The sequence below is a fragment of the Dipteris shenzhenensis genome, chromosome 24, assembly GCF_047967505.1.
Source record: "Dipteris shenzhenensis isolate YYH24624 ecotype China chromosome 24, Dip_SZ_1.0, whole genome shotgun sequence".
Lineage (NCBI taxonomy): Eukaryota > Viridiplantae > Streptophyta > Polypodiopsida > Gleicheniales > Dipteridaceae > Dipteris > Dipteris shenzhenensis.
The window spans coordinates 45,400,368-45,472,456 of record NC_141619.1 but is presented as its reverse complement, the minus strand read 5'-3'; the positions used below and the strand labels follow the sequence as shown (position 1 = coordinate 45,472,456).

The following is a 72,089-nucleotide window of genomic DNA, read 5'->3' as shown; positions in this document are numbered from 1 at the left end:
ATTTGGATGCAGCTAGACGCATACTCAGGTATGTGAAGTCAACATTGCAGTATGGACTATTTTATGAGGCTAGGGTTCAGATACAGTTGCATGGATACACTGATGCTGATTGGGCTGGTAGTATTTCTGATAGACGATCTACCAGTGGATATGTGTTCTCTTTTGGGAGTGCTGCAGTCACTTGGAGCAGCAAGAAACAACCTACAGTTGCCTTGTGGAGCACAGAGGCTGAGTACAGGGGTGCAGCAATGGTTGCATGTGAGGTAACTTGGTTGCATAAGCTACTCTATGATATGCACCAGTCTACAGATGGGCCAGTTGTCATTTATTGTGACAACATGAGCAGCATACACTTGGCAAATAACCCAGTCTATCATGCTAGAACAAAGCACATTGAGGTGCATTATCACTATGTGCAGGAGAAGGTTTTACTAGGTCTTATTGATCGAGTTTATGTCAGCACAGAGGATCAGGTAACTGACATATTCACAAAAGCATTGGGCACAGAGAAGCTGCGCAAGTTCAGAGACCTACTTGGTGTGCAGGAATTGGGATTGAGCTCGAGGGGAAGTGTTGAGATATCGAGCTCCACTCGCGATATGCCAGGGTGACCATTGTGCATTTATGTCACCAACTTGTTAGCTACAGATGCGGTTGGTACACTGCCCACGAATAATAGCTGGATGATAGCTATCTTTATCTACTCTAGTTCGTGGCTCAGTTACTATGCCACCTTAGTTAGTTGAGTTTGGTTTGAGACCCACATATAGGGTTCTTCTATTTCTTTGTACTTGAGTTCTTTTGGCTTTACAACTAAGAAGAGGAAAACTATTTTCAGCCTCCACCTTTGTGTGTATTCCCCCATTGTGTATGTGAGAAAGCCGCAAGTGAGACTCTTTCCCTCTCTCCCACTATCTTCACACCATGAAGAGAAGATCTCGCAGACAAAGCATTTGCTAGGAAGAGAGTTTGAAATGATAGTTGGTGCATTTCTATTTGGGGATTGAAGTTTGGCAAGAGCCAAAAAAGATCTTCATTTCACAGCTGAAGTATGCTAGAGAGATACTGAAGGCATTTGGCATGGCTGAGTGCAAGATAGTTGGTACCGCTATGGAGGTTGACGTGAAGCTCTCAAACGAGGATTCATCACCACTAGTGGATGAAGCGAAGTACAGAAGGCTTGTGGGCAGTTTGATTTACTTGTGCAACACATGGCCGGACATTAGTTTTGCGACTGGTGTACTAAGTAGGTTTTCCAATATGCCCCGAGAGAACCATTGGAGGGCAGGGATGTAGGTACTGAAATACATCAAAGGCACACTTGATTATGGCATCACCTATACCAAGGGCAACATCTTGACTGGATTCTATGACTCAGATTGGGCAGGAGATGTGGACATCAGGTAACTAGCATTGTCAAATACTAAGCACGGTCTGGCATTTTGCAGGTTGAATTCTTCCATAGGCTCAAAGAAAGACATCCAGACTGCAACATTGGTATGAGATTATTTTAGATAATGAAGCCTTCTTTTGTACAGAGTTGGGGGATAGTTACACATGCTGCTGTGAGTACCATGTGCAAATGATCTTTCTAAAGTATGCATTGAACCACATGCATTCTCTTACATTTGGGCTCCATGGAGCAGGATGCAAATACACATGTCGCATTTGTGCCACAGATGATGGCACAAGCACTGGTTACTTGGCTTCATGTCACACTTTCAAAGGTAGCACACATCTATGGAAGCTAATGCTTTGCCTAAAGGAGACTAATACAACTTTTGATAATAGAAAGTGTCTCATGGGAGAGTGCAAAAAATGTGGTTTGAAGAAGTTGAAAACGTGCTTCATGGACATTAGTTTTGCGACACATGGCCGGACATTAGTTTTGCGACTGGTGTACTAAGTAGGTTTTCCAATATGCCTCGAGAGAACCATTGGAGGGCAGGGATGTAGGTGTTGAAATACATCAAAGGCACACTTGATTATGGCATCACCTATACCAAGGGCAACATCTTGACTGGATTCTATGACTCAGATTGGGCAGGAGATGTGGACATCAGGTAACTAGCATTGTCAAATACTAAGCACGGTCTGGAATTTTGCAGGTTGAATTCTTCCATAGGCTCAAAGAAAGACATCCATACTGCAACATTGGTATGAGATTATTTGAGATAATGAAGCCTTCTTTTGTACAGAGTTGGGGGATAGTTACACATGCTGCTGTGAGTACCATGTGCAAATGATCTTTCTAAAGTATGCGTTGAACCACATGCATTCTCTTACATTTGGGCTCCATGGAGCAGGATGCAAATACACATGTCGCATTTGTGCCACAGATGATGGCACAAGCACTGGTTACTTGGCTTCATGTCACACTTTCAAAGGTAGCACACATCTATGGAAGCTAATGCTTTGCCTAAAGGAGACTAATACAACTTTTGATAATAGAAAGTGTCTCATGGGAGAGTGCAAAAAATGTGGTTTGAAGAAGTTGAAAACGTGCTTCATGGACATTAGTTTTGTGACACATGGCCAGACATTAGTTTTGCGACTGGTGTACTAAGTAGGTTTTCCAATATGCCCCGAGAGAACCATTGGAGGGCAGGGATGTAGGTGCTGAAATACATCAAAGGCACACTTGATTATGGCATCACCTATACCAAGGGCAACATCTTGACTGGATTCTATGACTCAGATTGGGCAGGAGATGTGGACATCAGGTAACTAGCATTGTCAAATACTAAGCACGGTCTGGCATTTTGCAGGTTGAATTCTTCCATAGGCTCAAAGAAAGACATCCAAACTGCAACATTGGTATGAGATTATTTGAGATAATGAAGCCTTCTTTTGTACAGAGTTGGGGGATAGTTACACATGCTGCTGTGAGTACCATGTGCAAATGATCTTTCTAAAGTATGCGTTGAACCACATGCATTCTCTTACATTTGGGCTCCATGGAGCAGGATGCAAATACACATGTCGCATTTGTGCCACAGATGATGGCACAAGCACTGGTTACTTGGCTTCATGTCACACTTTCAAAGGTAGCACACATCTATGGAAGCTAATGCTTTGCCTAAAGGAGACTAATACAACTTTTGATAATAGAAAGTGTCTCATGGGAGAGTGCAAAAAATGTGGTTTGAAGAAGTTGAAAACGTGCTTCATGGAGATGGAAAAGGGGGGCAAGACCTTGTCTGTAAAGGTATTTAAAAGTTAAGCATGGAAACAAGAAAAAGAGAAAAGTTCTTTTGAACAAGGACATGCCATGATTGGAGTTTCTTCTACTCTTGAAGACCAAGCTCAAGGTCTTTATCACACATAACTGTGTAGCAAAATGGCAAGAATAATAATTCAAGAACTGCATACATCAATTTCCGGATGCTGTGGTTATTTCAGTTGTAGATTTTGTAGAGAATTATGCATTCAAGGAGCAAAATGAGATCTAGTCCATAACACATTGTTGGTCCAACATTTGCTTTATGTTGTAGTGTGATTGGCTACAAAAATAGGGTGTTGCTCCAAAAAGACATTGGGTTTGGTCAGATGGTGCAACCTCACAGTTTAAGGCTGCTAGGCCATTCTATCTTGTTACAAGATATGCCGAACTGATAGGGACGGAGACGCGAGCTAGTTCTTTTTTGGATCAGGGCATGGCAAGGGAGAGCATGACGGTGCTGGAGCCATGGTAAAAGTAATATGGACACTTGAGCAATTAAAGCCCAATGGTCCTGTCTTGAAATGTGCAGTTGATGTGGTTACTTTTCTACAAGACTTCTTCCCAGAGAGAAACGTAGCATATCCTTCAAAAGAAAGGAAATGCAGCCGTGTGTTTTGGGAGATTAAACTGGGAGATGTACATAGAGAGATGAAGTGGAATTGTGAGAGTATTTCAAGTCTCACTCCTTGCATGCATTTTGTGGTCATAGCCCAACGGATCCAACTACCCTGGAAGCAAGATCATTGGCATGCTTATAAGAAGCATGCATGCATTCACAGTGGAACTGCTATATTAACAAGGCCCATGTGCAGCCCTAGGCTTATCAGACTATGGTGCCACTACCTGATGATGCTAAGGCCAATGCAAATGAGGGGAATGGATATTGTAGTGTCGTGTATGAAGGCCACTATTATGTGTTAAGTAGCGCTTTGTGTGTTAGTGACACTTTTGTAGTAAATCCAGATGTAACAACCAGATGAATGCTGAGGATGCATATTTTTAACTTATCAATTGCATTGTAGTAAAGGAAAAGTTAGAAAAGGGGTACATTGATGAATGGAAGAATGTGATTGATAAAGGTTCTTATGTTGTGAAAGGGTTGTACTGCAAGCAAGTGGATTCGTACTCCTTCAAACTAGATAACAAGCAGCCCTTGTCCACATACTTTCAAATCTTGTACATTCCATCAAGTTACCCATGGAGCGTATGCCAAAAAGAAGGAGAATGTACAAAATCACCCCAAAAAGTTACGATGCATGCCCTTTGGGATTTGATATGAACCTTATTAGTGTTGAAACTACTTTTAATGCCTTGTTTGTGAGTTATCTACTTAGCAAGGTGCTAGTTATCAATGTATCTTTTATGTTCATCTTCTGTAACGATATGCTAGTGTTCCATAAGATAGGGTTAAAGTTAATAGTGTATAACATTGTTAGAAGTATTCTAGTTAACAATGTGCTACACTATTTGATGTATGCTAGTTAGTAGTTATATCCCAAACAACATGTTCCAAGGAAGGTGGCAGTCACAATATCTCTTCCATTTCTTCTTCGGGTGACCTTGGTATTTTCTGTCGTGGCATCTGTATTTCCTTTGTAGGCCTAGGAGACAATAGTGTGGACAACTGTCCATATGTGTATAAGATGAAGCCAATTATGAGGTAGGATTGCTTTGACGTATGCCAAACACAATATTTGAGGTACCCAAACAATATGCATTAAACCCCCTACTAACCAGTCAACTACAATACATAGAGATAGAGGCAGCCACATAACTAACATACAACTAGTAGGAATAAAGCATCCTGCAAACAAAGTTTACCAACCCTATTTAACAAACTTGGTCTATGGATCTGATTAAATAAAATCCAACATACTTAAGCAAAAACAAAAATTGATAAGTAGTGCATAAAAAGAAAAGGGAGATCTTTCATTTATATCCGGTTTACAATAGCACAAAATTAGAACTCATGCATGAAAAGAAAAGGGAGACCTTTCATTACATATCCAGTCTACAAAATAGAGTCCAAGACCGTTGTGGTACTTCATGAGGTGGGGATCTATCCAAATTAAAGAGATAGCCAGGAGCAAAAAGAATTTAGCTATCATGCAAGAAACTATGGACCTCATAGTTTCTTCCATGCATGAGGTTTGGGGGGTTTGGAGTTTGTGTTGGTTGTTGCACCTGCTGTGTAGCTCACTCTTTGCAGGAGATGCTCGACTCAAGTGATCATGTCCCTTCTTCCTCGACAACCTTTTTAGCAGGTGACCCAAGGGAGAGTCATCTTGGAAATCCATGTCAATAATATCCTCTGGCACATATCGTGTAGCTGTAAGATCTTTCACGAGGTTATCGACCATTTCAACTGTCAGACCCTTTGCTGCCACCAACATCACTTGCAATTTTTGGGATTTCACATTGAAATTTGGAGAACTTGCTTGGCCTTGAGATTGCTCGAAAATATCAGAAATGGAAGGGCCAACATCACATGATTTCTTATTCAATAAGATATTTTTCAACGTAAGGCTTGCTAGAGGGACATTATCATCAACATCCTTAGTTTTTTGTTCTGTACCACCCTCAACAATGGGAATATCAATGTATTTAAGTGCAACATCAACTAGGGCATCGAGGTCTGACACATCAAGCTGACCTTCAAATTTATCATCGCATGTTCCTATTGTGCCTGCTCTAGTATCCAGACAATTGTGAAGGCTAGGTATACCTTGTTTAGATGCACAAAAGGTATCCTCTACTTTCTCTCTCTCCTCCACACCCTGACTTCTCTTGCCCACTCCATCCTGTTCATTAGGCAATTTACCTTCTGCACTCCCTTCTATGCCATGCATCTCAGGCTACAATGATTTTGCAACATTGCTTTGTGTTGACATACTTGTCCATGGAGAAAAAGCATCAAGGATGGATTTACCACTTGCAGTCAATGTACAGAGGGTTAGTTAGCAAAGTAGAAAGTTACTTGAAACAAATTAGCATACTACTGTAACAATAACAAACTTAGCATACCATAGGTAGCTAGCATGGAATAAATAAATCAATAAAGAGTGTTTGATCCTCATGGATTGGTTAATGTAGCTTGAATTTGTGCTCTCTTATTCCAAGCTAGCATACTATAGTGCTAGTTAGACTACCACAAGTCTAGTTAGCATGAATGCAACAATACATGATGGGGTGCTAACTAGCATGCTAAATAGCATTCAATAGTGGTGGTGGTGAGCAATGGCACTTCTCTTCTTTTGAATAGAATTAGCATGGTGTTTTTGAATTTGAGACTAAAAACCTCCAAGCATTATCCAAAGGCATTTAATTTTCAAGACATATTGATCCAAATCCTTGAATAAGACCATAAGGCCTTATCTGTCCTTATCTACAATGATTCATATATATATATATATATATATATATATATAAAATTTGGGAGATGAAATGGTGACGATTTAGGAGGACAATCTGTGCTAGGGCCTAATGATCATATCCTTTCTATCTTAAGTGGTGCATCGCCCTATCAACTATCTTTAATAAGCATCTTTTGCTTAGAAAGCTCATTTGTATGAGACTAAAATGAAATATTATAGCCTTGAGAAGTAGTTGAAGCTTGAATGAAGAGCATATCGACTATTTTTTGATTAGCCTTCTCCTACAATGCTAGCCTTTGTCACGGCCAAGCTATTCTAAGGTGAAGTATTGATAGAAACTTAGTACAAAGATCTTGATATAAATGGAGGATTACCAAAAAGCGAGCGAAGAAAAGCGAGCAGCCCCAAATAAGCGAGCAAGATTAAATACGTTTCAAGCGAGCGAGAACCTCATCCAGCATCTTATTCCTCTCAATATCATTGGAACAATTGATGTGATCATAAGCAAATTAAACATATTCCAACAATGAAGGCATGCCTGAAACTCACAATTAACTTCTCTTTCATCCCCATACTATCAATTTGAGTCATTGTGGAGAGGTAGAGACACAACAATACATAAAATTTGCAATAAAAAAAGCAAACACTACTCAGATTGAACATCCACACAGCAAGATAATGATAGATCACAATGTAGAATATATGACTGAAAATATGTAAACATGATCATGTGCTACATATACATATCATGTCTTTTATGCTTGCAGAAGATCATCCATACATTCGATCCAAAAACATGGAAACAGAACTAACTATGTCAAAAGAAAAAAAACACATTTTCATCATAAGGATTAATTTTGCTTAGTGAAAATACGTATGTAATCTGGACAATACCATGCTTTAAAAAACTTAGGGAGCCAAAAAAGGATTTTAGCCCTCCATATTTCTATTATGACCAATGTCTGAATGATAGTTCTATCGGAACTAGAAATGAATGCATCTAACCACTATGTTGAGTGCTCATCCAGTATCCTATAGACTATTATGTTAAAGTCAATACGTGACCACAAACTCAAGCATAAGAGGAGCATGATTCAAGTGAAATAATTGGCAAAGACACTCGGTAACTAGTATCCTACTGCATCTAACGAAAAATATGCACCAGGCATTAACAAGCTTTTATTTCCACCCGTATAAGCAAACTCGTATCTTGTAGTATGAAAAACTTTAAGGAAAACATTTCACTTAATGCGTCAGTTAAGCCAGTGACTACTCATCATGCACAATCAAACAATCATCAAGGAAAGTCTAGTCAAGCAAGTTGAAGCAAAAAACCAAATATCTATTCGGATCTATGCCGTGGTGTATCCGCCAACCATGAGTAGCAAAAGAACCTATGAAAAATGCAAAATAGGGATTATGCCACTCTATCATGATCACTTCCATGCTACAAATAAGGGAATACATAGTCATTTTAGGGTACTTTTAGGGTTCATTCCCAACCACTAAAAAGAGAGCCAATGCTATCTATTTGTATTCATAAAATCTTTATGAACATTATCATGTTCAATATAAGGATAGGAGCCAGCTCAATGGGTAGTCTTAAACAAATATAAATACTATTCAAATTTTAACCTTATGCAAAAGCTTTTTTTTAAACACAAAGTAAAACTTGATTATACATATAGATGGGAATCAGGTCACCATTGTAAGTATGTATTTAGTAATTAAGTTGAAAATATTCCCTTAGAAAAATAGCTCAATCAACATAGTACCCATATTATATATCCAAAATTTACAAGATCTCATTCATACCATTAGATTGTTTTCATCACTTGTCATCAGTACTAACCTCAATTGGCATTATGTATTTGGGTCAAAATAGTTTTTAGTATAGGATATAATGGAGCAATACATTTATGTAATATCTAGTGATCATAGTTTCTAATATAGGATAAAATGGAGCATAGAGTAATGTTATCATTCAAAAATGATAATATACCTTCCTTGACCATATACAAGTATCATGCATTCATAAAAAAAGTTAGTCATAAACTGCAATATAATGTGCCCATAATGCATGTACATTAAATCTTCACATGTTAGAATGTGAGAAAGGGAATAATTTAACTATGAAATCAGGGATCAATGTAGGAAATGGTCTTCTATGCACACATATATGCTAAGGGTCCATCTAATACAATATTGGAAATTGATGTGAGTATAAGTGTATGCATCCATCGGTGATGTGTATGAGTGTATGCATCCATTTGTGATGTATATTGTTGTACTAATCCATGGTGCTTTAGGGCTTGAGTTGTTTGTAGCGCAATTAATCACAACAATTTTGTATTTTTTAAAAGAAAAATGCCATAAACATTTCATGCTGCAAAATACACACAAAAAAATGGCATTTGTAGCATTAATCCAAGCATTTCCTACAAGCAATCTCCATCCCTCCCTTTCTTGCTTACTCTTTCAGCCACCTCCACCCTCTTGTTGCCCTTCAAGACTGCCTCTTGCCTCCTCGCCTCCTTGCTTCCTCACCTCCTCACCTCCTTGCTTCTTTGCCTTCTCACCTCCTTGCATCATGCTTGTTGCTGGCAATTCCAAGGCTATCCCTCCCCTCATTGGCCAGCTCCTCTACTCCTCACGTCATCCTTCTCCTCATTTTGGTGTCTCTAATGAATAGCTTGGGGGTCTTGTTTTTGGAGAAGGGAAGCATAAGAATGGCAACACCTTAATGCGCTGTCATTTTTCGTGCTTTTGCCACCCAAAAACAAGACCTGCAAAGCCCTTGCTTAAGCTTGAATGAGCCTCTTGATTTTGGGCGTGTTAAGCCATTTTTGACCATTATACCCCCAAAATCAAGAGGCTCATTCAAGCTTAAGCAAGGGCTTTGCAAGCATTGCAAGTCCAGTAAATGAAATCAATCAGATTAGGAATTGGCAAACTCAATTTGGGAATGGTCAGAAATACTTTGTCTTTGAATAATGCCTTGGATCATGGGATGGGGTCCCATGAACCTGCTGCCTATGACGACAAATGGTTCTGCCCTCGACTAAAGGTGACGTGTGTAGTAGTAAAAGGATAGCCCTCATGGAATCTCTAAGGGGTCTTGATTTTGGCCATGATTTGCACATTCTAGCACTTGAGCCATATATCAATTTCCAACACTTGCGGCATATAGTGGCTTTGCCCATGCAATGTTTCCAGCTGCAATCCAAGCCTCAAGCAATCTCATATTCTGTATCCAGAGACATCATGAGGGATAGAGCCTCTTTTTGGTAGTCTCACTAGTAATATGTATTGAAAAAAAAATGTATTCAATTATTATATTCTTCCTTGCTATATGAATGCTCTTAATGCATCCAAATTGTAGAACTACTTCAATACTACTTCTTAGTTATATTGTATAATAACCTCCATATGTATGCTCGTGAGACAACAAAAAAGAGACCTGGCAACCCAAAAATGATAGTGCATTGATGCGCTGCCATTTTTGGGCTACTAGGCCTCTTTTTTAATGTTTCCTAAACATAAGAACAAGCACTTGTGTTCCTTACCTTTCTTTCCAATGGGGGTTTTGATTTTGGGGGTGTATGCCAAAAATTGATAAACAACATTATTTGATGAATATAGTTTTATTAAATTGATAAAATGGGCATGAAAACATCTAAATTGGCTCTTGCCATTTGATTTGATGTATGACATGACCCCATTTGGATTTGTAATTCCAAAGATATGGGGTCTTACTTTTAGGGTTTGAATGCCTAAAATAGGCAGCGTGCCAATGCACTGCCTATTTCATACATTTAGGCCTCAAAAGTAGGGCCCCATGTAGGACCAAATGAGGTCCTACTTTTGAGGCCTAAATGCATGAAATAGGCAGCACATTGACAAGCTACCTATTTCAGGAATTTAAGTCCTAAAAGTAAGACCCCGTATCTTTGGACTTACAAATCCCAATGGGATCATGTCCTATATCAAATCGAACGGCAAGAGTCAATTTAGATGGTTTTCATGCCTGATTTCTCCATCAATCAAAACTGTATGCATAAATATATACATCAAGATATGCATCAATATATGCATCAATATATACATATGTATGTATGTATATATATATATATATATATATATATATATATATACATACATACATACATACATACATACATGTGTGTGTGTACACACACACACACACACACACACACACACACACATATATACACATATAGATATATATGTATGTATATACATACATATATACATACTTACATACATACAGCAAAATGGGGGTCTTGATTTTGGGGGGGGTATGCCAAAAATTGATAAACAACATTATTTGATGAATATAGTTTTAGTTGATGGAGAAAATGGACATGAAAACCATCTAAATTGGATCTTGCCATTCAATTTGATATATGACATGAACCCATTCGGATATGCAAGTCCAAAGATATGGGGTGCTACTTTTAGGGTCTGAATGCCTAAAATAGGCAACGCGTTAACGCGCTGCCTATTTCATGCATTTAGGCCTCAAAAGTAGGACCCCATTGGCAATACAATGGGGTCCTACTTTTGAGGCCTAAATGCATGAAATAGGCAGTGCGTTTGTTGCCAATGGGGTCCTACTTTTGAGGCCTAAATGCATGAAATAGGCAGCGCATTAACGCACTGCCTAATTCAAGCATTCAGGCTTAAAAGTAGGACCCCGTATCTTTGGACTTACAAATCAAAATGGGGTCATGTCATATATCAAATCAAATGGCAAGAGCCAATTTAGATGATTTTCATGTCCATTTTCTCCATATATCAAAATTGAATGCATCAATATATACATCAATATATACAAATATGCATCAACATATACATACATACATACATATATATATATATATATATATATATATGTATGTATGTATGTATGTATGTATGTATGTATGTACATGCATATATATACATACATACATACTCCATACATACATACAAACATCAAAAGTAAGACCCCATTGGTTTCCCATGTCATGCATTTTGTTGTCTCTTGAGCATAACAACAAGCACTCGTGTTCTTTACCTTTCTTTGCAATGGGGGTCTTGATTTTGGGGGGGTATGCCAAAAATTGATCAACAACATTATTTGATGAATATAGTTTTAGTTGATGGAGAAAATGGACATGAAAACCATCTAAATTGGATCTTGCCGTTTGATTTGATATATGACATGACGTTTGATTTGATATATGACATGACCCCATTTGGATATGCAAGTCCAAAGATACGGGGTGCTACTTTTAGGGCCTGGATGCCTAAAATAGGCAGCGCGTTAACACGCTGCCTATTTTAGGCATCCAGGCCCTAAAAGTAGGACCCCGTATCTTTGGACTTACAAACCAAATGGGATCATGTTATATATCAAATCGAATGCAAGAACCAATTTAGATGGTTTTCATGTCCATTTTCTCCATATATCAAAATTGTATGCATCAATATATACATATATGCATCAACATATACATATACATACATATATATATATATATATATATATATATACATACATACACACACACACACACACACACACACACACACACACACACACATATATACACATATAGATATATATGTATGTACATACATACATATATACATACTTACATACATATAGCAAAATTAGGACCCCGTTGGTTACCTATTTCATGCATTTTGTTGTCTCATGAGCATAAGAACAAGCACTTGTGTTCCTTACCTTTCTTTGCAATGGGGGTCTTGATTTTGGGGGGGGTATGCCAAAAATTGATAAACAACATTATTTGATGAATATAGTTTTAGTTGATGGAGAAAATGGACATGAAAACCATCTAAATTGGATCTTGCCATTCGATTTGATATATGACATGACCCCATTCGGATATGCAAGTCCAAAGATACGGGGTCCTACTTTTAGGGCCTGAATGCCTAAAATAGGGAGCGCGTCAACTCGCTGCCTATTTCATGCATTTAGGCCTCAAAAGTAGGACCCCATTGGGTTGCCAATGGGGTCCTACTTTTGAGGCCTAAATGCATGAAATAGGCCGCGCGTTGACGCGCTCCCTATTTTAGGCATTCAGGCCCTAAAAGTAGGACCCCGTATCTTTGGACTTACAAATATTTTTTGTGTATAAAGACTTATTTCATAGTATAATATCATAGCCAGCATTATAGCTTCTTGCCAAGAACCATGTATTAGTAGATCATGATTTTCATCGCCTTTGAAAGGGTAGTATAATAATACTTGTTCTCGATAGTAATTTTTTGGATCCTTGATGATGTTGAATTTCACGAAGCTTATAATTCTTGGTTTTTGTCTTTTTTTAATGTTGCCATTGTCGTAGGTATATTCTGTTGCAAATGTTGCGAGGCAAATATCTTCCATGTTTTTCCTTTTTGTGTATTTAGTGATGATAGTGTCACAAATTATATTGATGGGGAGATGTTGCAGCTATTTTTTTCGCTTAAGGATGAAGGCTCTGTTCTCTTGATAGTTTGTATTTATAAAGTAGAGGCTCCTTGTTGTCCTATGTAAGTATAAAGGTAGAGTAATAAAAGATGCTAGTTGTGCACTCATTTGTTGTGCATGTAAAAATATATTTCCCATTTTCTGTAGTCTATCGTACGCAATACTACTGTCTTGTATGCAACTTTTAATTGTTTGGTAAAGATTTTTTGTTAGTGTATCATCCATTTTTGTAATGTATGAGGTGCAGTATGTTGTGGCTGAATATGGATCCATAATGTATTGTATGTCCATATTCGATTGCCATAGGAATCTCATTTTTGGACTAAAAGCGTTTGTGAAATGTTATATTCTAGTATTGGCTTACCTAATTGTGACCATATTCTAGTATATATGATGATATATCTATTCTAATATTATTAATCCACTCGGTGAATGTTATATTTGTTTCGATATCTATACTGTGTAAATGTGTAGCAATTTCTGTGTATATTGCTTTGTTAATGTGGAGGTCATTGGCATCTAAAGGGGTTAGGATCATTGTTTTATCTAGTGGAGGCTTTGGATAATGGAATCTACAAATGGCAGATCTCTTTTTGTGGCATGTGGGTGTATGTTTGTGTGTTTGAATCTCTTTGATATTTGGTGGTAGTAGATTTTTGTCACATGATATGTACTTATCAACAAAAGATATTGTCTTTATTGTCATGAATTCCATATGTTGGTGCATTTTCTATCCATATTATTCCATGTTCATGTTGGCTTCCTCTACTTTGGAATTCTATAACAAAGAAGTAATTGTATATTTTTGCAAGAATTTCATCATCTTTCATTATTAGTTTGAGGAATTGCTAGATTTTGTGAGTGTAATACCTTGCACAGATTGTTGGATTTTTTTGTATTAACTCTTGTATGTTAATGTTTTGGTGTTATTGTGTTATGTTTTGTTTGTTGTTAGTAGAGTATGTGTTATATAAACATTCTATTAAAGGTTCCCACATTCTTTCTGCACATGATAATGTCATAAATAAAGACGGAAGACCTAGTTGCCTCATCATTGCAAATGCATTTTTCCTAAGTTTTTCTTTATGGTTCGAAGAGGTGTGTAGGTTTACAAAGTCCCGGTATCCAATGTTGGACTTTAAAATGGCTTCAATGTTTGTATCATTAGAAACATCTTTTGTATAAAGAACTTATTTTGTAGTACACCTTTGCACAGTCATGCCCAAATGAATTGCATTACTTGATTAATGAGAACCTTAATTGATTTGAAAAATAGATTGGGTATGTTTTGTGCAAACTTAAGTGATTTATGTGTCAGTTCCCATTTTGCAATGTCTTTATATGTCAGCCGAGAATTTTGAATCTGTCTTTCTGAGCCATAGAAAAGTGTAGGAAAATTTAATTCTTCACTATTTTTGTCCTAAAAGAGTCCCACTGGTCTATTATTTTCACAAGGGGCTACGTAGTTGATATCGGTTTCGTAATCTATAATTTGCTCAATTGTAATAATGTTGTGTATTAGAGTGTCTATGTAAAGTTCATAAGTGTCATCTGAGTAGGATTGTTGGTCATTGTCTTCTTCTTCTATGTTTTCTTGTGAACATAGGATCTCTTCTAAATGTTGTGACCATTGTTGGTTGATTGGTACTTTGTTAGATTTGTACATTGGTGTTTAAATAAGTGTATGTATAACGCTCGCATAAGAATAGTCGGTCTGACTTTTCCAATTAAGTATGTGCTTTTATATTGTAGCTTTTTTTTAAATTCCAAGTATTATCCATTAATAAATCTTGGTAAGATATGATGTACTTTAGTTGTGTCAGACATAACGTTTACAATGCTACCATGCATTTCATATTGACCACCGTAAGTTAATTCTCTTATTTGAGTGAATGCTATTCTTGGGCCAACTAATCATTCTTCAATGTCATTAAGCATTACTACATTTATTATTTAGCATTGTTTGAGAAAACTTTAACACTTATTGAGCAGCTTTTATGCACTTTTTAAGTATTTTTTAGCACTTTGGGAACTCCTTAACAATACAAGAAGTTTTTCATCACTTTTTAGCTCCCTTAGCACTCTTTGGCCACTTTTGAACATTCTTATTACACTTTCTAAAACTCTTTAGTGCTTTACCAACATTGTATGAGCAATATTGAACACCTTTTTGGGCACTTTTAAGGACAATTTAGCAATTTTATTAGGTATTGAATACTTTTTAGGCATTTTTAAGGAAATTTTAGCACATTTTTTAGCATTATCTAAGGACTTTTTAGCATTATTTAAAGACTTCTTAAGCACTTTTTGGGCACTCGAGAGGAGCATGACTCTATGTACTAAAAGTGATAAAACATTTTAACCTTGGAAATGGGTTAACATCATTTTAACCAATTTGGTTAGCAACAATATGCCACCACTGATTGGCAATGTCAATTGATGGGTATGTAACTTGGAGCTAATGGGCCCAAGATGATTGTAAAGAATGAGGGAAGAGAGTGGTATAGAGAGAATAGGGTTGGCCCTCCCTTCAAAAGGTGGCATGTATGAAAGGCCTAGTTTACTTTGGTCTTCACTTGTTGATTGCACACATTGGAATACAAGCTCTCTTTCTCCGCTATGGATTTCTCTCTTGTTCCCTCATCGTGCCTTTTGTGAATGCCATGTATCCCCTTTCCCCTTCTTTCTCCTCGTTGCCTCCCCCTTCAAACAACTTAAAGCATCCTTTGTGGTTGTCTTACCGTGAATGTGACCAAGAATAGTATCCTCAATAGTGTTCAAAATATATTAAATAGCCTGATGTGATTTCTTCTTCCAAGCTTTAAGATCTACATTTGCATCATTGCCCTCGAGGTTATTTTCAATCCCATCAAAAATATCCCATAGATCCTTGCTTATATATATACATGCATATATATATATATATATATATATATAATGTATATGTATATGTATACATATGTATATTTATATGTGTATATGTATATGTATATATATTTATATTTATATATATAAAGAGAGAGCATATTCTTTTACAAAGCGGTCGATGACCCCGTGGTTGAAATAAGAATCATCGTGCTAGTTGAAACCACCAGGCTGGTTGCAACCACTGTCATGCTAGTTGCAACTATTGGGTTGGTTGCAACCACCATCTATTTGGTTGCAAACCACCATCAATTTGGTTGCAACAACCACCAAGCTCATTACAAACTGTCAAGCTAGTCGGAACAATCACAAGGCTTGTTTTGGCCAACTATAGTGAGATTTCTTGAATTTATAAGTTTTAAATGTATTCTTTTTAATTTGTTGGATGACTTGGCCCACGTGTCATGGGGATGGCTGATATGCAAATAAGGTACTCCCTCCCAATTACTCTAGGTGAAGGGCAATGTGTGCAAATGTCACCCGCTACTATCCCTATAGTGACTCTCGTCTTGTTACAATCATGTATCCGTAAGAGAAGAAAGGGGAGGGAAGAGGGGAATATAGATGGGAAGGGGAGTATGCAAGGAGAAGGGCTTTAAAGGGGGGAAGAGAACATGACATTCATGAAAAGCGTGCAAAGGAAAGAAAACCAATCTGAAAGAAAGAAAGAGAGCTTTTATTCCAATGGAGTTTAGAACGAGTGTAGAACAAAGTCAACCATTTGGCCTTTTATAATGCCACATGAAGGGAGGGCCAACCCTATTCTCTCTCTTCTCCCTTGCAAGCTTTACAATCATCCTAGGCCCACTTGGCTTCAAGGAAAAATCCTAGCAAGGTCCTAATGTTGAGAATACATTTGAAGGTATCAAAATGAGGTGGTGTAAATCAAAGTGATTAACATGACCCCTTCCTGAAGTTGATCCATCCTTGGATCAATTGTGGTGGAGAATTTTGGAAAACTATGTATCTTGGATTACCGCATGCTGAATCAACAATCTTTGGGATATGTGGCAAAAAGGATGATGAGGCTCCCAAAATATTGTGTCATGCATGTCCTCGAAGGTTTGTATGTGATGAGCATGGAGGTTATAGACTTGGATGTACATGTGCATCATTTTCTTGAAAGTTGGGCCATGGTCGGGGTCAAAAACCAGCTCTTTGCAGAGATTTAGATGTCTTTCCCGGACCATTGGGCATAGTTCAACAATATCCCAAAGCAAAATGATAAGGAACTGGAAGAAGTGGATGGAAGAAACAACTCAAAGGTCTAGAACTTTTGCAATGGTCTCATTGAATTTTTTCAAGGTGGTAGACGAGGCCATGTGTGGTGGTGACTATTGGGAAGTTGAAGTAAGAAAAATTATACAAAGCATTGGGGTCACTCCCTTACAGCTCCCAAAAGGCACTACACTTCCATCTTTGTTGTAGAGGCATATAGGTTGGGTGGACATTTCGGTGTCGGCTCACATTGCAGTAGACCATCCAAAATTATGGTTGCATCAAAAATGGGATTCTCCAAGACACGGTTGCAGGTCAACTTCATCATCTGCTGTGGTAGGGACTTTGGATATATCAAAAGATGCATAGCCATCTCTGGTCTATTTGGGGTGGGTGGCATACCATGGTTGGAATCTTTTTTCTATGAAGGTCGTGAGGGACCCTATCTCCATTATATCATTGGTTGGTCAAAAGTGTGGAGCTTTCCCTTCCTTTGGCTGAGATATGTGATATCATCAAAGGATCGAAAATAGTACCATCGTCGGATGTATTAGGCTCCTTCTGTTGTTGATCCTCCCCTTGAGTAGGAATATCATCGGACTCATCAGGAGCTCAATGTTTGTTGGTGCACGTGGGATGGAGGCCTTCGAAAAAAGTGTGGGGTGAAGGATATTTTGAATGTATTCTGCATTTATGTCAAGTTGAGCCAAGACATTGGAGGGATTTGGCAAGCCATCCATGATACCTGTGTGTGTGTGGAGGTGGTCGGTTGTGAAGTGTGTGTGGTGTTGTGAGAAAAAGTGCTAGGCACGTAGAGTGGGAAGCATTGAATTGTTAGGGTGATGTCTCCTAGGTGAGTAGTCAGTATCATCCAAGGTGGTTATGATTGCATTGGGTGGTAGTGGATTAGTGAGGTCTAAGTGGTATTGTATAGAGATAGTGGTGAGTATGTTGATGTGATATTGGATTGTCTACTCTACAGTACATGGGTGCAGTGCTCTGTAATTAACTGTGAGGATGCTATTAGGAGCTAATCTAGTTCCTCTTCCCAACAGTTGTCCATTTTTGGCTCTAAATAAGGCATGGGCTAAGCTTATTATAGCCACTTCTATAAGTTCCATGCATCTTTGTGTCTATGTCTCAATCTAGTTATTTTGATTTTTTTGGGCTTGCTTGGTGGTGTGGTGATAGGCTTTATAGCTATCTTTCACTTCAGTACATCGACGTTCTAAGTTTGTTGCACCAAACGAGTCTACTCCTTGATGGTTCAATCCGTAACACTTCTCACAATTGACCATCGTGCATTGGCAAATCGCAACTTGTACATAGCTCACCTACATGGCTATGGAGGACGATTGCATCTTACAATTACGCCAACCGACGAATGGAATTTTCATCTATAAATGGCTCATTGTTTCCATTAACCATTACAACTAGTTTACACACTCGAATCAACGACTGGCTCTCATGGCTTCTATTGTCTAGATGCAATTTATATATAATGCACCAAACCTAGTAATTCTCCTTTGCAGGCAATGCTTTGAGGCGATCCTACCAAGCTCAAGTAGTCTTACTTATTTTGGATGCAAGAAGCAATGCCTTGAGACACTAGATATCATAGTAGAGCAAGGTTCATTGGGGATATAAATTTGAGATAGTCATTGTCACTTCTCGAGATGCAAGACTGTTCATGTGTCTGTCAAAGCTATAGATGATCAATCATCTCTATCAGGCATAGGACACCATTTTGGCTAACAATAGAGTCCATAATACACTGCCTGGCCCAATACCAGGCCGTAGCTACAAAGGAATCGCTATGGCTAGCCTATTCATATTTCAAAGTGGAGCAAAGTCACTGTAGATAGTGCAGAGGTGCTAAAAACCATTAGAAGAAGCCGACCTAAGAGGATGTTGAGCCACACTGCCCACGAGTAACACCCAAGTGACAAAAAATAGCTACCCAAAATGGCATGGCTATGATACCATAAGAATTGTGATAGAAGCCATTTCGCGAGTTCTTGTGATTGCTTTGTGGGTAGACATTTGTTGACAGCCAATCTTTGCAATGTAATAGCTACAAATTGCAGGAAGAATCCCAAGTTTCATATGTATATTTAAAGACTATAATTAGTTCACAAGTTACAGAATCCTTTTCTTCTAACAAATCACCAACCTGATGTTGGTCAAACTAGTATGCGATCCACGCATTGTTGCGGGTTATAGAGAGAAGCTCCTCTTGGCACATGCTTTGATTGGTTCTTGAATTGCTAATCAATTCACCTTGAATACTTAGATTAATTTTTAAAATCTTGGCTAAGTCTTAACCCATGGCTTTATCTCTTACGTGCTCTACTTCATACTTCCTCTACTGATACTTGTATTTTTATGCTATCCAAAGTCTACTGACCGATCTGAGAATGCTGGAATCATCCCGCTCAATGACACAGGCAAATCCTCTCAAGCTCACATTGGCAAGTTTTTGGCATATTGTCTCTTGGTGTTTGACTACAATTATGACTATTGACATTCAAGTAGTATGCCAGTTTTCTATCCATTTGCTAGACTTATCCTCGGCGCTAATATTCTCCATGTTTATACTCTCGACGTTATCTCGACACCCAGGGAAGGGCCCGTTCCTTGGATTATAACTCTTTGGGGAAGGAAGCACGTCACCTCCCTGCCCACACTGTGTGGTTATAATAATTAATAATTATATATTATAATATATGTGTTTTTAATTACTCATCCATTCAAAATTTCTTGTTTTTAATGTGAATTCTTACAACATTCCTCTTGTTTAATGCATGTTATCGATGCGAGGGAGCAAGAAAATCCAAGATGGATGCAAGATTGAAGAATGACCACCTTTATTCATAAGGTTGTAGTCCATGTGACAATATTGTATAAACTGCAATGAGGATCACTATTGTATCGCCTTATTCATGTACTTGTTGGACTTCAGCTTCCAAAATATGGGCATCACCAAATTAATAATAAATCACCACCCTTGATATTTGCAGAGAGGATCGGGTCCTAATGGACCCTGTGTCGCGTCTCATGTCCACTATTTTACTCATTCGCTTCTTTCTTTAAAATTTTGATAAAATAGAATTCAGCTTCAATTATGAGCTAGTAGTTCATGCTCTACGATGGAAAGGCTGGCTGTCGCAAATCTAGTTCAACAGTATGCACAAGAAAAATAGAATATGGTGGGAGGGTATGTAAAATGGGAAACCAGATACTGGATGCAAAATTAGATGCCAAATGCTAAGGAAGTGTCTCATCACTAGAAATGGAGTACGAATATTAATACTAAAGATGAATCAGCTTATGAAGACCAAATGCAAAGAGCTTCTCGAGTCAAAGAGGATGATCTCGAAGAGCTAAATTTGGGTACATAAGAAAACCCAAAAACTGATAATAATAGCGTTCATGCAGAGGGTTAGTTCTAGAATGAGTTGATTTACACTTCTAAAAGAATTCTCTCTGGATATTTTTGCATGGGAGTACACCGATATCAAGGGAGTCGATCCAAGCGTGTGTCTACACATGATCAATTTCTCTAATCCAGTGAAGGTACATTATAAACTTGAAATTCGCCAAATAGGTCAAATAGGAAACCGACAAGCTTCTAAAGGTGGGTTTCATCTATCCACTTGAGAAAGTAACCTGGATTTCGCCAATTGTAATTCTTTCGAAGAAAAATGGAAAGCTCCGAATCTATGTGGATTACCAAAAACTTAATGCCACAACAATAATGAATTTGTTTCCACTCCCATTCCATGATACGCTTCTGGATGTTGTGGCCGGACATGAAATCTAGAGTTTCTTCGACAAATTTAGTGGCTACAATCAAATCCAAATGGCAAAAAGAGCGTAAAGATATATCAACATTTGTGATGGAATGGCGAGTATTTGCCAGTAACTGATGGGGTTTGGACTGAAGAACACACCTCTAGCCTTTCAAAGTTGGATTAAAGAAGTGTTTGTCCCATTTCTAACCACTTTAATGCAGGTACTCTTGGACTATTTTAGTGTCTTCGAAAAAAGGGAAGATAATTTTGACCACCTCAAGTTGTGCTTTGACAAATGCAAGTCTTTAAGACTTAACTTGAAACTAGCAAGCTATGCATTCATAGTACAGAGAGGAGTTCTACTAGGCAATGTTATTTCTATAGAAGGGACGGCAATTGATTTTCGAAAGGTAGAAGCTATTCACATGCAAAAGTATCTTGCAATCTAAAAGAACTGATGTGATTCATAGGGAAAGTGAAGTGGCACAATCAATCTTTGACGTATTCATCCTACATTTGCCAACTGTTCACATAGCTTACTAGAAAGGATGTTCGGTATGTTTGGGCAATGGAATAGGAGAAAGCATTCTGGTTGCTAAAAAAGATGTTGGTTGTAGCCGATGTTACAACCATGCAAACTAGGAGTTATAATTTCCCATATTTGTTGATGCTCTTATATAGCAATTGGAGCACTGTTGATTCAAAAAATAACAAAAAGCGCCAAGTGTATGGCACATTTCTGCACCTTACGACAAATGAACGGATAGCGTACAACAGCTTGTACGGACAGGTGAGGAGGCTGGACAAATAACTGCACGAATTGTTGGCGCCTTATTGTTGGCGCCTTGTACAGAATAGGTGCCGACGGCAGTACGACACTTGTACGAATGAATCATAAGGTGATGCGCAGATAATGTGTACAAACAATAAGATGCAAACCTGCACGGACATGCTTTGAAGGCATTATGGCACTGACGTAGGAGATGTACGACTGTTTGGCAGAGTTGCGACACGCAGGTTCTTACGCAGAATGCAAATACACCACGTATTTATGCTTGACGATGTGCGGTGCAGACGTACCAATGTTTGGACGAACTTGTACGAACTTTAAGCTGAACAATGGAGTAGAAGATGGCCCACACTTCAAATCTAGATTGAAGGAAGCAAGTGCAATGCATGTGCCAAAATCAAATAACCAGCTCTAATACCACTGTTGGGTGCAAGAAGCAATGGAACGAGAGTGGAGTGCGGTAAGCAAACAACAAGCTGAAGCAAAACGTAGTACTACTCAAATGGATAAGGAGAAAATACAAAGGGGTGGCCTATATGGCCCCCAAGTCAACCATATGGTTGACCAGTGAAGTCAACTCTATGAGTTGAGCTGACCTACAAGGCACATACCAAGGCTAAGTGCTAACAATGGCATCTGAGTCGAGCAAGGCTTCACACTCTTCCACCTTTTTTGGCCTATACATAGAATATTTGGAATAAATGGTGATGAAATATGCAATCTTCGCATCATATACTACTCTATGCAAATAATGTGATATTTTTCACTCTCTCAAGATGGAGATGTATACCTTGGAGCATTTTTTTAATCGCTGTGGACTTACAATGAAAGTAGACAAGACAAAGGTGTCATGATGGTAAAGATTGTTCCCCAAAAAAAAGAGCAGAGCACTACAATCGGGGTGGGCCACAGACACGAGGCAATAGTGTTTGGAGCAAAGGCAAGGCCCCTCCTAAAAAATCCTCTTCAGATGGTGATGCTACACAGGCATGCTTGCAATGCAAGTGCTGGAGAGATGCATGCACAAAAAGGTATAGGCAGCATATAAACCAGCCATGTAAGGGCAACTTCTTCCTTGAATGGCTCCGCACACAGCCATATTTGCTCGACGAGGTACCTAGGTAGAAAGAAAGAAAGAAAGTTATATTAACATCTTCAGAAGGCCTCAAGGGCCTATGAGACAAAGTACACACCAAAAAGTAGCTACATCTCTGAGTATCAAAGAGTCAAGGATTGCACAAGGCATCTCAGCTCAACATCATTGTAACACACATCTATATTCTATCATAAGATAGCCTTCATTACATTGGTTTGAGACTGAGGGTCTTTGGGTTAAGTTTTGAAATTTCTAATTAAAGCTACTCCATCTCAGTAGACCACCCATTTTCCTGCTTTGTGTGCATCCGTCACTTTAGTGAGTTCACTATTTCTTTGCTTGAGCTAGGTCAAAGTGAGCTCCTCAGATATCCATATTCTTGTACCCTTCAATTTATTCGTCTGTCGAAGAATCTTAATCCTTCCTAACCTCTCTCTGAGTTAAACCTGCACTTGTGTTCTTTTTTTAGTGATACAGCTGATGTCATTTTCATCCCATTCAACTTGTGGTATCCCCTTCTTGAGGCATGTGATCTTTTCATCTTCTATGGTGAGAAGTGCAGCGGAAATGAACAGAAATGGAGAGAGAGAGAGAGAGAGAGAGAGAGAGAGAGAGAGAGCACGCTTCACACACTACCCTGAGAGGGAGAGAGAGACACAAGAGAACTGCAAGTGATCTCTGGCAAAAGCTTCGCTACAACTGAGGGAAAACCTCTGCACAGCAGGTTGCTCAAGAGCTCCACAAGACTGCTCAACAACCTCAACCACAGGATGCACACAGGTGTGCTCCACAACCCTGCTCTATAACATGCACTACGGGGCTGGATGTACTGCTCCAGCTGATGCACACATGGGGCTGAAAGTACTGTGCCAGCAAGTGAGGAATGAGGGCAGAGGGGGGGGCCTATAAATAGCACCTAGCCCCTCCCTAAAGAACCAACCAGCAGGGGGGTACATGGCCGATCCCTTGCTCTAGGCAGCCGACCAGCAAGGAGGGTGGGCTGACCCACCTCTGCCCTACATAAGGGGGTGGTAGCAGCCCTCCAAGGGGCTGCTCCCCTGCGCCACATGGGCCGACTGGCCCTCCTCTAGGGCCGACCACTGCTGCCCTACCATGGGCCGACCAGCATGCTTCCCTCATCCTATAGGGGGCTGCTAGGACCTGCCAAAACAGCCCTACTGGCCCAGCCTCTAGGCCTCTCCAATGCACGGCAAGATGTGCCTACACAAGGGCTTCCATGGGACAGTATGTGGACCAACAAGCGGCCTAGGAGGACCACACAGTACCTACCCTAGACTACCCTCATGGGGGCGGGCACACCCACAACACAAGCCCTCGCTCATCCTACCCTAGCCTCACAGGGGGTGGGCACACCCACAAGCACTGGCCCTCTCTCACATGTGACACCAGGAGATGTTGACCTCTAACACCCCCTCTCAACTCCTGGATGGAACACAAACGCCAGGGTCCTGGGTGTGCCACTGGAACAACTAGAGGAATCCATCGTGTGATACTCCAACACTGAAGACCCCTCATGTATTATTGAAAAAGCCCCCTCTTGGCGTGAACCGCCTCAGCACAATCACGGGAAACTTGAAACTGTTGCTCCCAGGCCACAGGTCCTAGGTACTATACGTCATCTGGTACAACAATCCAACTGCTGGTACTGGTACATCACTCCAACAAAAGGTACTCGAACAATAATCCAACTGATACTGCCACTCATACAAGGTCTGCTTCCTACATGGGCACTTGTATCTCAGAGCTAGATAGCCCCCTCTCAAGTCCAACTTGGTAGACTGTCGCCAAATCGATGAATTTCAGTGCTCCAATGACAACAAGCACATAACAGCTCACAAGGATCAATCAACTGTGTCTGGATTCCTGCCCTGGCAATCTGCTAACCCATTCGGATCTCCAGTAGCTCATTAGACAAAAGTTGCAACACAACACTAGGAGCCCCCTTTGGATCTGCCAGGTCATAGTGTCCAAACAGAATACATACTGGTAACATACTGCCACTTGAGTCAGCGGGAACAACTCCTCGTGGCTCGAGGTCCTGCCTGAAAGGCTTCCTTGATCAATGACACCCTTCCCCTTGCACTTGCTTGGCAGGTGCCACTGCCACAGACAAGTAAGCAATCCTCCAGCTAGATCTAAAGAGCTTGCTGGCAGCACATCCTGCCTCGTGCTACTAGAAGGCTGGAGTATATGTCGCCGTGGCGGCAACATTGGCCAAATGGTTACTGGGCCCCTCATCATTCCTTGGGAGACACTGCACCAATAATGACCTTTTTGGCCACATCAGTTACATGTACGGGATGCCTTGAGTGCTTCTCATTCCTCCATTGTCAATTGCTTTCTGCCTTTCTGCTCAGCTGCCAAAGTCTCAGGCTAACTGTCATAGGTATGATCTACAAAGCACACCTTTTGGTCAAGCACTATCAGGACCAATTCCTCCTGGGTCAATACATTCATCTTGCCACTTGTGATCAAGGACGAATAGAAGGCACCATACTGAGAGGATTATGGGGACAGCCGAGTTATGGCCATGTCCTCGGACGATATCTGCTTCCCCACCTAGAGGATCTCATGACGAAGTTCCTGTAACTTGTTGATGTGGTCATGCATCGATGAAGACTTCTTGGGATCCAACAACCGTATCTGGACTTCCAAGGAAACCCTCTTCATGGGAGAGGTTTGATTATAAAGGGATGCCAAATGCTCCCATATACTTTTGGCCACTATCATGTGCTTCATGTGATTAATCACCTAAGGAGTATGATTAAGAAAAATGAACAACCTTACCCTTGCATTAACACGGTCCCAGACCTAAGAGAGGGTCTCTGCCTCCTTAAGCTCCAGGATGCCAAGGTCCTTCGCAAGGAGATCTGGTCTGGCAACACCTATTAATATGAAATCTGCTAGATCATAGGACGTAATATAGACTGCATCATCACCCGCCAGACGCCGTAATTGAGCCCATCCAACTGACGGTCAACCGGGAACGTGGGCGAAACTGGAGTTCTAGTCTTGTTCTCTGCCATCTCGGACAACGTCGCCATGTCAAGGAGAGAGCTGAACTGAAAGAGAGGCTGGATGGCATAGACAATGACAAAAGGTGGAAGAAAGGCAAGGGCTGGAGAAGAGGATGAAGGGGCAAACAACCCAATGTACCTTCACTCCTCGGTATTTGTCCTCGCGAACACCCTCTCTAATCTGCAAACACCCTTCAAAGTCACTCCTTGCTGGACACCCAATCAGTCCACACCTCGCACACGCTCCTCAATGACACCTACGAACAGCACCCTAAACCTCCTCTCTGTGTGCTGGCTCAACACTCCCTTTGCTCCTCGGGTTTCTAGCCAACCGTGGCTCTAATACCATGTGAGAAGTGCAGCACAAATGAACAGAAATAGAGAGAGAGAGAGAGAGAGAGAGAGAGAGCCTCACACACACCACACTGAGAGGGAGAGAGAGACACAAGATAACTACAAGTGATCTTTGGCAAAAGCCAAGCTACAACTAGGGGGAAAACCTCTGCACAACAGGCTGCTTAAGAGCTCCACAGGACTGCTCAACAACCTCAACCACTGGATGCACACAGGTGTGCACTCCACAACCCTGCTCTATAACATGCACTACGGGGCTGGATGTACTGCTCCAGCTGATGCACACACGGGGCTAGAAGTACTGCTCCAGCGAGGAATGAAGGCTGAAGGGGGGGCCTATAAATAGCCCCCAGCCCCTACCTAAAGAACCGACCAGCAGGGGGGCAAAAGGCCGACCCCCTGCCATAGGCAGCTGACCAGCAAGGAGGGTGGGCCGAACCACCTCTGCCCTACATAAGGGGCTGGTAGCAGCGCTCCAAGGGGCTGGTCCCCTGCGCCACATGGTGAAACCAACCTGAAACAACGTAAAGGGAGGTAGGATCCACTTAATTACAGCATACACAGTAAATTGACAAGTAAATATGCACCACATAACAAATCACAGGGGAGCTAGAGCGCTCTTACTCAGAAACAAGGACACCGATTGGGCCCAAACGTTGGCGCCCCTTGTGGCAAACCAACGCCTGCAGACTCCCCATCCAGCCCACCCTGTAATTCCCTGCTCAACTTCAAACGGTGAACAGCATCCAATCACTAAACAATCCTTTATCCTCAGCCAACCAAAGCATGCAGCGGAGACCCCAATAGCATCCACTGTCTGAGCCACTCCTGCAATCGCATAACCAAGTGCCCAACCAGCCAGACAAAGCCCTCAACAGCTGAACTCTAGTGCAATCAATCAGCCAAGCACTTCCCAACGGGTTTCCTCAATCTATAGCCTCCCTGGCCACTGCCCAACACAAGGGGGCTTTGACTTGAGTGGATCGAGGAAAATCAAGCACACATGCCGAAAGAATTATGAACAATGGGCATGTTGCCATTGGTAGGCCGAGGTGGGACCCTCATTACTTGCCATATTGCAAGAGAAATAGAGTGAGCGAGCGGGCCTCCGATCGATCTCATCTGAGAGGAAGGTCTTCGATCTTTCGATAGACTCGATTTTCCCAATCACTCCTCAAGGCTCGCATCATGTTCCCGTCTCTTATTAACCACCACGGTTAACCATCAGTTTGGACTACATCCAGAGCAATGCTAAAACCCGCTATGGCGCGTATGGGGCCTGTTTGACCACACACACACACGCTTCTTCCTTTTTTTGTAAAAGAAACTTTCCATTATGAAAAATGTACATTCATAGCTGACCCATGATGGACCGGCTACAAATCAGAACTAAGAGCAGTAAAGGAGACCAACAAACCGTGTACATTCATATATACCTTTGTAAGACTAGAATAAGTCCAATCATACAAATTTAGATTTTTTGTTTTTCTAAAGATAAAAAATCTACACAGAAAATAAAAGAGAAAATCTACCAAACAAACTGTGTACATTCATAGCTATTCAAAGCGGAACAGCTATATGCAAACTAGAAACAGTAATTAAAAACTTCTAACTGGGCCTGAGGAAACCCAAGGACATGAGCATCCTTAAGAGACCCAAACAAAGAAGCTCATGTTGAAGAAGTGAAAGGAAAGCATGGAGGTGAACACAAAACAAGAGAATGCATATAGAATGAAGAAGGGTGAGGTCCATATGTAGGCACCTCTTCATGAGCCACCAAGCTCCACAATCATCTCTTTAATCAGCTGCTAGAATCTTTCAATCAGCCTATGTGGCATCTACCACCACCTAATAGTGCTTATGGGCACCTAGCTGTGCCTCTAGCACACACACATAGAACCCAAGGTGTGCCTGGGGTATACACCTTGAGATATCCCAACAAACCCCCCCTCAAGGGAATGCCTCAGGCTATGTCAAGGATACATCTAGTCACATAGTGTCTCAAGCCATCTCATGGAGGTCAAGGATAAATCTATGGCTAGGATCTCATGCTAGCAAGGGTTCCCAAGGGTGTGAAGTCAAACAAAGGGATACATAAGATCCCCCCAATGGCTATCTCCCCTGCATGTACATGCACACAATGTCTGCAGGAGGTACCATGGAGCTAAACACATACACATGGCCTACATCATATGGTGACCAGAGGTGTTTACAAAGAACACAATAGTTTATTCCATTCATTTTGGAGGACTATCCAAGCAGAGTACCTTGACTCAACATAAAAGAGAGATATGGAGCATATGTGGAGCTGGTTCAAAAAGCATAATCATCATAGGAGGCCTCATTTTGTGGAGGCACATCGACCGAAAGTAAATTGGCAGTTTCTGGTTTTGTAGTTGCTTCCTTTTTTGCCTTACAAAACTTTTCATGGTGATTGTTTTTGCCACAATATTTGCAAGGATTGATCTTGAAGCAATCTTTTGAGAGGTGATTGGTCTTCCCACAATGTTTGCAAGGTGGAAACTTGCCCATTTGAGTTTTTATGGCATAGGCTGTGTCATTGCCTCTCCGGAGTTCCTTGTGCCTTTCTTCTTCTTGAAGGGTAATAATAAGACCTTCAAGAGTAGGATTAGGAAGATTTTTCAATGTGGTGATCATAATCTTCAGGCATACTTTTGAGCAATACTGCCATTGCATCATCCGTAGTGATTGGAGAGTTGATAGAAGCAAGTTGAGTCATGAGACTCCGCATGTGATTGACATGGGCAGCCAAGGGAGTGCCATTAGCCATCTTCAATTCAAAGAAAGCAATCTTAAGTGACAATTTTGAGATGTGAGAGCTAGCACCAAAAAGAATATCAAGCTTTTGCCAAACTTCAGAAGGAGACTCCATATCAGAAATGTGATGAATATAATCATCTCCTAAGCCAAGAGCAATAATGCCATAGGCTTTCTCCTTTTTAGCAGGATCTCGTGCCGGGCGTGTAGGAGCTGAGGATTCTCCAGCATTAGAGGCTGTTGAAGAAGAAGTTGAAGCACGTTTGACAAGCCCCTAGAGGTTTTCCCTCATCAATGCAAACTTAACTTTCATTTGCCATGTGTGAAAGCCTTTACCATTGAACTTATCAATATGCAAAAAGGTAGCCATGAGAGCGTCTAATCCAAAATGGGCACTGTCTACTCTCTTGAAGGCTAGAAAAAACTGAAAAGCTTCAAAGTATAAGCATTTGGTATAGAAAAGACTTGTAACCAAATTCCATAATAAAAATCATAGTGGAAATGATACTTCAACTTGCATGCTTCATAGAGGTGGCTAAATGAAAGTATTCCAAGCAAATCCAAGTATAGAAACCTAAAAGAAAGTTGTAGCCACAGTTGTACTGATGCTATTCAACACTTTAAAATATCAGAAATGCCAAAGTAGCATCTAATGTAGCACCAAATTTATAATACTGTCAAAACTGTCCAAAACAAAGGCCTGATCTTGGAGGGCTTGGATCTCCCTCTTCAAAGCAAAGAAAAGAGGGCTTTCTAGCTCAAATGAAAGCTCACATATGGGCGAATCTCTAGTGCAGAGGTCAGACGTAATGTCACGCGACGTTGCTGGCTGGAACGTCGTCAATGTCGACTGGTTTTTGGCTCTGTTCTCTTCGAATATACAACCATTGCTGCTCAAACTTGGATACAAGATAGTCCAAAGTATGGGAAAGCTTTCCCTAAAAGGAAATAGAAAGAGGTGGAGCAGAGAAGGAGAATACGCGAAAGAGAGCTTCGACAAAATTCGGGGAATGGCGACCAGCAGCGATGATCATTCTCTAGTTCCTTGCATGTGGAAGGTCGTCTATACGAAGGATCTCCCCAGCTAGAAGGACTCTAGAAGAGATCGCCTATAAAAGGAGAATTCAGCCCTCCAAGTAGTTGGGCAGAAAGGGACAAAATGGAGACGAAGGTGGAGGTGGGGAAGAAGATGATGACATGGCATAAATGGGCTCAAGGAGGATCATAGTGCTCTGATACCATGTTGGAGAAGTGAAAGGAAAGCATGGAGCTGAACACAAAACAAGAGAATGCATATAGAATGAAGAAGGGTGAGGTCCATATGTAGGCACCTCTACATGAGCCACCAAGCTCCACAATCATCTCTTCAATCAGCTCCTAGAATCTCTCAATCAGCCTATGTGGCATCTACCACCACCTAACAGTGCTTATGGGCACCTAATTGTGCCTCTAGCACACACACATAGAACCCAAGGTGTGCCTGGGGCATACACCTTGAGATATCCCAACAGCTCAAAGATCCTTAGGAAATGCATCTAGCAAAGAGTGCTCATACAATCGGATGTTACGAGCACGATACAACGACCAGAGCGCCCAAAAGCAACACTAGGAGAAGAAGTTGTCATAATCTGACACAAAAGTATATCTGCCAAACAACCAAAAGCGCTTGCCAAACAAGATACTGGGAAAACAAGCTCAAAGACCTGTCATCAATCTGAAAAGAAAGGTAGGAGCTTCTGGACAGGTCCAAAACAAATGTAAAACCATCTCCCGCTGATGAGAACAAGTAGGGCAAGCCGAAGAGCCAATACGCCGAGCAGCCAAGATAGATCCCACTCATAAAGCGCCAACCAAACATCCCACTGGTAAAGCACCAACCAAACAGCGCCATGGGAAATGCCACGCTTGAGAGGGAGCTTACTATTACAAACACGCACACACACACACACACACATACATCCATACAAATGAAATGTGAGAGACAGGGAGGAGCAGAGAGAAAAAGAGACTAAGGGAAGAAGGGGGTTTACAAGAGACATTCAACACAGCCAAGAACTAAAAATAGACATAAAATTGACTAAGCAAGCAAAGCTACACTTAAGTATAAGCTGCCCTTTTGGTTTCAAAAAATTCTACAATCTCCTAAACATTAATTTCTGACAAATTAACGTAAACCAGGAGATATAGAAAAGCACAAGCAAGACATTTCGCCTTTAAATGATTGGGGTTTCATAGGAAACGTAGGGTGTGCTGGAGAAGCTCCAGTCACTCCTGTTGGATGTCAATCATCATATAAGTCTTCCACGTTTCTAGAGGACATTACAACCCCCCCCCCTCCCTTCTCTCTCTCTCTCTCTCTTTCTCTCTCTCTCTCTCTCTCACACACACACACACACATAAACAGAGGGCTCACAACAGAAAGTCTCTGTTTTCCATTACACATTTATGAAGGAATAAGAGAAACATCCGTTTTGAAAGTAGAATTTGGTTACTGCAACATCACTTACAGAGTAACATTTGATTCTGGGTCAGCCTGTGCCTCAGTAGGTCTAACTTCTTTTGATTCATCAGCCTCCAACTCGGGAAACAACTCTGCCTGCAAGGATGGTGAGATACCCTGCACTTGATGCCAAGTAAGCTCCCACAAACTATCACCACCAAGGGTGCTTCTTGGAACAAGAAGTCCCCGAGCCTTCATTATCAGCAGCATGTTCTTGAGCAGTTCTGGTATAAGTTCCTGAAGTTTATCGCTCCCCTTTCCACGTAGTTTGGCTTTCATATACCTTTCCATTCGATTAAGCACAGCAAGCCACAGTGCTCGGAATCCTGGCAGCAAAGAAAGTTGATCCAAAAACTGCAGAAAAGTTTTGGATACCAGTTTCATTGCATGATGTAAAGTATTTTCCATATTGCGGTACTCCTTGGGAGAATGCCTAAGAGCGATTTCAAGCAAATCGTCAAGCATAACAAATACGACTTGATCAAAGCATTGTTCCCACATAGATGGGGGCAGATGCATACTTTCTGCAGCAGACAAGCTTCTCTGTAGTGACAGAATAGCATAATTCCTCACCTCCTCCCTTTGCTCTCCACAGACTTTTCTCAAACCCTGCACTAATCTAAGCCACATCTCCCCAAGTTCCTGTGAACTCTTCACAACCTCCTCTCTTTTTGCAGTGGCAGTGTTCAGACTCGGCTTTGTAGAAGTATTTGACCACCTAATGAGACATTTTGTGGAGTCGGCCATCAGATCCAGTGCACGCAGTGATCTGTCAACACCACCAGTTGACACTTCTGCGAAAGCCCGTGCAGCATCGAGACAAAGGGCATAATTTGCTTGCGTCAAATGAGCACCCTCTGCCATGATGAACGATAATGCTTCGAAACCAGCCTCTGAGGCCTCCAAGTGACGAGCAGTGATGGACAACAATGATGAAACAGTCCGCCACCCCATAGGAGACTTGATATGCCTAGCATTAGCTTTAACAAGCTGCATGACTTCCTGTGTGATCCTCTCACAGAAAGCATCAGCTACCCGAGCATCCAACTTCAAAATCAGCTGCAAAGAGCGAAGAAGTTCTTCAGCTAAATCTTCTTTGTAGGGAAGCAATCTCTGACAAATCCGCAGAAGACCAAAGACCGCTTTCTCAACAAGGAGACAAGGCATTACAGTCGTCTGCACAATGTTTGATATGTGCTCATAAACACCTTGCCAAAGAAGCACTATCCGATCGCGATTGTTCAGAGCTATAGCAATCAACAACTCTAGGCGAAAGACTGCAGTATCCTCATCCTCAGGAGAACCCCCACCCTTTTGGGGCCTTCCTGCCGCCCACACTAGCGCTCTTGTAAGTTGCAGCAATGACTCAGCTTGCAAGAACTTGCTCTCTGTGATGATGCTATCAATGCGGCAAGCTTCTATTGTTCGCAAAGTGCGTTGGTGAGCAGCCAGCTGCTGTTCCGTTGGCTGTGATCTTGGTTCATCTGATTCAAGATATAACAGCTGACTAAATCTGCCCATTAAACCTGATGTCCGCTTCTTGTTTCCAGCTGGAGGCACAGTAACCATCATTGGACCTCCAGAAACAGGTCTCCCGTGCACTGCTTCAGCCGAGGTATCTGTATCATCTGCAGCATCACTTGCAACACGTGCAGGTAAAAGGCCAAGCTTGTGCAAGCGCAATATGCAATCTAAGATATTCCTCCAGCTTGTGCGTATATAGTCCCCAAATTTGTTGGCGATATTGAAGACAGTGACTGCAGCCATGCGGGCCTTAGTATCATCACCAAAGGCGATTACAGGCTCCTCCACAGATGCTGTTGGGTTTAAGAACGTTGTGAACTTGCACAGGGACACCACCAAGTCATCTAATACATCTTCCAAATGATGACGGGAGGATACCTTTGCCACTGCAAGGAAGCCCTCAACACATGTCCTCAACACCTCCTCGTCCTCTGCATGGTCAAATACCACAGAAATAGCAGCTATGGTTGGCCCTGAGATAATAGCAAACATGTTATGATCCACGTATGGTCGTGAATCACATGTTATGTAAGGTGAAATCTTCTGAGATCTGTGGATAAGGCCAACCCACCAACTTGGAGTCATCTCAGCAACTCCTACTCCATTGTCATAACACATTTTGATTTCATTCCTCACTATAGAGTGATAAAGATCAGACAGGAAATCCCGTGGAAGATCCTGGCCACCATTAATACTGCGGTTGTTCTTTATAAAATCCTCTTCTGTCATTTTCTTCTTTACCTGTGAATTATGTTGATCTGTGTTCAGCAGTATAAGCGAATATGCAAGCAAAAACGCTGCATCCTTGTCTGCCAGAACCTGAGGTGACTGTTCGTAATACCTTGCTGCGAAGGCTTCCAAAACCCTGTGGATTTTCTGTGCCTCCCCAGGCAAACGAAAGGTCTCAAGAAATGTGCGCATAGCTGTGTCCAAGCTCATGCCCTGAAAGTCGAAGGTTCTGGTAAATTCTTCAAGAACTTGCAGGCAAAACTCATCAGGATCACCAAGAAAATCACCAAGAAGGCTCTTGTCCAATCCTGTTGTGTATCTGAAAAAGCAAGCCACACTCTGAGGATCAAGTTTCTCTGGTAAGAGGTGAATCCCTTGTAAAAACTCAAGGCCCTTTTTCGGGTCCCTGTTGAAGTGGTCTGCACCAATCATTAACCTGCGTTTAATGTATTTCTGCCGCTGTACAAACTCTACCCAGCACTTGGGATCCTTGTAGTTATCACATCTTGTTGTCCAGAAGGGCACATATTCCAGCGTTGAACTATTACTGCAAGGCTCCGGCACTTTGGGCATAGAATTCACCCTGTCTGCCATGCTGTGAATGACAGCTATAAGGCCTTCAAGAGCCAGAATGTGCATTGCTGACAAAGGACAATTCACAGGGAAAGCACTTTTAGAAAGCAAGTTTCCCAAGTCTTCGAAAATATTATTGCAAGTAATGTCGGAGTCGAAATTTGCATACATCTCAGGCATAAAGGTGGGTTGCCTGCAGAAATCTACAAGAGCCTCCATGGCTACCTCTTGTTGTTGATAAGTAGCTCCAAATTTTCCCTGCGCTAATCTGATTATAAGACGGGAGAAAAATGCTTCAAGTTGAAGCTTCAAGTGGCACCTAAGGTGATGATAAAGATTAAGTACAATGCTGCAGACCATGGACAAAATGAGTGGATTTGTGTTAGACAGCCCCAGTTGCATAAGAAAACGGAAAAGCTCATCTTTTACAAGGGCTAAGAGTTCTGGATGATAGCCAAAAGATTGCCCTCCCAATTCGACTGCAGAATTGATTAATCCCAAGGCAAATAGCGGAACATCTTCATCAATGGCATGAAGATTATGTCCAGTAACTATTCCTGAATCTAAAATGTTTAAAAGAGAGCACAGGTAACGAAATATCTCAACAATGCCGACAATGCCATAAGGTTCTATGATTATGTGGATCTTGTTCCCAAGTTCTCTTTCTCCTGCTCGACCATTCTCTTTTCTACCATCCATAGAGTCACTAAAAACCTTGGAGGCAACTGTACTCAACTTAGACCAAGATACATCCCCTGGATTCTCTGGCCCAGTTGAGCTATCAACAGCAGGCTCAATGCCGTTGATGGCAGGACCAGAACCATTAGCATAACCAGGGCCTTCTGTGGGTACACTTGTAGCAGAAACAACCTGCAAAAACAGTATTGCTAGGAGCAGTGCCGTGTCTGTGTATACATGCTTATAACTCATGATACATCCCAGATATAACAAAAGCAAACACTTTGCAAGCCTATGATAGCAGAATTACACAGAAGTGATGCCTCAGAAGTTTTAAGTTCCACAGACTCAAAAAATGCACCACAGAAAATCCACCTACATTTTCATTGATGTCGGGGGCAGAACCGCTGCTGGGCAAGAACTTGAGAGAAGGGTCCAGATCGGGCAAATGGGCAAATATTGCCCTGACGATCTCATGCATACTGTGACGTGCTGTCCTCTGAAGAAGCTCCCCCTTCGTTACAGCCTGGTGTACAACGCGAAAGCAAGTGTTGACAACAAGGCAGACGTCCCTATCACTCAGAGCCTTGGAAGAACGATGCTTCATCCCGGCAGTCAGGACTTGCAAGATTTTCATCAGCACCACCTCTTCCGACGCTGGATCGGTGACCTCAAATCGACAGCTCGTCACAGCCTCCACCATCTCATGCATGGCTTCAGATACGTGAGCGGTTTTGGGATCGAAGACTTCCAGAGCCAAAATCTTGTAGATGGCTGAGAGTGCAACGCCAGTGATGGGAGCGCCGGTTTCATCGGAACGGATCACATCCAGGAATGGAGTGAGGTAGAGAGATGGATTTATCTCATTCCAAGGTTGCTGCCAGCTGAAAATGCTTCGCCTCAAAGCTTTCAAGGAGTAGACTAGAGAATGCTCCAATTGATCTTCCCCTGCCATGTACCTGCCTGCCCACCGGGCATTCCGCCTCATCACTGCAAGCACAGCCCCCACTTCCGCATTCACCATGCAGACAAGGGCACCACTGTCACTGCCCCTCTTCTTCATCTTGGGGCTGTAGCTCTTTTTTAAGTTCGACGGAGAAGGGATCTGGCGTGGCTCAATTGCAACAGATTCTTCTCGCAAACCGATCACCGGTTCGACAAAGTCAAGAAAAAATGCGGAGGGCCGGCACTTCTTCTACCTTTAGCAATCAATTTTGGCTGTGGAGCAGCTTCTCCACCTATGTCTGAGGATCAAAGAATGGGGCAGTGCCGCCAGAGATCACGATTAGCAAAGCGAAGGGAGCATCTACTTGTGACTCGTCGATCGATCTGGGCAGAGAGTGCACGATCTGATCTGGAAATGCGGGCGCACCTCGCCAGCGTCGTTACGGTTCTTTGGTTCCCGCTGTGTGTTGGCATTAAACCCATCCATCTGGGAACCAAACAACCTCCCTCTTAACGCCAAAGGTGCCTCCCTTCCTGCGAAGCAACAGACGTAATCTACGCCTCCACGGTTGCCCCTCGTCGTTTCTTCTACGGCAGAACAGATTGGAAGATGCTCAAATTACGGCGTCGGCTTCCTGCAAAGCCAAAATTACTGCGTCACAAAATTACTGCGTCAAAGTCCGAGTCTGCTGGATTCTCATGGTCTGCTGAGCAAAATTGTGGCGAAGCTAAAGAATTTCTTCGCAGAAATCGAGGGGGAGGAGAAGAGCAGGGTCACCGAAGCTTTTTCTTCTACAAAGGAAGACCTTTCGTCTCTTCTCTTGTTAGCATTTTGCCGTGAAATGAAATGCTTCCTTCTCCACGTGTCACTTCTTTTTAGCCAGGTAGCATTGTGGAATGAAAAGAAATTCTAGCTTCTCGTTGAACCACGTGTCTACTTCTTAACCCTTGGGTTACAATATAATAACACAACATTACATAATCATAACCGCCTCATTCTTCTTCTTCTCTTCAATGGTCGTCTCCTTTCGTCCAATGGAATCTGCTTCCATGCCAAGAAAACCCTCCTTCCTCAAACGGCAAAAAACTATCGAAACTTCTGCTTTGTAACTCCTCTTCCTTCTCTTGCATTGGCTCTCTTTCCCTGCTCCTCCTCCTCTTCTTCTTCCTCTTAGTCATAGTAGTTTTCATCGTGACTTTGCTTCTCGTGCTCTACTGTTGCTTCTTCCTCGAAGCTTAGCTTGAACACCATCTTCTTCTCCCTCTCAGCTTCTCTTCCATCTTATAGTGCGAAGGGAAGAGATATGGAATGGGCGGTAAAGTGCAAATGCGATTCCAGAGAGAGGTAGTAGTGGCAAAGAACTTGTAAGAAGGAAGAGCGTCTCTCGTCCCCTACAAATCGGTCCTTTCCATCCTGTAGAGTGGAAGCTTACGTATTGGAAAGCATGGGTTGCTAGATAATCACATTGCGATTGCTTAGCCTCATCACGCTGTATTTTAACTTGACGCTTCAAGTTAGGAAGCACCTTACATTCTCCATTGATGCTGCGGCAATGATCCCTTGACAGTTTGATCTTCTAAATATTCTGTATAGAGTGGTCATGCTCTCTCCCGCATTGAGTGAGAAAGGTAAGGAATACATACCTCGTGGAACTTTGCCCATATGTATATTTTCAGCCATGGACAGTAATGAATTGAATTAGCTCTCATGTATACTTGGATCCCGTGTTAAACATCTAGTACGAGCAATTGTAAGCTCTTAGTCGCTAAATTGATGATCTTTTTTTTGGCAGGTCTCTTCCCACACAAGCAATTCGTGTGGTGTTAAATTGATTCGTTTCTTGGCTAATTGTCCTAATTACTAGGAGGTCCCCTATCCTTCACCTTGTTACTTTCTTGATTGCCTTTCCATCGTCATTAACCGGAAAAAGATCGCTTGGAAACCCACCGAGTATCTTTACAAGGCATATGGTACAAACTTACACTTTAGGTTCTCCATCTTCTACAATAGGGGAGAGGACAACCTATTGCCGGCAAGTGGGGCAGGATTTGCCTTATTTGTAATAGCCAACGATCAATGCAGGCAGTATGGAAGCCATGATTACAAATGGGAAGCACTCGTATGGGCTGGCCTTTTTAGAAACCGTCCAAACAGATATCGCAATCTGATCCCAAACACGATTCCAAGTGTTGTTGTGGATTGCATGTGTATGAGCTGTTGGAAGCGCAACTTCGATGGCCACTATATCAATGACTGTATCACGTGTAGGAAAGGGAGTAGATGCCAATGCGCAATTGCCAATGTCATAATCACAATGAGAGTATGGGCATCCATGACTTGTGAGCGGCTGGACAAGCAAAATTCTTGTGATGGGCTGCACAATCTACAAGCTAGGTAGAAGAGTCCTAGGTCTCAGCTTGGAGCAACTTGCAAGCAGGCTGAGCTATAAATGTTGTTAATTAGATTGCATTCAAAGTATGAGATGAGTACGAGGTACACATGGCCCCCTTTTATAGGTATAGGCTTGGGAAAAATTTACCACTGTGCTCTTGGGATGACTGCCCTAGGATGCCACATGGCAACATTAGGCCATCCTACTAAAGTACTGCTTTTTTACAAATCCATTGAAAGGATGACCTTTCTTACAATCCACCCTACCCAAAGTAAATTTGTTCAACAGTGCTGTAACAAGGAATTACAACCACAGAATGAAGCAGAGAAGCTCATATCTGGTCATAGCATGTATGTAACAGTGAGTACAACTGTCAATAGTCCCATCCAGCACATGCTAATCTCTAGCAATAGTAATGATGGGGTAGGAGGTAGAATAGAGGATGTCTCAATAGCTCCACGTAGCTGGATAATGGCCATATCTATCCAAAGCATCAGCTGAGCAAATAAGGATATTGATCCACTATTGAAGATGGTTGCCATGAGGACTCATCACCTAGTAATCCCCTCTAATTGATATAATACTCGATGTAGGGTTTTTTCTGAGAATATATCTTGCAATCCAATAATCTTCTCGGGTAAATATTTCATATGGCCCTCTTCATCCATGTGAGGAAGCTCTTCCATAATTTGATTTGTAGGTCCCAAGTATTTCTTCAAAAGGGAGACATGGAACACATTATGAATCCTTGGTGAAGGGGGCGACTCCCGCTTATAGGCCACATCCCCAGCTCTTTGTAACACCTCATAATATATGTGTTCCCTTTCAATTACGCATATCTAGACTTGTGGAGCTTGAGGAAGACATGATGCCTTCAATAGATGCAAGCTCCCTCCAATGATCATCTGCATATGCCTTCATGCATGCTTGGGCTTTCACTCTTTTGGACATAAAGCGTGGCCTATGTAGGGCTGTTCTGAAAGTTACGGGCTATCAAATATGCATACGACATAAGTAAATGAGGCAGCCCACAGCTTGCTGATAAAGGGTGGCATCAAATGGGGTACTCCCATCTTCATATGAGAAACAGAAGCCAAGCTCCAATGGTGTAGAAATTAGCTTGCAATCCTCAAACTAGAAGTGGTCTAAGAGCTGTCCAATGTACTTGGACTGACTCATCATTATACCCCCCTCATCATATTCAAACTGGATGCCCAAGTAATACTGCAATGAGCCCTTGTTTATCATTGCAAATGATTTTTGCATATCAGCCTTGAAATCTGCAATTTTTCCCATATGTGGCCCAGTGACAAGTATGCCATCCACATAAAGAATGAGAAGCTCACCAAAGTGTGTCCATATTGAAAATAGTGATGTACTATCATGGGGCATAATGATACCTAGATATGCCCAGCAAGGAGATGTTGCTAGTGCTCGGGAACTTCTTTAGAAAATTAGAGGATGAGCATATCAAAGCCTAGCAAAGCTACATTGTTAAGTGCCTCAAATGTGGACTCTTGACAAAGGACATGAAGATGCAGATAGTTTTCTACTTTGAAATGCAATATATGTTGAGCATGGACATGGTCTTCTTGCCCTTAAACTGTTTGAAAAATTAGGACTTATGTAGTGTGAACTCAAAACCCCTTTTAGTAATGCAATAATGAATCCACTTGCCCCCATGTATTGTTGCTATGCTGGAGGATGCCTTCATTACATTGACAAAGGTTACATTATTTGTGTCTATGCCCTCTTCTTACATGGAACAGTTGGATGCCAAACTGGTGATACCAGTTCAGCTGCAGGAAGACAACTAAACCTCCTATGGGATGCTTAAATGCTTGTGTTGCTCTATAGCCATGTTAGTGGACTTAGTGGCTCAAAGGTCTAGAGCTGATGGAAGGTCTGGCAACCCTTTTTACTCCCAGAGACCTGTGAAATGATGCTATAGACTGGCCACTGCCCACCACTTCTATGCCTGTAAATGGCCCATTCTAGCCACTTTGTGTGGGGGTTAAAGGTCACTGTGTCTTTACCCCGGTTATGTACAATACTCAAACACATATATAAATGAATGAAAAAGAAGATTAGGGTGGTTCTGCACCCACCAAAACTTGTGGCTCTCTGTCTCTCTCTCTCTCCTTCCGTTCTTGCTTCCGTTGAGAGCACTCTCAATTGGTATCAGAGCCCGGGTGATCTAGCTGAGCGTGCGTGAATGCTTGGAAGCTCAGTAGCTCTGTGGGAGGAAGGAGAAGCTTTGTGGGAAGCTTTGTGGGTGACTTTACTTGCATCTGAGTGTGCAGAGACCTTGGAGGAACCTTTGGAGAAGTCACTTTGGCTTTGCGAAGTGGTTTTGAGAGCCTGTTAAGAGCTTTCAAAGAAAAAGTCGTTTTTTGAGCTTTTCCCTGTTCCGTTCGATGACAGAGACTCCATATTGACTTGTAGAGGCAACTATTGCTTGCTTTTGGTGTCCACATTACTTCAGGAGCTTGGAAACACCTTCATTCTTGAATCTGAGATCATTTCATTGGATTTCTGACTCACTGTGTCAGTTCCTGCGTTTTTTGCCCGGGTGTTGAAACTCAAGTTTGGAGCAACCATTTGCAGATCTGTCAGTTCCGGTGGACTCAGGAGGTCCTAAAACTTCTATGTTGCTCATCATTCGCACTCCGGTGGAGTTTACAAATAGCTCTATTTCAAAAAACGTTTTTCAGCCCGTGTGTTGGACCCAGTGATTGAGACCACGGTTTCCAACACCGTCTGTCCCATTGCGTTCCGGACGCCCAAAAACCCCTACCTATTAGTTCTTGCGCGATTTGGTGGAGGATTTTCAGAGTTATAGATCTCTATGTATTCGATTTCGTCTCTCTGTTATGCATTTTTCATTCTAAGGTTTTAAAACCTTAGATTTATGCCACATGGCAGTGGATAAGTGTTGACTCCCATTTCTCACTCATCGGTTGGGATTTTGGAGTTCTGGCAGAAGAGAGATATTTGCAGATCTTCTTGCTGATTCTGATTATGCAATGGCACCCATGTTTTGAGGCATCTCAGGTTCTATTTTCAGTAGCGCTCATTACCGTGGGACTATGATTTCTTGAGCATACCTTATGCAGATCACTCTGGTTGCAGTTTGAGTAGTGTGCGCTCATTCGTGGTGTGCATTGGGCTGCAGTGGATGATTTATAGGCCATTTGGATGCATTGCGGTCCTTATTGGATGTGCTGATAGGCCCAAATTGCCTTGTGAGATGCTATTTTTATGGACGCTTTGCACATGGATGCTATTTTAAGCTGAGGGACAGCTTTGACACATTGCAGGTGATGCACTGATAGTGCTATGCTCTCTTGGATGAGATATTATTGATGCATATGCCAGTGGACGATGTTTATGCTTGAGTCATTTGGCACTTATTGGCATTTCCTTTTGGGCCAGATTTGCTCATATGGATGCATAGTATATGCACATGAGTCAGATGCATCTTTTGATGCTTTGAGCTTTGAGTTTTTGGTGATATTTCACTCTATTGTGGCATACACATTTGGGTGCACCTGGTATTTGGTGTGATTCTCTCTTGTATGCACTAGCATTTGGGATTTTGTTTCATTTGCATCATGGCATCCTCTTCCATGTCTAAAAAGGAGTTTTTCAACATTAAAAAGTTTGATGGGACAAACTTTTCTTTGTGGAAAGAACAAATAAGGAATGTGCTTATTCAAAAGAAGCAGATTAAACCCTTGGCAGGGATTGAAGCTAAGCCTGCAAATATGTCTGAGGATGATTGGAATGAGTTGGATGCATTAGCAAAGTCTACTATTAGACTTCATCTTGCAGAGTCAGTTTATTTCACAGTAGTAAATGAGCAGACTACGGAAGATTTGTGGAAGAAACTGTGTGCCACTTATGAGAAGGAAACTGCCTCTAATAAAGTTTACCTCATGAAGAGGTTGTTTGAGCTGCAGATGAAGGAAGGGGTCTCCATTGCTTCTCACTTGAATGAATTCAATATTATTTTCAGCCAGCTTCAGGCTCAGAAGATGAATTTTGATGCGGAGACTAAGGCAATATTTCTCTTATGTTCATTGCCATCCTCATGGGATACCTTCCATACAGCTGTCAGTAACTCTGCACCTGGTGGAGTACCGAAATTTGATGATGTTGTGGGTAGCTTGTTGGCTGAGGAGATTAGACGAAAGTCTATGGATGGCAACAAGCAAGATGCAGCCTTAAATGTGCAAAGGGGCAGATCACAGTTCAGGGGGAAGTCCCAAGAAAGAGGGAAGTCTCGTAGCAAATCCAGGGCACGGAACATTGTGTGTTACCATTGTGGCAAGAAGGGCCATATGAAAAAGGATTGCTACAAGCTGAAAAGAGAGCAAAAGGATAAGAAAAAGAATGCAAATTGGGGTGCAAATCAAAAGGAAGAGAGTCCAAGGGAGGACAAAGGAAAAGTGAAGATCGAGGAGATCAATGCAGTCACACATGATAGTGACAATGATGTTCTCTTCATGTCTACTTTATCTGCAGAGTTGCTTACCACTTCAGATGATGCATATTCCCAGGATTGGATTTTGGATTCTGGTGCTTCATTCCATGTTACTCCCCATAGGGAATGGTTCTCCACTTATGATAGTGGAAAGACAGGTTGTGTGCATCTTGGAAATGACTATGCATGTGACATAGTGGGAGCAAGTGACATAAAGTTTTCTTTTGCAAATGGGTCTGCATTTGTTTTGAAACATGTGAGACATGTGCTTAAGTTGACCAAGAGTCTTATTTCAGTGGGTCAGCTAGATGATGCTGGTTTTCACACCACTTTTGGCTTTCAAAGTTGGAAAATTCAGAAGGGCTCTATGCTTTTGGCCAGGGGTGCCAAGTGTGGGACTTTGTATCCCTTACATGTATCAGGGGTATTTGATCATGTTGTTGTAATAACCGAGCAGCCAAGCACTTCTTTGTGGCATTGCAGGTTGGGGCACATGAGCCAGAATGGAATGAAACTCTTATGCCGTTTGGGTTATGTACCGCATTTGAGTTTCTCTGATTTTGAATTTTGTGAGCATTGTCTCTATGGGAAGCAGACTAAATCAGCCCATAAAAGAAGGGGAAAGAAAGAGTTTGAAATGCTTGATTTGGTGCATTCAGACGTATGTGGTCCCATGCCTACACGGTCATTAGGCGGGGCTGAATACTATGTGACATTCATTGATGATGCGACTAGGAAAGTGTGGGCTTATGCTATAGCTCGGAAGAGTGATGTGTTCCACGTATTTCAGAAATGGCTGGCCTTGGTTGAGAATCAGTCAGGTAGAACGCTTAAATGCCTACGGACTGACAATGGTGGAGAGTATCTCTCTCATGACTTTCAGCATTTCTGTGATACTCGTGGGATTAAGAGGGAGCTTACATCCCCTCGTACTCCAGAGCAAAATCCAGTTGCAGAAAAGATGAACCGTACCATTCAAGAAAGGTTGCAATGCATGCTTTCCAATGCAAGTCTTTCTGGTGGTTTTTGGGCTGAGGCAATGAAGACTGCAGTGCATGTGATCAATAGATCACCTAGTAAGAGTTTGGATGGTGGTATTCCTGAAGAGGCATGGCATGGAGTGGAAAGAAGCCCTCTTACTCTCATTTGCGTATATTTGGGTGTGAGGCATATGCACATGTGCCAAAAGAGCTTCGAAAGAAGCTAGATCCTAACTCTAGGAAATGCATCTTTCTAGGTTATGGTGAAAGTGGAGAGATGGGCTATCGTCTCTAGGATCCAGAAGCAAAGAAGATCATACGCAGCCATGATGTGGTCTTCAATGAGAAGAAGATGCATAAGGCACCCATGAGGGATGTGGAAATGAGGAGAATCACTTTCCAGGATGTGAATCCACCTGCCTATGTTGATAGACAGCAAGCTGTCCATGCACCAAATGTGCAAGAAATGGTACCACCAAGTACTCCCACAGGTATACAATCAAGGGTAGATGATGGATCATCTATAGGTGGAAATGATGAGCCAAATGTGGCTGATATGCAAGTGGGACAGCAAGCTGAAATGCCCTTGAGAAGATCATCTAGAGTGTCTAGACCGCCTGATAGGTTTGTTCTAGGGGTAGACTATGTGATGCTTACTGATTGCGGGGAGCCTTCTTGCTATAGAGAGGCTATGATGCGTGAGGATCAACGTAAGTGGGAGTATGCTATGCAATCAGAGATGAGTTCACTTATGAAGAATAAGACTTGGGACTTGGTTTCTTTGCCACATGGAAAGAAAGCATTGCCATGTAAATGGGTCTACAAAATGAAGGTCACAGGTGATGATGTGCCTAGGTACAAGGCCCGTTTGGTTGCTAAAGGGTTCAAGCAAGAGAAGGGTGTGGACTTTGATGAGATATTCTCTCCGGTTGTGAGGATGACCACACTTAGATGCATGCTTGGACTAGTGGCATCAGAGGATATGGAGCTTATGCAGATGGATGTCAAGACAGCTTTCTTGCATGGGGATTTGCATGAGGAAATTTACATGGTGCAGCCGGAAGGCTTTGAAGAAAAGGGCAAAGAGCATTTAGTTTGCAAGCTAAAGAAGAGTCTCTATGGTCTTAAGCAAGCGCCTAGAGAATGGTATCAGAAGTTTGATGCTTTCATTCGGTCCCAGGGTTTTAGAAGGAGTGAAATTGATCACTGCCTCTACACTAAAAGGGCTAAGGATAATAGCCTGATAATCTTGGCACTATATGTGAATGATATGCTATTGGCTAGCAAGAATACTTATGAGCTAGATGCATTAAATGCCAAGTTGCATGAGGCCTTTGATATGAAGGATTTGGGACTTGCAGGTCATATTCTTGGTATGTGCATCACGCGTGATCGGAGTAGGAAACTCCTTTGGCTTTCACAAAAAGAGTATGTTACAAAAGTATTACAGCGTTTCAATATGGAGGGGGGGAAGGCAGTGAGTACTCCATTGCCTCCATATGTGAAACTGAGTCATACAGATAGTCCCAAATCAGATGAGGAAAGGGCCATGATGGCCAAGGTTCCTTATGCATCAGCAGTTGGGAGTCTTATGTATGCTATGATAGCTACTAGACCAAACATTGCATTTGCAGTGGGAGTTGTTAGCCGGTATATGGCTAATCCAGGAAAGAGGCATTGGGAGGCAGTTAAGTGCATCATGAGGTACATGAATGGTACCAAGGAGATGTGCATTTGCTTTGGTAAAGGAGACATGCGTGTACTTGGGTACACAGATTCAGACTATGCAGGGCATGTGGATATTAGGAGATCCACTTCTGGTTATGTGTTCACCTTTGCAGGTGGTGCAGTGTCGTGGATGTCTCGTGCACAGAAGTGCATTGCTTTGTCTACCACAGAGGCTGAGTATGTTGCAGCCACAGAGGGTTGCAAGGAGGCTATATGGCTTGATCGACTAGTGGGAGATTTGGGGATTCATACAGGTGTACCGACATTGCATAGTGATTCCATGAGTGCTATTCAGCTAGCACGGAATCCGGTCTTTCATGCAAAGACCAAACACAATGAGGTCAGGTACCATTTCATCAGGGAGGTACTTGAGGACAAGCGCATAGAGCTTGTCAAGGTTCATACAGATGCCTACACTTATCACTCACCAAGTCTTACCAAATAGGCTACATGAATATATTGTGGAACATTTTGAATATAAGAATTATAAATTGTCATTTTCATAAATGAGAGTGGAGGGGGACCTCTCCTCATGAACAAAGGGATGTCCTCATTACCACCCCTTGCCTTTCCACCCCTCCCCTCATACCTTTTCCACTACTTAATACATATTTTAATTCTTTTCAATTGGGGGGACCTATTAAATGGATCTACTTGGAATGGCCAGGTTGATCAATGCCATAATAAGATGGGTCTGTAAGCTTGGCCTGCCTTCATGTTAATACCTGAATTTCTCCTACTATGTGCCCCTCTCCCATACCTTCCTTGATGGTACTTGCTATGTGCGATTGTGTGAAAAGTTTATTCTTCATCTTCCCATTTTACAATTGGCTTAGCGGAGCATGACTAAACCTATATCTAAAATAAATTTTTATTTGTATTCATGGACTTTGAAGGATAGACAGCCAATTAGGGCAAGTGTGAGAGAATGAAATTTGGGTCATCAAGAAACTATCAAGAAGATCCTTGAAAATAATGATAATGAGACACCTACATACACTTGCCACCACATACTAGAGAGAGCTTCTGTAAAGAGATGAATGAGTCATAACTAGCATAGGAAGGCTTCCTTTGTTGAGGCTTAGCCTAGACTCCTAGTGACATTTGACTACAAAAACATATTGTACTCTTCCAATAACCCCAAGCGCAACCCCTTGACTAGCACATCGCAAGGAAAACTACAACTCAAACATAAGGCCACATCAAGCCTAAGTTAAAAACAAACTCGCTTTCTCAAAGGGTCTTGCACAAAGATTTGAGGCCAAATGGGACTTGCACTTTGCATGTGTAACCTTAAGACATGTAGCTACATGCTAATTGTGCTAGTTTACAAATGTAGTGGAGGTAAGTCTCCAAATAATAGCTAATTGTTGGCATTACATGTTAGCATCAAGCTATAGAAAGAACATTAAGCATTACCTTGCATTTTTGAACATTTGTTGGTCATTGCTTCGTTACCACAGGCAAGATCACCATAGAATAACCTAGCATAAGCAGCCTTGGATGTTCACATTGGGGCATAATCTTCCCTACTATCCTCGTGAATTCATTAAGTGCCATAGCCATAGCCATGTGAATTCATTAATGATTCATATTATCAAATTAAGTGCCTCATTTGATTCGACTTGCAACTTAGTTTAGCATTTTTTGCTACATATTATTACAAGTGCAAGTGATTGGAAGGAATGGAGAGCCATTGTTGTCCTCTCTAGAGAGTTCATGGTCAAAACAGAGGACATGCTCTCCATCCAAAGCAAGCATCCCTAACCTTTTATGGGTGCATGTAGCTAAGCCCCCAAACATGTAGCTATTTGATCTATCATTAGTTTTTATTACTTGATGTTTGCTCGTTTCATTCCTTTTGTTGCATTGGTTTTCACGTGGTTACCTTATTGATATTTGTGTTATCATGACCTCTTTGGTTTCATGATGGCAAAATTCTCGTTGTCCTTATTAAAATATCATTCTTCTTTGTTCACTACAAGAACTTTAATTAATAGCTCCATCCATATGATTAATTTTGAAGTACTAATTTTGTATAAGTAACAACAAAAAAGATTATGTATGAAACCCTTTTACCAATTTTCTATGCAACCCTTTTAGATTTATGTGCCAAGTTATTGTCTTGTGAAATAGCTTTTGCCTGTAAATACTATTTTCTTTGAAATTCTCATTTTGCGATTATTATTTCATATAAGCTCTTTCTATTACACAATGCGAGCCTTTGTTGTATCGAGTAGATAAGAACAAGTTAAGGATTTGAATGAAACATTTCATTCAATTTTTTCTTCTATAAAATTTTTATTTTAAAAAAAATCAGATCTATTAGGCTAAATGAAAATGTGAAGCATAAGGATTTCTTAAAAGGAAGAATTCTGAAATGAAGATGTTCCCAAAGTTGTGGCAATTATAGTAACCTTTTTGATTCTCTATTAATATTTCCAAGCCCTGTTGAGAGTTCACGCTCAACATCATGTGATCATGTGTGCATAGCACCATCACATGATCATATGTGCATAGCACTAACCTTATAGAGTGCTATAAAGGAAAGGGTTAGATCCCCTAACCCTAACCCTAAAAGGGTTTGTATATATTCTATTTTTTTAACTAAATCTAGTGTACCGTTAGTCATTTGTGGTGTGCTCTCTAGTTGTGCCCTCTCTCCTCATTCCACTTCTCCTCTCCCCTCTTCATATTTTGTCATGGTATCAGAGCTCTTCATATTTTGTCATGGTATGAGAGCTCTTCATATTTTTGTCATGGTATCTTGCTAGCCTCTCCAAGGCCCTCCAATAGAAGGCTTCGGCATGCAAGAGCAAAGGCAACTCTCCATCGGCGACCAAACAACAATGACATCCAGCCAACGCTCCGAACACACAGCGCTCTTATAGCGACGTCTCTCTGCCAATGCTCTAGTCTCCTATGACTAGAAGCAAACGGGCTCCCACCAGAGTCTCATCGTGACGCTCGCTCCAAACAAGCCCACTGGCAAATCTCAGTAGCCGCAACGACCTCTTAGCTTCAGGTCCCTCTAGCAAAGCTGCCGGTGAATTGCCTCCACATCCGCTAGCTTTTGCTGTAGAATGTCGCAATTCTTCTTAGATTCATGGAGTTTTGACTCAGTTTTCTTCCACGCTCTCTCTGTTTTTGCAACCTTGTTTTCCACCACCCGCACATTCTCTGAAGGATGTGCAATCGGGAAGGAGGCTAAGCTACCTTCCCCTTGGCCAGGCGTTCGAATGCCGGAGGATGCAGCTCGAGCCTCATTTCTTCAAGCATCAGTTCCTTCTCTTCCAAGTGCGCATTCAAAGAGCTAACGAGCCGATTGTGGTGAACCGCCTGCTGAAGCGCTTCAGCCTCCAGCTGCCCCATTTTGGATGCGAGCCTCTCCTCGGCAGCCTCCACATTCTGCAGCCGAGCACGCAACTCAGACACCTGCCGCTCAAGGGCGTCAACTAGTAACGAAGAAGACGATGGAATCCCAAAGATTTCGTCAGAATCATCAGAGATTCCGATCCTCCGTGTAATGCCACGTGGCATCCCACACTCAACCCAACCTTATCCTCAGGGTCACCACTCACTCCAAGAGTGGTCTGCAAGTTGACACGTGGCAGACCTTATCTGCCACGTCACCCTCGAGTGACACATCATCATTGCCATGTCAATTTACCCACATCATCAGCCACATCACTTATGCCACATCGGTAGACACATCACCATTGCCACATCATCAATCAAAGCTGAGTCAGCCAGTGCCACCTCAACCACTGCCACCTCAGCTGTCCAATCAACACTCACCTCTACAAGCACACACAGTGCTTTACAGTCACTTCATGTGACCACTCCTACCACCTCAGCACAGAGCTTCACTAGCACACCTCTTGCTTGGCATAGTGCCACATCATCATTGCATATGACTCACAGTGACACATCATCATTGAGCACCATTTGCACTCCTTTTGCCCCTCCACCTAGATCAAGTCGTATCTCTTGATCCAAGAAGAATTTGAGGGTGCTCCAAAAAGGAAAGTTGCTCATTTTTCGTGCTCTACGTGCTCGTCACATCATGCGCACATTTCGACACAAGTTACACTCACATTTGAGCCTCGTCGACAAAAGCACTTCCTTCACGCACATTTGCCTCTACATCGACGCATCTGACCCAGCACTCAAAAAGAACAAAAGAAAAGGAATTATTTGCTGTTCTTTCATCGATCGATGATTGGTCTAGATCTAGATTAGAGTAGACTAGATCGCTGTAGAGGGGACGCTTTGAATTTCCCCAAGTTGCCAATCTAAGCCATGCCCGAAATTCCTGACTAATACCTACTCGGAGTCAATCCATATGCTCACATATGGTTTCACATCATTACATTTCCTGAAACCTTACGTTCATCAGTTCAGTGAGTAGACTTCAGAGTTCAGAGGCATTGCAGATTGATTCAGTGGGTAGATAGCATTTGATTTCACACACACATTCCACCATTGTAAAGCCTATTCTCGGCTATCTCACGGCATCGTGCACATCATTTCAGCCTTATAAAGCCTCTTGGCTATTCCTGGCATCATTGCCATAAGCCTTGTAATACAGATCAAATTTTATATACTCTGTAGTTCTATCTTCACCGATGGTACAGAGATTTCACTTGCATATTCAGTGTATTTGCAGTTGATTCATACAGAGATTTTCACAACACTTGAGTACATTTCTTGCACCATGTCGACTAGCAACCTCAATCTGGAGGCATCTGCTAAGTTAGACAACTCCAATTATGGTACATGGAAATACCGAATGGAGACCATTCTTGTGCTTCAGGACAAATGGGAGTATGTCGATGGGTCTACACCTAGACCATTGGACAATCCAACCACTAGTAGCTCTACTCCATCTGTTGTCACAGCACCAGCAACGGGATCTACATCAGGATCTACATCTACACAAACAATTTCTGCACTAGTAGCAGATACTGCCATTGCTCGAGCTCAAGCAGAATGGGATAAGAAAGACAAGTATGCCTATCACCTGATCAAGCAGAATGTGCAAGATGTCATGCTAGGACAACTCAACACAGTCAAGACATCAAAAGAAGCATGGGATATGTTTGCAGCTCTCTACGAGTCCAAGAACACATCCAGGATTCTCACCCTAAGAAATCAGATCAACCAGAGTCTCCGCAACAGCAGTGAAACTAGTCATGCTTATGTACTCCGCATCAAAGACTACAATAGCAGTGAAACTGGTCATGCTTATGTACTCCGCATCAAAGACTACAACAAACAACTTGCAGCAGCAGGAGAGACTATGAACCCCGTAGAAATGGTTCAAGTAATCCTGAATGGACTAGGAGAGGGATACGAGAATCTAGTCTAGAGTATTGCCATCTAACAGCAAATTCCAACACTGGAAGAACTTCAATCAGTTCTACTTGGTGAAGAACTCAGGACTCAAGCCATTCAAGCACGTAAAGGTCATTCTAATGATCAGGCATTCACAGCTTCAGGCAGAAGCAGAGGCAAAGGAAAAGGCAGAGGTAGATCATATCAGAAAAGTGGTCATCATCAATAAAATCAAAGTCAGAATCAACATCAGCATCAGCATCATCCTTAGCAACATCAGAATCAGCAAAGAGGAAATCATTCCAATCGAGGAAGATTCCAAGGACGAGGGAATGCATCCACCAACGTGTCAAACATCTAGTGCAACTACTGTCACAAGTTTGGACACTATGAAAGAGATTACTGCAAGAAGCAGTACGACTAAGGTGGTCAATCTAGCAGTAATCGAGGGAATTCCTAAAGCAGAGGAAATCATCGTGGTGGACTTTTTAGTCACAGTCATTTTGCAAATGAACATGGAAATATGTTTCTTGCAAGCGAGAAATTGCATCAGACTGATACAGTGTACTTAGACACTGATTTTAATCCCAAAAAGGATTTCAGTTATCAAGTCGACCAAGTGGAACAGGATCCTTGGTACATTGGTAGCAGTGCATCATCTCATATGACAAATGGTTCACAGAAATGAAGCCATTAGAAGGTCAAAAAAATGTCATCTACATAGTAGATAATACATCGAATCTAGTTCAAGGGTGTTATCCCTATGAACAATTTTACTGGTACTAAAGGATTGGTCAAAGATGTGCTCTATGTTCCAAAGCTCAGCAAGAACCTTTTGTCAGTAGGTCAAATGACGGAACACAATTACAAAGTCATCTTCAAAGGTGATGAATGCACTATCAGCGACAAATCCAAAAGATTTTAGCTAGTAGCAAAAGGTGTCAAAGAAGGATGCTTATACAAAATGCTAGCTACAGTACTAGATAAGCATGCCATGTCAGCTCAACCACAACAGATGCCACTATCTACAAAATGGCACAAGAGATATGGCCATGTCAACTTCAAGTACTTGTTAGATCTCAGGATTCAAAATATGGCAATTGGGATTCCGAAGCTACAGTTTCTTGGAAAGGTTTGCGAAGCATGCTGCTTTGGCAAACAAAAGCGAACCAACTTTGTCAAAAGTACCTCTCGTGCACGAGGTATTCTTGATTTGATTCATACATATGTATGGGTTTATGCCTAGACCCGTAGCATCAATGGTTCACTTTAGTACTTGACTTTCATCGATGACTATAGCAGATATTGTTGGGTCTACTTTCTGAAAGAGAAATATGAAGTGTTTTCCAGATTTCAAGAATTTAAAGCCATGGTAGAAAACCGGACAGGCAGAAAGATCAAGGTCATGAGATCAGATAGAGGAGATGAATACATGTCCTCAGCATTCATGAACTTTTGCAAAAATCACGGCATACGGAGACAATTCACATGTGCAGATACTCCTCAGTAGAATGTAAGAGCTGAAAGAAAGAATGGGACTTTAGCAGACAGTGCTAGAGCAATGCTTAGTGAAAAGCATCTTTCGAATCAGTATTGGGCAGAAGCAATAGCCATTGCAAACTACTTGCTTAATCGGCTTCCTACCAAACCGATACAGGGTATGACTCCTTATGAAGCATTCATTGGACACAAGCCAGGCATTGGGCATCTCCACATATTTGGTTGCATAGCATATGCCCACATACATGATGATCATCGCAGGAAATTGGATGCGAAGTCACGCAAATGCATCATGGTTGGCTACAGTGAAGAAAGCAAAGCAAACAAATTGTATGATCCCATCAACCGCAAGGTCATTATCTCCAGAGATGTAATCTTTGATGAGGAATCAGAATGGAAAACCTCACCTACACAAGAGATAGAAGCATCGACTTCACAGTCATCTACAGAACAGGTTGATGAAGAAGAGCAAGAATTGCCAGCAACACCCCAAGCAGAGCCACATCAGCTCAGACAGTCTACTAAGGAAAGCAGACCACCAGCCAGATTGACATATGCTCAGAAAGGCAAAGCAATTCAGGTGGAAACCACCAACTATGCTCTTATGACTACCATCATGGCTACACAAGAGCCAGTGTACTTCAAAGACGCAGTAGACAAGCCAGAATGGCAAACAGCTATGAATGAAGAAATGGATGCTTTGTATAAGAATAATACTTGGGAATTATGTGACCTTCCACCAGGAAAGAAGGCCATAGCAAACAAATGGGTATACAAAGTGAAGTATAATCCAGATGGCAATATTCAAAGATATAAAGCCAGATTAGTTGCAAAAGGATTTGCACAACAATATGGTCAAGACTATGATGAGACTTATGCTCCAGTAGCAAAGATGGATTCCATACGGTTCTTGATATCACTAGCAACACTCAGCAAATGGAATGTGTATCAGCTTGATGTCAAGAATGCATTTCTCAATGGTTATTTAGATGAGGAAGTCTACACGCAACAACTAGCAGGTTATGTTGAACTAGGAAAGGAGAATAAGGTTTTCGATCTCAAGAAAAATTTCTATGGCTTAAAGCAAGCACCCAGAAGTTGGTACAATAGAATTAACAAGTATTTTGTTGATCTGGGATACATGAAGTCCAATGCAGATCATAGTCTCTACTACAAAGTTCAAGGGGAAGACATTACTATTGCACTTTTGTACGTAGATGATCTGATTGTGACAGGAAGCAAGGATAGCTTCATCAAAAATTTGAAACAAGACTTATCTGTAGAGTTTGACATGAAAAATCTTGGACTTATGCACTATTGTCTTGGAATTGAGTTCTGAAGAGATTCAGATAGCACATTCATGAGTCAGCTCAAGTATGTTGACAGTCTCCTGAAGAAGTTTCATATGGCAGATTGCAAGATTTTAGCCACTCCCATGGAATAGAGTTTGAAACTTACTAAAGATTCAGAAAGGCCTACAGTCAATGACAGATACTACACACAGCTCATCGGATCTCTTATATATCTGACAATCACACGGCCAGATATTTGTTATGCAGTAAGCTCACTAGCACAGTTTATGGCAAATCCAAAACAGTCTCATTGGAATGCAGCCAAAAGAGTCTTGAGATACATTAGAGGTACAAGACAGTTTGGGATAGAATACAGAGGAAGTCATCCATAGTTGCATAGATACTGTGACAGTGACTATGCCAGAGATCATGAGACTAGGAGATCGACACAGGGATATGCATTTTTCCTTGGTCAAGGTGCTATATCATGGTTGTCAAACAAACAGCCAACTGTTTCTTTGTCTTCGACTAAAGTAGAATATAGAGCACTCACTACATGTGCATGTGAGGCTATATGGCTCAGAAGACTATTGTTAGAAACAGATTACTTTGATGAGTCAAAGCCAACAACAATATACTGTGATAATCAATCGGCTCAAGCATTGGCCAAAAATCTAGTATATCACTCCAGGACAAAGCACATTGATGTTAGAGAGCACTTCATCAGAGAAAGAGTGTTACTTGGTGACATCACACTGTGATAGCAAAGAAAATGTTGTAGATATCTTTACCAAATGACTCGGTAAAGAGCTATTCAAGAAACACCGACTAGCTCTTGGTTTGACGTAGAGGAAGGACATTCCCATTAAAGGGGTGTGATGGAATGTAATGCTCAGTCCTTCTTCGATTCCCCAGAATCATCATCTTGAGGGAAGGCCTACTTCATGATGTTGATCTTGAGGGAAGGTGTTGAGAGTTCACGCTCAACATCATGTGATCATGTGTGCATAGCACCATCACGTGATCATATGTGCATAGCACTAACCTTATAGAGTGCTATAAAGGAAAGGGTTAGATCCCCTAAGCCTATCCCTAAAATGGTTTGTATATATTCTATTTTTTCAACTAAATCTAGTGTACTGTTAGTCATTTGTGGTGTGCTCTCTAGCTGTGCCCTCTCTCCTCTCCCCTCTTCATATTTTGTCAAGCCCTTCCTCATTAATGTAATGACGTCCAAGTAAGCTAGATATACAACATCTAGCCACCATAATACATGAGCATTGAGGAATCAACTAGTCCTAAACACAAGAAGGGGTTACTAAATCTAATTTAAGCTACTTAATTCATGTGCAATAAATATTTTACACTTTGAGGATAGCTACATATGAAGTAATTACTTATAGGTCCCATGTAGTATGCATGCTTCATTGTATAGATTCATGATCTGCATAATTACATACAAAAGAGCATGTTCTAAGACCAAGTGCTTGTTTTTTTTGGGGGTGCTGACCTCCCCCTTTTATATAGGTCGACATTTTTTGGAAAAAAAAGTAAGAGCAAGTGCTCTATCAATATAGAGATTACAATAAAAAGCAATGGGGATATTTACTTTTGAGCACATGCATTGATGATGTAGTTTTGGGCCCAAGCCCATTGGGAAGCCCCAAAAGGTTACCTTTACATATTTTTTATGCACATCTAATCCATTCAAAATTCTACACAATCAAGCCACCTTAACTCAGATTACTCTTTGAAGTAAAAATGTAAAATCCATGTCTTCTTCATCTAAAATTATACATAATTCACTCGCTTATATTTAATGAGTCTTAATTATGTAGTTTTGAATAGGCCACCGAACCCAAACTCTACGTCTCTCTGAGATCTTGATCTCTATGCATTGCAAAGTCTACAATCTTCTCTCATAATCTCCACAATCTACAAGCATTGTGCCCCTCTATAAATTCCAATATCTACAAGCTACTCTCTCTCTCTCTCTCTCTCTCTCTCTCTCTCTTTATGTCCTTGTTATTCTATTGCAAACAAGGTTGCTATTCTTACCTTGATGCCTTCAAAAATGCATTTGAATGCTAAAGGATTTTATATTCAAAGTTCTCATGTTGTCTATTACAAAGAAGGTGGCATTCTTACCTCTTCTTGCTTTTGAAAGCTATATAAACTTTTGTGTTGCAAATTTCTTGTCATATTCTTAGGGTGGCATAGCATGAACTTATCCTCATGCATTCCGAGTCACAATGCAACCTTCTCAACATGGGTGACACAACTCTAAGAATCAAGGTGGACATCATTGTTGAATAAATAAAAGGTGGAATAGATGCATTTAGAACAAAGAACATGGTTATGAAAGAGATGATGATGTAGCATATTGTACAAGGCATCTGACCTTTATCTTAAGATCAATGGAAGTTCCCAAATCATTGGATATTGTATAAATACATATCAATCAATAATCATGAGCTAGCTTTTGATAAATACATCGCAACCAATGTTAGCCTAAGGTTTGATTCTCACTTTTGTGGACTCGTTTCCTAGTGACTCCTATGGTCAAGACACAGTTAACATACACTAACCTTTGGTTAGCTCTTTTCTTAGTGGCTCCTATGGTTAAGAGGCAGTTGCAAGCATCATTGTGATGTGTGAAATGTAGACATTGGAAAAGTATGCACAAAGGGTGAAAGCTAGCATGGTTAAACATATTTGTTTACAAGTACCCCTAGATGAAGGGCATTTGGGTTTTTGCAAATGATTCCAATCTCGACATTTGATAATGTGATGTATTGGCCTATTGTCCCTCTATCCACATGTTAAAGATCATTCATCTTTGATTCAGTAAATGACATTTATGATTTGATGAAGATCTATTCATGTCCTATTAGTTGTGTGAATTGGACAGTTTCCCATAAATGTGTTTGGGGGTTGCTTAACTACTCAAGGATCATCAAACAAAACTTTAACTATGCTCCACTGCATTAAACCTTTAGTGAAATTCTTAAATAGCCTTTTCATTTAAGGTTAAGACAATAAAGTTGTGAGCATAGATAGTGAGACTATCAAGTGTTTAATTAATTACAATTATAGCCTATAAATGTGTTTGGGGATTGCTTAACTACTCAAGAGTCATCAAACAAAACTTTAACTATGCTCCATTGCAATAAACCTTTAATGAAATTCTTAAATGGCCTTTTCATTTAAGGTTAAGAAAAGAAAGTTGTGAGTATAGACCATGAGAAGCTCAAATGTTTAATTAATTATGATTGTAGCCTTCATGTGGACTAAGCTAGGTGGACGAAGGAAAATGCACCATATCCCATGGGAACCTCTCAAGGCCCCAAAGCTTGAAGGTGGTTAGGGCTTCCCAACATTCGGCTTGGCAAAATAGGGCCCTCATCTCAAAATTTCTTCCCCGTCTCTTTAATGGAGATTCACCCAGGATAGATCTAGTTGAACATTTCATAAAAATTGGTAAAGGAAGAGGGGTGGGGTCCTAGGAGGGGCTATCATGGTATGATCGACTTGTCTCAAGGTTCCCTCTGCAGATGCCAGCTAGGTCACTGCATGGAAAGAAGGCATTGACCTAAAATGGAATGGCTGACATGGCATAAGAGGTGATGCTAGTTTGCAGGAGAGCATACGGTGGAGTCTCGCCTTCCATGAGATGACCCCTTTGGTACCCATGATTTGGTGAGGGCTCACTCCCTATTTCGCGAAGGTTTCAAAATTTGCTTAGACCTTTGGATTCCAGCTTTGCATCCTGGATGACACTGGAGCAGATTGAAGCTAACATCAAGCTTACCGATGGGGATAAGGACCTTCTAAAAGTGGTGCTTGAACATATCCTCAAAGATTGGCCGACATATACGGTGGTGTCTACCCACTAGTGAGAAGTTGGATCAGAATCTTTGTATGCAATTAGACATTGCCATTGAAGCAAAACGAAGCTCATGGTAAGACCTTTGCAACAAATGGAAAAGAGACGCATGAATGCAAAAAACATGCCAAAAGCACAAGTGCATGAGATGACCATAGCACAAAACATGGCATCCACACATAAAGCATTAAGGCACATGGAAGAACAAAGCATCATGCATCAAGCTACATCAGGCAAAGAAGAGAACGCCATCAACATGAAGCATTGAGAAGCCCATCTTGACCACCTTTAGCCCATATGTTTGTAAATCGAACCTGGCCACCAGAGAGTAGCTATGAAAGCACCCATGGGAGGTATTGACATGTAAACCATACTTGACCACCTTAAGTAGCAATGCATGCACTAAGGGGAGGTGATGGATTTGTAACTCAAATCTACCACCTTGCAATAGCCAATGGATCATGGCACCAAGGGGAGGTGTTGAGATATGGTGCCATGAGCACATAATTAAAGGCTAAGGAATGTATTAAAGTAGCCACCCTAGGATGTGGACTACATGATGTGGAGATGTGGATTGAGGATATCCACAAGGAAAGATGTGGATCAAAGGATCCCATAGATGTTGACTATTCAAAGAGCACTCTCTATATAAGAGGCCTATCATGTATTATTGAGAACACACATTTGGAATAGATTGAGTGTTTCATACTTCCTGTCTCTCTCCCCATGGCTTTCTGTATTTGGTTTGATCCTCCGTGATCTTTATGTTCATTAAGTGATAGATTAGGCTAGTACAATCCACACTTTGTCAAAAGGGAGAGTGCAAAAAGGAAAAAGGGTTAGCCCTCCCTTCAAAAGGTGACTTGTATAAAAGGCCAAATGGTTGACTTTGGTCTTCATTGTTGTATGCACAAGTTGGGAATACAAGCTCCCTCTTCTCTTTCAAGAGTGTCTTTGGGTGTTATCTTGTCTCCCTTGGAGTGCCTTTGTGTTTGCCACTCCATCCCCCTTCACTCTCTCCTTCCCTCCTCCCTCTCCCTCCCTTCTCCCCTCTCTTCTCCCCTTCTCCCTCTCCTCTTCCTTCTCCCCCTTCCCTCTTTCTCTCGTGGAAACACATTGCAACAATTTGGGAGCCACTTGAGTGACACATGCAGATGGCTCATGCTTTGCATTGCTCTCACAAAGAGTATCATGAAGTGAAGGCTCCATTGACATTCCTTCAAGATACCCATGACACGTGAGTCACCATTGAGACTACACAGAGTTCAAGGTATGCTTTTGCATTGCATTTGCCTTCTCTCATCATCTACCCATCACTCATTGTTTCAAGCTTAACTTGGAGCTCTGATCGTGGAGTTGTAGGAGAGGAATGAGTGAAGAAGTGTGTGTGTGGACGGTGTGTGTGGACGGGAAAAAGGTGGAAAACTATCATTTTCTATTGGAAAGCATTTTTTATCATGGAAACCTTGTTTTTAATGTTTGTTAGTGTTTGAAGTGATAGGAAGGTAGTTTAGAAGATTGTTAAGGTGTGTGTGATAGCAAACTCCACCAACAACACCATAAAATGAAGATGGAAGCTCAATTCCAAAGTGGTTCTTGAGGGAGGACTGCCAACTTGTAGAAATTTCTCATTCATGCACCAAAAGTTGATGTTTTTTGTTCTTTTTTGTTTAGTATAGGTAGTTTAGGTAGTGCATAGCACTCTCAAACTCTCAGAGCTGGAACAAAAACTCAGAAATCACCCAACATAAGTCGGCAAAATTTGTGTTCTCAGACATTCCCTATTCCCACGGGTCGTCGCCATAGTGTTACCCTGCTGACCCATCACCATAGTGCTATCCCCACGGTCAAAAATTTGTTGACTCGTCGACTTAGCCCCTATCCCCAAGAGCTACTTTTGACTGCCCTCTACCCCGTTGCTCTAATTAATACATGTCAGAATTTGCTATCCCATCGGTCTAATAGGCATTGACCCGTGGTCTTGAGCTTATGCCCACGACTCGTCAGCTTACTATCAACCCCAAGTCCCCATCTGCCATATTTATATCCCATTGTGACATGAAGTTGGGGGTAATAAACTTCACGCACCTCTTCACTTCCTGCAGCATTCGAACTGACTACCAAAGATACTTATCATTGAGAATGAGACATTGGAAAGAAGCTTTTATGCCAAGATACCACACCATACTTTCCTCCCTTAGATGAGAATGAAGATGGTAACATCCCAAGTGATGTTGTAGTCAAGCATAGGGAGAAGGAAAGGATCAGCAGAGGCCATAATCTCAGTGAGCCGGTCTGCACCAAAGAGAAGAGTGATACGTTGTTGAAAGAAGATCTTGCGGCTCAACATGACATGAACCGATATATATCGAGGAGTTTGAAGGGGCTGATTAGGTCGGATGGGTAGATTCCGAGGAAACATTGCACCTCCTTCATAGACACCTTTATACTTAGCTCAAAACACTCTACAAACTGTCATTAGACACAGAGGCCTATAACTTTCAGTAAAGATATGATATCAAAGATTCAAGTACACAAAGAGATGCGCCTTAAGATGGGCTTCGTGCTGATATAAGTTTCATTGAAAACAGACAGACGGTTGAAGAGATATGGACAGTTTACTGGAAGGGGGTAAAAACTGTCATGAAAACAGACTGTCAAACACAGAGACTCATAACTTTTTGCAATAGTATCTGATTCAAGATCTGATTATATAGGAACATGCGCCTTAAAGAGAGCTTCGCGCTGATATAAATTTCATTACAATCGGACTACCAAGCAGAAAGTTATGAGCAAAATACTAACAGGGGGTCAAACTGTCATGAAAACTACCCTCCACCCAGGCTAATTTCGCCTGAGCAGGATGCTCCCTCAAGACTCCACCTTCATCAACGATCCACCCCTCATAGATTTCACCTAGAAGAGGGAAAGAAGTTTGCATAGTGGCTCGGGAAACAAATGGACCATGTGTGCACAGTGAGCAGCCGAATAGAAAGAACTTTTAAGGCTTTGAAAGAAAGAAAAGGGACGAGACACTCAAGAGAGAGAGAACCTGAAGTGACCTTCATTACAAATAGAGTGAGAATCCACCTCAACACTACAAACACAAGGGAGAAGAAGAGGTTTCATACATACAAGAGGGAACGGAAGCTCCAAGACTACTCATAGAGAGAGAATAAACTAGAGGGAGAAGGACTCAAGAGTCTACATAAGAGAATATCTACAAGAGGAAGAGAAGGCTCATGGAAGAGGCTTGGGGAGACTAGAACTACAGCAACATAAGGCCTAATGGTGGAAGAGACTCTGATGAACAAGGGAGAGGAGGGCTCCTTTTATAGAGATTTTGTTACCCTCCTTCACCCATTTACAATTGCTGCCTGTAGATTCCTTTCCCCATCAATCACATAAGCACGTATGTCACCATCCATGTCCTTTTTGGCTACTCTTGCCATGTGTCCCAGCAAAAGATGCTCAAGACTCTTAAAATATTGAGAAAGTCAAGAGTCTCCTCACATGGAGCCCATAGGGACCCTCTCTTTTCCACATGTCCACATCCTCCTTATTCCACATAGGAGTTCTAGAAGGATTCCTCTTGACTTCACACTCCTCCACATGCCTTCCACACGCTTGGCATGTGGCCTCTCTTATATTATTGGAACACATGGACATGAGCCCACCTCTTTATGTGACTCACTCTTCCTATTTTCTAAAAAACTCATAATATCCCATACACAAATAACTCTCACCCCATACCAAGGTATTTATAATTCATACCTATGGTATTTACAATGATCCATTCCACTCATCCTCTCAATCCCATACAATATCATAGAAAATAGAAATAAGTGAGAGCCGCTAGGCTATCACTTGATACTCAAACTCTTATCAAACATAGAGAAAAACAATACCAATGCCAAATTAAAAATATCAATTTTTGGCGTCACATCTTTCCCCCCCCAGCAGATCCTCTCTAGTAGAGAGAGGGTCTGCTGGCCCTCAAGGTGGTCGAGCATAGAAGAATTTAAGGCGATACTCATTGGTGCATCCGGGTATCACCATGCCATCAACATCCTCAAGCTGATAGGTTCCATTCGTGACATTCATGTACATCCTTATGGAGGCGTGGCCAAAAGTAACCAATCTCTGCTTCTATTGTGGAGTTAATCCTCGAGGAAACTTGCCTTCTTCCACATATTTCTGAACATCTTGTAGTTTTGGCCATCCAGTGTCTACCCAAAAAACCACCCCCCGGTCTGGCACTGCAATGGCTTTAGCTAACTCATCTGCCCTTTGATTTTCTTTTCTGTTTATATGAATAACCCTGCAAAAATCAAACCGACTACATAGTGCCATAGCCTTTTGATTAAGCTCCTTCAAATGAGGACTTCTTGTCTTGTAATGCCCTTGCATTTGCTTTATAATAAGCTGAGAATCTCCTCTTACTTCCAATTCTTTAACTTGACTTTGAAGACAACCCTCCAAACCAAGAATCAAAGCATTATACTCAGCTGCATTGTTAGTTGTGATACCTGGAAGCTCTTGTCCTCTTGCCCATACCTCTTGACCTTCAGGATTCATCAAGACTATCCCCCCGGCTCCTTGTTGGCATGAAGGACTAAAAGCCCCATCAAAATACAAAACAAAAGCTGTTGGTGGTGTATCCCTTTCATCTTTAATGTTCTCGTTACATTTCTTTCCTTCTCCTAGATCCTACCACCCTGTGAGCAAATCTGCCATAGTGGACCTAGTGGTATTTTCAGTGACAAAAGAGAAAGAGAACTCTTGAAGCTCTGACAACCATTTTGCAAATCTCCCCCCAGGATTAGGCTTGCGAACTAGATATGCTAATATAGACTGAGAGGTAAGGAAGAAAAATGGTCGAGGTAATAAATAGGAGCGAAACTTTCTGACGGAAAACACCAAAGAGAGAGCTTGCTGCTCCATTTCTTCATACCTTGTTTCCACATTTGTAAGCTGTCGGCTGGCATAATAGATGGGTTGCATTCTACCTGCCTCTCCTTTTTGTAGCAATACAGCATCAACTGAATGCAAAGATACACTTGGATTTACATAAAAGTCTTGAGACCAATCAGGGGGCTTCAATATTGGGCCCTTACTCATGGCCTCCTTAAGTAGCTGGAAAGACTCTTGTTGCTCCACACCCCATTGGAAAGAAACTCCTTTTCTTGTCAACAAGTTCATGGGATGCACTATCTCTGTGAAATCATCACAAAAGCGTTGATAATACTTGCTCTTTCCTAGAATTCTGCAAACACCAGTGACATTCTCAGGACTTGGCAATGCCATGATTGCTTGAACCTTGTCAGGATCCATTTGCAGGCCTTCTTGAGACACAATATGCCCCAACAAGACTACTTTTGTTTGAGCCAAATGACACTTGCTAGGATTTAGACATCCTTTTGCTTCATCAATCCTAGCTAAGGCCATCTTTAACTTCTCCATGTGATCTATGCGTCGAGAATAAATGCAAAAATCATCCAAAAACACCCGTATGAACTTTCCCAAGTAAGGCTCCAGGACTTGACTCATGAACCTTTGAAATGTAGCTGGTGCATTGGTCAACCCAAAAGGCATCACTCTGTAAGCAAAAACTCCCCAAGGTGTGACGAATGATGTTTTCTTTTGATCTTCCTCCCGAATACGAATTTGAAAGTATCTAGAATACCCATCACATACAGAATACATCTCATGCCCTGCTACTTGGTCTAGTATTTCATCTTGAAATGGCAAAGGAAAATGATCCCTCTTAGTGCATGCATTCAAAGGACGAAAGTCCACACAAACTCGCCACTTATTTCCTTTCTTTGGTGTGACAACTACAGGAGATATCCATTTTGAATCATCAACAGGAAAGATGAATCCCACCTCAAGTAGTTCTGTTACCTCTTTCTTTAGTGCCTCAGCTTGGATCACCCCCAATTGCCTTAGGCGTTGCACAACTGGCTTGCTTTCTGGATTTAACTCAATCTTGTGCTCCACAAGAGAGACTGGCCGAACCTGTGAATAGCTTGTTGCAAAGAGACATGGAAAATCATCTAGCATATCTAAGTACTGGAGCTTCTCACTACCTGATAGAGAATCACCAAGAAGCTCTTCATTGCGTTGGCGTCGTTTAATGTGCTCCACATCCTCCACATGAAGTGTCTCTATAGGATCTTCTTGCACCACCACCTTGTTCCTTCCTGACTCATCCCGATCAGCACCAAGACAAAGACCAAAGGCCACTCCTTCCACCTCACCCTCTGAGTTGGACTCCTCGGAGCTACACCCTGTCTCTTCTTCTTCATCGGTTAAGTCAGAGCTTGAACTCTCTGATGTTGAAGACTCCTCCTTGACAACTTCCTTTTTGTGGCTTCTAATGTTGTAGCGCACCTTCTTATCATTTCCCTGCAAAATCAATCCTCCAGTATCCCACTTTTGAACAGCCTTCACCTTGCATAACCAAGGCCTTCCCAAAATCAATGGATAGGCACGTGCATCTGGCTTGGTAGGGATCACCTGAAAAGTAGTCGGCACAGAAATTCCACATACATCCACTTCTAGATTCCTCACAACTCCCAAGGTCTTAACCCTAGTGTTGTCAGCCAATTTGATGCGATAAGGAGAGGTAGTACTAGAGTATTTTAAATCAGCATCAATCATGGTCTTCTCACTCATGACATTAATCGATGCACCTCCATCAATGTACACATTAGAAATCACTTGACCATCAATGATCACATCAACCACAGGTACATCATCACCAACATCTATATCTACCTTTTGAACAACAGGAATGGCACTTTTCTTCTTTTTCTTCTTTGACACTCTTGTGCTTGCTAGTTTTCCCCATTCCTTCCGTAGTTTTGGAGACAAAGCAAGTAATTGACCAAAGGTAATATGAGCTTCCTTTTCTTTAAGGTCGGACAACAAGTCATAGCTTTGAATTCCTTGTCCTAAAGGAAAGTCTGACTAGCTAATTCTCCTTCTAGATGCCTTCTTTTTCTTACTACGGTGTTCCTCTTCTTGATGTTCCTCATCTACTTCTTCCTTGCTTTCTTCTTCTTCTTTTGGTTTACCACGCCCCCGTTTAGCCATCATTACCTCTCTTTCTTCATCCCCTGAAGAAGCTTCTAACAAGGATACTTGTTTTTCTTCTTTCTTTCTCAATCTAGGACACTCGGGGCGATAGTGACCTTTTTCATTACATTCATAGCAAGTGACCCCACTCCTATCTCGAGGCCTATCTTCACTCTTTGGTGCTCTAGGTTGCCGTGCATTAACCAAATGCAATTTCAAATCAGCAAACTCTGCCATCAATTGGGAGATATTATGATCTAACTCAGAGGACTTTGGTACCTGAGGAGTGCTCATTACCTCCACCTTAGAAGTTGAAGCTGTTGAAGACACAAAAGAGGATTCGATCTTAAGAGAAGCTTCTTTCTTGGTCGCAATGCGAAGTGCCTCCACGTATGTTGTTGGATCTTTACTCATTACCTTTGAGTGAAGACGAGGCTCCAAAGCCATAATAAATTTGCTCATCTTTAAGTGCTCCATCCCTGAGAGACTTTGAGGGGCCGATGATGCCGATGCCACAGCTCGCAAAGCTACCCTTTCATACTTTGTCCATAAAGTTTCATATCGGATTGCCAATGCAGACACCAACTCACCCTCTCCTTGACAGAACCGGTCCAACTGCAACATCAAAGCATTTGGCGACTCCACTGCCCCAAATCTTTGCTTCATTGCTGCCACCACTTGGTCCCAGTCCTCCTTGGTAGAGTCCGGCAAGGTCTCATGCCAACTCAAGGCTACACCTTCAAGGAAATCAGGCAAAATCTCCGCCCGATCCTTCATGGACCATCCAGAAAGCCGGCATCCTCAAACAAAATCCCGAAGATAAGACTCCGGGTCTTCCCCTTGGGTCCCTCGAAACACTGGAATCTTCACCATGATGAAACACAAAAAAGAAACACCAAGATCCAAATAATATCCCAAACAAGATCCGAACAAGATCCCCCAAAGCCTTAGTATACCAAGACCAACTTATTATGCATAACCACTTGTTGAAAACCCTCCACAATGTGATCCTCAACAAAATCTTCAAAAATAAGTGACCAACCAGCACCATGAAAACATTGTGTATACATGCATTCTAGAATCACCCTTCTCACAATAGGAAGTGCACATAAAAGCTTCAAGATATTGTAATCTTCATCATTTGCATAGCAAAAGAAGTTGAAAGAATTGAGAATCACCACTCCATTGTTATAGTCAAAAACTATCCAAAGACTCAACACACCAAGCTACTAGTGCATGGAACAATCCCCAATTTATCATTGTGCCTGCTGCCGGCGTTGTCGATTCACCAACATATTCAACAATGCAAACATAAAGGATATGATCATGGTGACTGTGCGAATAGCTTGAGCATCACCTTCACAATCTTCAAGTTCTCTTAAACGGGTTGCAATCTCTTCTAACGGAGTTCTTCCAGGCATCTTCTTTATCTCATACAAACACATGCCTCTTCTAGGCATAACATGCAATCAAGTACACCCGAGACCGTTTAGTAAGGTGGGATGAATCCAATACCAAACATACCCGGCGTCTCCACCAAAAGATGTGACATGAAGTTGGGGGTAATAAACTTCACGCACCTCTTCACTTCCTGCAGCATTCGAACTGACTACCAAAGATACTTATCATTGAGAATGAGACATTGGAAAGAAGCTTTTATGCCAAGATACCACACCATACTTTCCTCCCTTAGATGAGAATGAAGATGGTAACATCCCAAGTGATGTTGTAGTCAAGCATAGGGAGAAGGAAACGATCAGCAGAGGCCATAATCTCAGTGAGCCGGTCTGCACCAAAGAGAAGAGCGATACAATGTTGAAAGAAGATCTTGCGGCTCAACATGACATGAACCGATATATATCGAGGAGTTTGAAGGGGCTGATTAGGTCGGATGGGTAGATTCCGAGGAAACATTGCACCTCCTTCATAGACACCTTTATACTTAGCTCAAAACACTCTACAAACTGTCATTAGACACAGAGGCCTATAACTTTCAATAGAGATATGATATCAAAGATTCAAGTATACAAAGAGATGCACCTTGAGATGGGCTTCGCGCTGATATAAGTTTCATTGAAAACAGACAGACGGTTGAAGAGATATGGACAGTTTACTGGAAGGGGGTAAAAACTGTCATGAAAATAGACTGTCAAACACAGAGACTCATAACCTTTTGCAGTAGTATCTGATTCAAGATCTAATTATATAGGAACATGCGCCTTAAAGAGAGCTTCGCGTTGATATAAATTTCATTACAATCGGACTACCAAGCAGAAAGTTATGAGCAAAATACTAACAGGGGGTCAAACTGTCATGAAAACTACCCTCCACCCAGGCTAATTTCGCCTGAGCAGGATGCTCCCTCAAGACTCCACCTTCATCAACGATCCACCCCTCATAGATTTCACCTAGAAGAGGGGAAGAAGTTTGCATAGTGGCTCGGGAAACAAATGGACCATGTGTGCACAGTGAGCAGCCGAATAGAAAGAACTTTTAAGGCTTTGAAAGAAAGAAAAGGGACGAGACACTCAAGAGAGAGAGAACCTGAAGTGACCTTCATTACAAATAGAGTGAGAATCCACCTCAACACTACAAACACAAGGGAGAAGAGGTTTCATACATACAAGAGGGAGCGGAAGCTCCAAGACTACTCATAGACAGAGAATAAACTAGAGAGAGAAGGACTCAAGAGTCTACATAAGAGAATATCTACAAGAGGAAGAGAAGGCTTATGGAAGAGGCTTGGGGAGACTAGAACTACAGCAACATAAGGCCTAATGGTGGAAGAGACTCTGATGAACAAGGGAGAGGAGGGCTCCTTTTATAGAGATTTTGTTACCCTCCTTCACCCATTTACAATTGCTGCCTGTAGATTCCTTTCCCCATCAATCACATAAGCACGTATGTCACCATCCATGTCCTTTTTGGCTACTCTTGCCATGTGTCCCAGCAAAAGATGCTCAAGACTCTTAAAATATTGAGAAAGTCAAGAGTCTCCTCACATGGAGCCCATAGGGACCCTCTCTTTTCCACATGTCCACATCCTCCTTATTCCACATAGGAGTTCTAGAAGGATTCCTCTTGACTTCACGCTCCTCCACATGCCTTCCACACGCTTGGCATGTGGGCTCTCTTATATTATTGGAACACATGGACATGAGCCCACCTCTTTATGTGACTCACTCTTCCTATTTTCTAAAAAACTCATAATATCCCATACACAAATAACTCTCACCCCATACCAAGGTATTTATAATTCATACCTATGGTATTTACAATGATCCATTCCACTCATCCTCTCAATCCCATACAATATCATAGAAAATAGAAATAAGTGAGAGCCGCTAGGCTATCACTTGATACTCAAAGTCTTATCAAACATAGAGAAAAACAATACCAATGCCAAATTAAAAATATCAATTTTTGGCGTCACACCACCAAGACAGATAACCCACTGACCGTTGCTCTAGGTCTATTCCTATGCCTTTTGTCTTATTGCTAGCCCCATGTCCGTCACCATATTTACATCCTATCGAGACAGATAATACGCCGATCGCTGCTCAAGGTCTATCTCTACTCTCGTTGTTTTATTGCTAGCCCGACGACTGTCGCCATAATCACATCCCGCCAACCTGAGTATCCTACCCATAGTCTTAGCGCGCTAACCCCATGATCGTGGACATACCATCTACATTCCATCCTGCCAACATGTGTCAACTTTCTATCCCTATGCCTTTAGCTCTATCCCTATGCCCATTGCCTTAGATCTATCCCTACTGCCGTCAAAATATCTCTAGGATAGTAAAAAAAATACAGAATTAAATTTGAGCCAGAGTGTACTACCTTGGAGATCTTATACATGCACTTGAGGTCTGGAAGAATTTTGTCTAAGGAACGCAAGCATGAGGATAGTGTTTTGAGCTATGCTCAGCCCAGTTTTTGCCCTAGTTTGGGATCAGCCCAAATCGGAAGCTCCATTCCTAGCTCTCACTCAGTGTTAGGGTCTCGATGGGAGGACCCCTTTAGCTCTGACGAGACGGAGAGTGTGAACGAAGAAATGCAAAACCCTACAGGTCCGAGGGCTTTCGAAGTTCCCTACACTAGCTTGGCTCCTCCTACCTCTCCTGCTCCTTCCGTAGCCTTCAAGTTAAGAGGTACAATATCCAACATGTTTGGACAGTTGGGCCGAATGGATTTAGCAAACATGGAGAACCCCTTCGCCAGTATGTCTGCAGAAAGGGGAGGTCAGCAACAACTAGCCCCTAAGCTACAGATAGGAACTGAGACCGCCTTTGTGGACTCAAGGCCCATAGCCTTTGTGAAGCATCCTGACTTGGAACACATGGAGGATGAAAGACCGGGGGTTTCCATTTTCCGAGCGAAAACACATATATAAGGGACTTCGTAGGGCAAAATCCTAGTCAAGGAAATGCACGAGACTCTCAAGGGGGGAACTCTTATGAACTGTCAACCTTCCAAGTGCCCCCGACATTTGCCGACTACGTAGCTCCGCAAGTTCCACCTTATCATCCAATGCACCATGCAGTTGCCCAGTGACCCGCTCCCTCCTAGAGCATGATAGTTAACTCCTACAACTGCTGCTCCAATGTATGGGCGAGCAAGCTTTTCAGCCTCAATGCTAGCATCGGCAACTCAGTGGATCCCACCACCAGGGCCAAGCTTGAGAACACCTCTATGACCCATCAGGCCCACAACAACGCCGCCTCCACCAGCTTCCCAAACAGTGCTATCAGATGAGGCAATGCGCACCTTGGTGAACACGCTAGGAAGGGGGGCGCACCACCCCTGACTACCCTCGTATTTCCAATAGGGATCACCAATCCCTCTAGGAGTCGACCCATAGCAATCTCCAAGTTGATGACTAAATTCCTTAGGGAAGGAGATCGATCTCCCATGTGGAGCGATTCGAGCAAATATGGAAAGCCTTTGGTGCTCTCAGAGATCTAGAAATGGTTAATGCATTTGGCCTTAGTCTGGATGGCAAGGCAGGCCAATGGTATAGGGCCCTCAACCCATAAGAGAAAGTCAACTGAAAGGCATTACGAAAAGCATTCATTGTAGGGTTTGCCCCTAGTAAACATAAGTGGAGCCCAATTAACCATTTATATGAGGTGAAATAGAATGACAAGGAATCCCTCTGGGATTACATTGCCAAGATCAAAATACCCAATAATTGGGAGGAGCTAGATCAGGGCCAAGATCTCTTGGACTATTACCCTTGTGAGGAAGGAAGTGGCACCATAAGTCACTACCTCCTACATGAGATTAACAGGTCCCAATGTTCAAGATAGCTCCCCTAGCCACGAGGGCAAGAGACATGAAATCCATGATGCGAAGGTCACCGATCCAATGTTATACTTGCCAAGGTCTGGACAGGGCAAGTAAGTGCCCGTATAAGGGCTCAACAAACCCTTTGCAACCTACAGCAGAGTAGACATTATTAGCATCTCTATGTCAAATGACCTTGCAATTGCAATTTGTAAAACATGCCTTTGACAAAGCCCAATTTTCAAAGCAATGGTCGTGTGGTCTCACGTTAACATAGCTACAATCACCCCAACTCATAGGTAAAACCCAGCCACTTCTGCTTTTGAATAATGGTAGACACATTTGGCCGGTTCATTGACTTGCTCCCTATGGCACCAAGGATACATATTAATGTGGTATATTCCAGCTAACAGAAGTCTGACAGAACAAGTGGGCGTTATGTGATATGGATCAAGTTTGGAAGTGAGAGTGGATGTAGCCAACTATGTTGTTATGAAGGAAGCTCCTTTTTTGGAGCTCAACCAAACTTGACCTTGATTCTAGGGTCAATTAGGGCCTTCTAGCCACCACCATCATGGTTTGTCTCCTCTTGTTGCATCACTGAGCTAACAAGTCAAATTCGCATTCAAATGGCCTGCCTTGACAACCTCGAAATAGAAGTAGCTGAAAGGCATAATCAAAGGCAATGTTAAGATGCGAAAAAAAGGTCAACAAACAAGGTAAACATGCGAAAAAAAGGGCAATAGGTGGTGATGAACGCCTTAGCTATACCCTTCCCCACACATCATCAATAGTGTATTTTGAACTAGCAAAGATTTGGAAAAACTTGGTTATTTAAAAGGATAACATTTTATGGCCATCTTGATTTTAAGGGTATTTAAAAGATATACCTTGAAAATCAAGGTTAAACTCATAATCCCTCTTTAGAATACCCATCAATACCCAGCCAACAACACCGGAATGTGGTCCCATATCATGCTATAGTTTTGTTATTATGGCAAGGGCACATGAACATTCAAAGAATCACAAACACCAGACTACTTACTAAAGTACACCATGAAGACAAAGCCTATAGGAAATCTAAACTTGAATATTGAAGATGCAAAATGATTGGGCCTTGAGACACTTGATCCATTAAAGTTGAAGATGATTGCCGTGTATGTACTATCCAAGCCAACATCACCACCGAGGTGACATTGACGTCTTTACACAAGTACCCACTATTCATCGCAGCGAGGCTGTATACTCGGTCGACTCCTCATTGCCCGAGCTTCGACAAAGGTACATGCAAAACTACTGTATCACATCAATCCATCCTATCGATACATATTGTGGGTGTCCAAGCATACTAGAGCAGCTCATGTTTTATGAATATTGGAAGTCATTCACACCCCAAAAACAACAAAGGAACAAATACAACATAGGGTACAATGATAGACTCATTCAACAACTATGTATATCTGAGCACACAACTCGTCCACTTCACTGACTACCATCCAGCTCACCACTTTGAGGGCTTCTTCTTCAACGAGCTACTTAAAGGATCCATTTTAGAAATGAACATGAACTTCTCTCTCCAACCAATCGAACAGGATCGTACTTTCTCGAATGTCACATTCGTGGAATCATTCAAATAGAGCAAGACATCGAGACGTTCGTCTCAACTTACTATAAGATTCATATGCTAGTTGATGAAAATGACAACAATTGACTAACATGATATTGCAGAAGAGTCCTTTACGAGTGCTTGACGACATCTCCCTCACCATTTGCGAAGATGCAAGCGACAACACATTAGAAATCAGCCGCATAAGAATCTTGCAACTACTAGATGAGTTCAAGGAGATGGAGACATTGACCTTGACTGAAGATCAAAGAGCTATTTACAATAACATTTTTGAGATAGCAACGGGACTGCATATTGTTTGCGGTACACCTGGGTTAGGAAAGACGTTCATGATCAAGTACATAACTTATCATCATGTCCTACATGGGAAGTCCGTAGTCATGTCAACGATGACTGGTGTTGCAGCACTACACTTGAGCCGCCTTGCAAGAACAGTCCATCATCAAT

The 72,089-nt window shown here is 41.8% G+C and overlaps 1 protein-coding gene and 1 pseudogene across 4 annotated transcripts; one reads left to right on the top strand and one right to left on the bottom strand.

Annotated features, from left to right (window-relative positions):
* The first annotated feature begins 3,990 nt into the window (after nucleotides 1-3,990).
* On the top strand, nucleotides 3,991-4,708 carry LOC147886664 (uncharacterized; annotated as a pseudogene).
* A 17,923-nt stretch (nucleotides 4,709-22,631) lies between these two features.
* Nucleotides 22,632-36,698, bottom strand: LOC147886663 (ARF guanine-nucleotide exchange factor GNOM-like). 4 transcript variants are annotated; one of them, XM_087395182.1, is made up of 4 exons: nucleotides 36,472-36,698; nucleotides 35,479-36,343; nucleotides 31,603-35,291; nucleotides 22,632-22,946 (listed from the first exon to the last, which is right to left on the bottom strand). In XM_087395182.1, exons 2-4 carry the CDS (start codon nucleotides 36,160-36,162, stop codon nucleotides 22,796-22,798), a joined length of 4,524 nt encoding a protein of 1,507 aa, XP_087251308.1. In that variant the 5' UTR covers nucleotides 36,163-36,343; nucleotides 36,472-36,698; the 3' UTR covers nucleotides 22,632-22,795. The 4 variants fall into 4 exon arrangements, with proteins under 4 accessions (XP_087251308.1, XP_087251307.1, XP_087251310.1 ...); XM_087395181.1 differs by having other exon boundaries at nucleotides 35,479-36,698; XM_087395184.1 differs by lacking the exon at nucleotides 22,632-22,946 and having other exon boundaries at nucleotides 31,571-35,260; nucleotides 35,448-36,698.
* Between the last annotated feature and the right edge of the window lie 35,391 nt (nucleotides 36,699-72,089).

What these genes read in the sequence shown, in the direction of transcription:
- LOC147886663 (XM_087395181.1), bottom strand. Translation starts at nt 36,162, where the DNA reads ATGAAGAAGAGGGGCAGTGACAGTGGTGCCCTTGTCTGCATGGTGAAT. An exon ending in CCCCCGACATCAATGAAAAT is followed by an intron (nt 35,292 to 35,478) that starts GTAGGTGGATTT and finishes CTGTTTTTGCAG; the next exon opens with GTTGTTTCTGCTACAAGTGT. An exon ending in CCAGAATCAAATGTTACTCT is followed by an intron (nt 22,947 to 31,602) that starts GTAAGTGATGTT and finishes CTTTCTACCTAG; the next exon opens with GTACCTCGTCGAGCAAATAT.